At 48.3% G+C, this 65,939-nt stretch overlaps 2 protein-coding genes and 1 pseudogene across 10 annotated transcripts; 1 reads left to right on the top strand and 2 right to left on the bottom strand.

Moving 5' to 3' along the window:
• Positions 1-1,204: 1,204 nt before the first annotated feature.
• On the bottom strand, positions 1,205-27,786 carry Ppcdc (phosphopantothenoylcysteine decarboxylase). 8 transcript variants are annotated; one of them, XR_003712313.1, is made up of 8 exons: positions 27,739-27,786; positions 25,374-25,438; positions 22,640-22,809; positions 7,994-8,089; positions 7,026-7,154; positions 2,390-2,558; positions 1,817-1,978; positions 1,205-1,695 (listed from the first exon to the last, which is right to left on the bottom strand). XR_003712313.1 is itself a non-coding variant. In XM_028774457.1 (7 exons), the coding sequence occupies exons 3-7, from the start codon at positions 22,772-22,774 to the stop codon at positions 1,890-1,892; spliced, it is 618 nt and encodes a 205-aa protein (XP_028630290.1). In that variant the 5' UTR covers positions 22,775-22,809; positions 25,374-25,438; positions 27,739-27,786; the 3' UTR covers positions 1,205-1,889. The 8 variants fall into 8 exon arrangements, 7 of the variants coding, with proteins under 7 accessions (XP_028630290.1, XP_028630291.1, XP_028630293.1 ...); XM_028774457.1 differs by having other exon boundaries at positions 1,205-1,978; XM_028774458.1 differs by having other exon boundaries at positions 1,205-2,240.
• Positions 27,787-29,029: 1,243 nt separating this feature from the next.
• Scamp5 (secretory carrier membrane protein 5) lies at positions 29,030-55,689 on the bottom strand. Of its 2 annotated transcripts, none has more exons than XM_028774416.1 (7): positions 55,562-55,689; positions 39,309-39,363; positions 38,461-38,589; positions 34,574-34,730; positions 33,512-33,613; positions 33,020-33,137; positions 29,030-31,540 (listed from the first exon to the last, which is right to left on the bottom strand). In XM_028774416.1, the coding sequence occupies exons 2-7, from the start codon at positions 39,313-39,315 to the stop codon at positions 31,346-31,348; spliced, it is 708 nt and encodes a 235-aa protein (XP_028630249.1). In that variant the 5' UTR covers positions 39,316-39,363; positions 55,562-55,689; the 3' UTR covers positions 29,030-31,345. The 2 variants fall into 2 exon arrangements, with proteins under 2 accessions (XP_028630249.1, XP_028630250.1); XM_028774417.1 differs by having other exon boundaries at positions 55,445-55,689.
• Positions 47,586-48,363, top strand: LOC114626881 (annotated as a pseudogene).
• Positions 55,690-65,939: the final 10,250 nt, after the last annotated feature.

A 65,939-nucleotide genomic window follows, 5' to 3' on the forward strand; every position in this document is an offset into this window, starting at 1 on the left:
CCTTACCTCAGTTCCAGTCCAAGACTCAGACAACTCGGGGAAACCAGAGACGCACCGGAGCCTTCCTTCACGTGAAAAGGTCCAGTTCTGGGCCCACCCAGCACTTAGGAAGAGAGACAGGTGGATCTCTGAGTTCCAAGCTACTCTGGTGTAGAGAAGTTCAGGACAGCCAGGGATACAAAGAGAAACTTCGTCTCAAAACAAAACAAAACAGAAAGTCTAAGTTCTTAATACAATTTTTAAATTGTAGGTTGAGGTTGCTAAGAGACCATGCTCATGCAAATTTTAAAATTGTATTTTAAGTATTTATTAGATCTATTTATATGCGTGTACATGTGCAAATAGAACCTGTCACAGTGTGAGAGTGGAGGTGGAGGTCAGAGGTCACCTTTCAGAAGCTGGTTCTCTCCTTCCACCATGTGAATCCCAGGGATTAAACTCAAGTTGTGAAGCTTGGCGACCCGAAGGTGGCAAACACCTTTACACGCTGAACCATCTTGCCAGTTCCCATTTTATTATATATGTATATATTGTTTTTTGGGTTTTGTTTGTTTGTTTGTTTTTTGAGACAGGGTTTCTCTGTGTAGCCCTGGCTGTCCTGGAACTCATTCTGTAGACCAGGCTGGCCTCGAACTCAGAAATCTGCCTGCCTCTGCCTCCCAAGTGCTGGGATTAAAGGTGTGCGCCACCACTGCCCGGCGCTATTATATTTTTAATTGTTCTTTTTTTTTTTTTCCCCAGCATGGAAGACAGTTTATTGCAGAACAAAGTGAATTAACTGCTCTGTTTTGTTATTGTTGCTGCTCTCTTACTGGGCCTAGTTTATAAAGTCAAATCTGTCACAGGTTACGTACGTAAAGGAAACCGTCATAGAGCAGAGAGCTCTGTTCTGGCTTCAGGCGTCTGCTGGGAACCATGCCTGTATCCCGTCGTGTAAGAGACAAATGCACTTCTACATATACCTCACTTAATCCCCTCAGCAGCTCTCCTATGGACGCATGACCCTACAGATGGGGAAACAAGGGTCAGTCCAGGTCCAGAGCGGGTAAGTGGGTCTGAGATCTGAATCTCAGCCGTCTGCTTTGAGACTGCACAGGAATGCGGACGTGCTCATCAGTCATCAGGCTGGAACCTTCTCTGGCCTCCCATGGCCGTGCCCCCTGACCTCTGAGGCCACAGACAGGATGTAAAGAAGAACAGAGTCTCCTAAAAGGTCACTTTTCTTTATTTCCCAGAGCTGTTGGTGCCCCCACTCTCAGTACAGTCTGTGAGAAATCTGAAGTCTGGCCACCTCACAGACTTCTCGACTGTGTGTGTGACACCTGGGCACCAAAGAATGGGAGCTTCCAGGGCCTGACCAGGGGCTGACCGGGGCCTGCTGTGCCTGGGATCTTGAGCTATGGTGGTTCTTCTTGTTGCTTTTGTTTTGAAGTAGGCTATCACACTCACAGGCCTGGCTCACTCTGTAGCCCAAGCCAGCTTCAAACTTGTAGCAATCCTGCCTCAGCCTTCTGAGTGCTACGATTACAGATGTGAACCTCCATGCTCAGCTGCAGCCGTGGTGTGTCTAAAAGCAGTTCCCAGACAGGAGGTCCCTCGGTCATTCAATTACCCTTCCAGTAGCAGTGTGTTTGCCTAGTCCTTTGGGGGCTATCCCAGAAAGAAATGGGAGGGCCTCCAGGAAGCAGGCATCTCCTGGTTGAAAGAAGACAGGACCTGGGTCTGTGGTCCCATGTAGCTTGAAGAGGGTTAGACCAAAGGGAGGTTCCGAGAAGGTGCAGGCTAGCCCCTCCTCAGCAAGCACAGCTCTTCATACCGTGCTGATCCCCTTCTTCAACGGCTCAGGCGGAACTCACTGGGTGCAGGGCCATCACGGCAGAAATCCCAGTTCAACTTTGCTGGCTGCCACCACGCTGCTGCAAGAGCACCTCCTGCACTTTAGCCACAACGGTTTCCACTTCAGCCATGGCTCCTAGACCTGGAAGCAAAGTTCACCGTGACTTAGAGGCACCAGATGAGCTAACCATGCCTGTGGCTACCACTAAGATCTCCCCTGTGCACTCTGCCCACATCCTAAGCCTGGGGACCACAAGTCCAGCTCTGCCTGAGCTGATTCTACCATATCTCTACCAAGATAGTCCAGGACAGGGCCGGGTGTCATTCCATTAACAGTGTTTGTTCCGTTGCCAGGGGCTCCACCAGACACTTCACACATACTGTCTCGCTTCAGCCTGATAGTCCTGAGAGACGAGAATTAGCATTCTATCCACTTCCAGATGAGAGGGCTGAGCTCAGAAAACAGCTCTGACCATTGGCTCACAGAACCCAGAGGTGACCCCAAAGCAGAGCCCCTTCTACGGCTTTGGGTTGTGTGTGGTGAGAAGCCTACCTTGGTCTCCACACACCAGCTTCTTGCTCACACAGGGAATCTCCACGTAGCCAAAGGCCTTGAGCTGGCCCACCTGCTGTGCAGTGAGAGGGTGCTCCCACATGGCAGTGTTCATGGCAGGGCAGAAGAGGAGGGGCTTGTTGAGGTCCCAGGCCCGGATGACACATGTCTATGAAGAAGTGGGGGAGGAGATGCTGATGTTCTGCCTACCGATGCTCACGGTCCCCCCAAATCCTCCCTGCTGTCCTTGCCATGGTCAGCAGAGCAGCTGTTGCCTAGGGGTGACGGGGTGTCACCCATCTACAGAGACCTGTTCTTGCATCCTTGGGAGGGAGGGCTGTCGCTTCACCCTCATCATCTGCACTCAGGCTCTAGCTTGGTCCTAGACACAGGAGACACCCAATCAGTACCCACAGTGACCCCAATACCAACAGACCTCCATCCTGTATGCAATCTCCCTGCCCACCAGCCTGAGCCTCCACACAGGCTCACGACTTGAGGGCAGAGAAGCAATCCTGGGGGACAGGAGGCCAGCTTCACTGCTCACTGGAAAGCTAGGAACCAGACTGTTCACGTTCCACTCAGCAACAGTTCTACTTCTAGGCCAACTAAGCTCTGAGAATGAAAACATCCAGCACAGGGTACCTTTCTTCATCCATTATCTCAAGAACCCTTACCGTAGCCCTATAAGGAAGGTATTGTCCCCTGTTCACAGATGAGCAAGCCGCAGCCCCCCTCAGATAAACAGTTGTCACACAGATACAAACAGGGTCCTGTACAGCCAACCTTTTGACGGGGCAGCCTCTCCATCTCCCAAAGCCAGACCGTACCACCAGGTCTCACACCAGAACGGCTACGAAAGAGCTGGGCCAATTCAGACCTTCCCCTCCTCCCCGCCTTCCTATTTTCCAACTCAGTCTTGAGATTGTGAATCATGCAAGCTTGAAATCAGACCATGGTTGAATGCTAGGTATGAGGACATACGCCTGTAATATCAGCCCTCCTGAAGGCTGAGGAAAGAGAACCTCAAGTTCAGGGTCAGATTGGAATACATTTTATTTTTTTAAAGAAAAAGCTGGGCATTGTAGCGTACTCCTTTAATCCTTGCCCTCTGGAGGCAGAGGCATACACGGCTCTCCCAGTTTGAAGCCAGCCTAGTTTACATAGCAAGTTCTAGGCCACCAAGGTCTATATAGACCCCATCTCAAAATAAAATAATTTTTTTTAAATTAAAAAAGAATGTGAGCGTTTTGATGGTGGTGTTGTATGGAGGTAGTTTTTGGAGGCACAGCCTCATGTAGCCCAGGTTGGCCTCTGAACTGGCAATGTAACAATCTACCTTCAACTCTTGGTCCCCTGCTTTCCTAAGTGCTGATATCAGAGAGGTGGGTACCCCAGGTTCCAGAAAAAAATGCAAAGGCTTTCAATGTTCTTAGCTGAGGGCCTGGCACTAAGTACAGGGTCTACAACTACAGCTCCTACAGTACCCCAAGCACAGGCTCAGGAGGCCAAGGATGGCCTACCAAAGAAACAGGCTTCCTGTGCTCTGACTATACCAGCCACCTCCTCCTGAGAGCTCCTGGGAGACAGCAACTGTGACACCTCTTCCCAGAAAGAATACATTTGGAAAAGCATGAGAGACACAGAAACAGGCCAGTGGCCACCCGCCCGTCCTGAGTGCCCTTGCCCTCTCCTGGGACAGCAAACAGTCTCAAATCCAGTTGCTTGCCTCATCCCAGGGATCAATACTGTTTTCCCACCAACTCCTCTCAAGAAGACAACCTGGCTGTAAGCGGACACTTTCAGTCACATTTCTCCTTGGCTCTGTGCCACCTGCTGCTTTTACAGGAGTCATAAGCAAACCTAGAAAGGCCCCTTGATGAGTGGTGTCGGAACAGGGTGGGGGCTGGACTCTAAGAACCCTCAAAACAGAGCATGCTGACCACAGCAAAACCCAATCTGTCTGCCCTCAGTGGGGCTGCTTCCCAACTGTCTGACTCACAGCTCAGTGCTTCCTGGACAAATCACAGCTCCTCTGAAGCAACCAGCAGTAGGAAGGGAAGAGGACAATGGCTTCTACAGCCAAATGGCTGGCACCATGCTGGATGCCTCAGCCTTGCCTTTGGGAATCTGCTCAGGCAGGGCAGACGGCTGGAATCCCAGTCCAGAGACTAGCACAGCACCTGACTGGCAACCTGGGGAGTCGACCCCTCTTTCTGGACCTGACAGCTTAGCACAGAAGCCAGGCCCGAGCAGACGGAGACAGCCATTCCCAGGCATCGGGCCTGAGGAGGAGGACTGAGGACACCTAGCCCACCGCTCCCCAGCACCTTTCCAATGCTGGAAACAGGACAGTCTGGAAAGAGGGAGCAGGCTGGGCTTCCTTTCAGGTCTCTATGAAGACACCTACTGAGGAGGAGGCGGCCATACCACCTAGGATGCTGACAGCTCAAACCCTAACACTAGAGATTGTCTCAGACATCTGTCTTCAAGGGAAACTGTTTGAGGCAAATGGTTAGTTTGGGGAACATGTTCCACTGTCCAGTCAATTCTGAAGAAGAGAACCTCAAAGATAGAGGGGTAGCAGCGGGAGGAAAAGAAGCCAGGCCCTCAGGCCATGCCTGCAATCCCATGCCTGGGAAGGAAGAGAGAGAGGATCAGGATTTCAAGGCCAGTTGGGTTACATGAGATTATATTTGTTTTACATGTTTTGACTGCATGTATGTCTGTGTATCACACGTGTGCCTGGTGCCCACCAAGGCCAAAAGAAGCTGTCAGATCTCAAGACTGAAGTCACAGACAGTTGTGAACCGCCATGTGGGTACTAGGAATCAAACCCCGGTCCTCTGAAAGAGCACCCGGTGCTCTGAACCTCTGAGCCATCTCTCCAGTCAGCTCAAGACTGTTTTTAAAGGGGAAGGGCCGGGCGTATAATAACGAAAAAACATCAACAACAAGGAGGTAGGCCTGAGTTTTCAGAGGGTAGGAGGAAGCCTACGGAAGTGGCTGGGGTTCAGCTCTGAGGCTGGTGTGTTCTGTCACCAATGGGAGCGCAGCGGGGTACATGGCTGAGTACCTCCTCACCAGTTTCAGTGCCCTGCTGACCTGTCCCGGTCCTACTGGGCAGTGAGGACCATGCCACACCCAGCTCTGCTGTCCTCCCCAGTCTGCTCCTGGCCACAGCTTCAGGGTGGTACTCTTCCTGTCCTATACTCTTTCTCTAACAATGCTCAGGTCATCAGCGGCCTCTCGGAAGAGGAGCTAAGAGCCCCCTCATGAGCAAGCAAGGATACTAATGTCCGCTTTTCTGTTCCACGCCATCCTGGGGAATGAGTGAGCCTAGGGTTTCCCACTCACCTCACGTGCATTCTGCCCCTAAACTATCCAGCCCTCTTTATTTTCTATTTAGAGATTCACTCCGTAGCCCACCAGGCCTTGAGATTTTGATCCTTCAGCCTCTGCCCCTTGAGTTGCCAGGATTACAGGCTTGTGCCCCAGGCCCAGATGAAGGGCCTTCGTCATATGTGACATCCTAAAGTTCCTGACGCATCTTCAAGATTCATTTCTTCAGCATTTTCAACTCTAAAATGGAGCTGCCGTAACACACACCAGTAATGCCAGTAGTCAGAAGGCGGAGGCAGGAGAACTGCCAGAAGTCTGACACTAGCGCACACAAGCACACACAAACACAAACGTAAATTCAAACAAAAATATTTATGAGAGAGAATTACTTTCTACTACACACAAGCAGTATTAGTAACGGCCTACTGAGTGCCTAGTACCAAGGCAGGCTCCAAAGACTAATGACTCGTTTGAGACCACAGTGCTCACCACGGTACACTTGCCTCCTGTCTGCATGGTGATCACAGACCTCTCTCCAGAGTGAGCACTCCCTGTGTCTCCAATAGAAGCCTCCAGAACATGAGAGGTGAAAGGTCAAGAAATGGAGGAAGGGGTGACCATAGACCTTCCCAGAATTATCACAGAAACGAAGACAGATTTTCTTTAAGGGAGCAGCTCCCGAGAGGTCTCAGAGGCCTAAGCCAATCTGGCAATGACTTCTCACTCAGTTTTTCCTCCTTGTTCTCCCCTCAGCTTTCCCCGATAGATGTGAAAACTGGGTCTTAGCTTTGAGGCCAAAATGACTACAGAGAAATAAGTATGTGAGGCCCCTGAGGAAGTAACAAGTCTTCTGAGAGTATTCCTGTGTGTTTCTAGATTCTGGAGGGAAGGAGGAACTGACAGGGAAGCCGTAAAGGCAGGGAAGTCAATGGAAGTGCATGTGGAGGGCAGGAAGCCTGTGAGGAAGGATGATGGAAGAGCAGAGGGCGGGGCGCCCGGCTGACCACTGGGGGCAGGAGAAGGTGGACATACCCAGATACCAGATGCAAAGCCAGATGGTCCACTGGACTCAGATCTTCAGCCTCCTTGCTAAAGAGACAGGAGCAGAGAGGGCTCAACAGACCTGCATCCCATAGTAACGGGGGCTGCTTGACAACCTGCATCCCATAGTAACAGGAGGGCTGCTTAACAACCTGCATCCCATAGTAACAGACTTCTTTGTACAGTGAAATCTGCAGCTCAGCAAACTGGGAGCAAAGCTGGAGAGAGCAGACGGACACCAGGAGTCACTCACAAGTAAATTGTCACAGATGCCACTGGCCACCTTCCCCAGAGTGTTGGCATCAAGGGGAGCCACAAGCAGGAGGTCAGCCCACCTCCGCAGGTCTATGTGGAGAACCGGGTCAGAACGGCGCTTCCACATCTGCCAGAGAAAAGAAACGGGGGTCACCAATCCAGCCATGCTCAGTATGTGTGTGGGAGGGGATAGCGGTCACATAGGCCAGGTACAGTAAGCTGAAAAAGCCAAGGAAACCATCTCCAACTGCCTTAGTCTTCCACCTATTCCCTCTCACAGAGAAGCTGGCGAGCACTGGCCAGCAGCTTGACAGAAAGCAGGCCTGAGGAAACAAACGCTCCTTGTCTCTCTGAGCGTATTCCCTTTATGGTTTGGTTTTCAAGAGAACTGACATCTGGCAGGGAACTCCTGGCCTGTCTGCTTGAGGCGGATGCTTGGGTTGTCCAAGCCAGTCGAAGAGCTCTGGGGCGGTGAGAAATGGAGGGGGAGGGGAAGAGAGGGAAGGGCAGGCCAGCCAGAAATGTTTGAGGCTGAGAATGTTTTAAACCGCCTGGCAGGACAGCCCTATGAGGCCCACGCTCTGCTCCTGGCGACTCTGCTGGTGCCCACCCCTCTGCGGGAGGGCAGAGACATGGCCAGCGGCCGTGGGAAGTGAGGCACTCTGGACGCTGAGAGCCACACAGACCAGGGTGGTGGGAACAGAGTGCCTCTGTGGTTTCATCAGCCCAGATAAGTACAAGGACACAACCCAGGGCACTGGGCCAAAGCTGAGCTCTGCCTAAGGAAGGCGGTACCACAGGCCTCCCGCAGGCCAGGAGCTAGACAGATGTTTTCCTCATCGCCTCTACCCAGATGGCCCTGACCGCTGACTTGAGCCCAGGCCGTGTGCTCCAGCAGCCAGGGCCATAGGCCGAAAGGAAGACAGCTCTGTCCTGCTGGAAGAAAAGCAATGGGCCCATACTGACCTCCCATTCATCAGCGTCACTGTAGAGGGTGACGGGGACATCCTGAGTGCTGTAGAAATGTTTGGCTCTCTCCGTTGTTACCACTGTGACTTCCAGCTGTCACCAAGAAAGTGGAGGGAAGGGAGAAGAAAGGGAAAAGTTACTAGAACCACGGGCGGATAAGCTACATGAGGGGCCAGTGCAGGCAGATGCTGTCCTCACTGCCTGGCACTGACCAGGACTTCCCCTTAGCAATGAACCTCATGTTTACACAGCTACTTCCGCTGTCACTCAAAGGTCAGGCCCTGCCAGGTGCACACGTCTCACTTCCCTGTTTAAGAGGCTGCTGAGAAATGAGTCACCGCCTGCCCTGCCTCGGGGGTATAAGCGGTGGCGGCCTCTTGCCACTGGGGCAGTTGAGGCCAGAGGCAGTGGCAGCAGAGGATGACGGGAACTCAAACCTATGGGAGACAGTGGGGCCAACCAAGGAGACTCACAGGACCAAGTTTTGTGCCAAGCTTGTTCTGTTACGGGACAAGGCTTTGACAGCAGGTGTGCACATAGTGTGTCAAAATCCATGCTCCAGTGTGACAGTAGAGTCCCCTCACCTACTTTCAGGAGCAAGGCCTGAGTGTGGGAAGAGGCCTCAGGCTGCAGACAGGCTCTGGGAAAAATAGTCTGTGCTCTCATGTTGGGGAGAGTGAGTGTCCTCACCCTGTCAATCACTGAAGAAGTATTGACGCAAATGAGGGGGCTGTTTAACCTGTGCTAAAGCACTGAGTCAGGAAAGGACATTCATCAAGGAGGAAGGCCAGTCAAGGGTGACAGAAAGAATCGTCTGACAACCATGGCTGTGGGCAAAGGCCGCAGAGTCTGACCACAGGCAGTCATGTAGCCTGGACAGTTGTGACAAGTGTTAATAATGTATACATTGGAAGATCTCACAAAGGAAATTCCGTTTCCTGGCCACTGGAGAAACCCTGACAGCTCCAATACTGCTGGCTCCGCTTCGCTGCTTGATAAGAACTTGGTGATTCAAGTCGAGGCTGGCTCTTCACACACAGCCAGGTTGCCACCCCTTCCCTTGGCTGTTTCTCGCCTGCACAGAGTGGGGGTTGGGGGTGGGGGGTAACAATGCTCTGCACAACTCTTGAGAGCCAAGCTGGGGCAAACAGCAGGTATCTCAGAGAGGAGGGCTGAGGAGTAGCTGCAGGTCTAAGTTTTCCAGAATTCCTGACCTGTCCTTCTGCCTTGATTCTCCTACTTACCATCCCTAGCCCTACACAAAACCTCAGGGATGCTTAGATAGCCTTTAAAACAGTCCTGCTCAGCCCGTGGGTCACGGCCCCTTTATGAATAGAACAACCCTTTCACAGGGGTCACCTAAGACCATCTGTATATCAGATACTTACATTACAATTCATAACAGTAACAAAATTATGAATAATTTTATGGTTGAAGTCACCACAACATATTAAAGAGTCACAGCATCAGGAAGGTTGAGGACCACTGCTTTAAATCAGATCATCTCTGAGAGTTGAAGGCCTCTAAGACACCCAGGAAGAACCTCGCCAGTTCTGAGCAACGGCAGACGGGCAGTGCTGCCCCGCCCCTCCACAGAGCCCAGCCATGGAGTACAGCCTGGACCCACCAAGGCAGGTAGAATGGAAGAAAAGGGAGACCGTGCAAGGGTCAAGACAATGAAAAACTCAAGTGTGGGCTTACTAAATTACACTGTGAGAAAGACGCACGAACTCAGTCACACATAACCTTCCAAACAGGAGAAGAAAATTCAGTCTACATAACAAAGGAAAGAAGCCCAGGCGGTGGTGGCGCACGCCTTTAATCCCAGCACTTGGGAGGCAGAGGCAGGCGGATTTCTGAGTTAGAGGCCAGCCTGGTCTACAGAGTGAGTTCTAGGACAGCCAGGGCTACATAAAGAAACCCTGTCTCAAAAAACCAAAAAAAAAAAAAAAAGAAAACAAAAGGAAAAATAGCAGAGAGGAGACATGGTAGGTAGAACTGAATATGACAGAGGTAGCCGCCACACATGGTGACACAGACCTACAATTTCAGCACTCAAAAGGCAGAGGCAGGAGGATTATGAGTTCAAAGATAGCCTGGGCTACATAGTGATGCTGTCTCAAGAACGGGACTGGGGATGTAGCCCAGTTGGCAGAGTGCTTGTTTCACTTGCCCTAAGTTTGATCTGATCTCCACAGTGCATAAAACCAGGCGAGGTGGCACACACCTGTGATCCCGCCACTCGGGAGGTGCGGACAGAGGATCAGAGACTCAAGGTACGTTTGGTAAAATAGTGAAGTCTAGCTCAAGGCCATCCAGGGATATGTGAGACTGACCCAAGGAGAAAAAGTGGGTCTGGGAAAAGAAGAGGCTAGGGTTAAGTGGCTCATAGTAGAGGCCCTGGGTTCAATTCCCAACACGGAAAAAAGACAGATGGCAGAATTAAGTTTAAATGTAAATACATAATAACCTACACATCTGGTCAAAATACACAGTCTCTGGGCTGACAGGGTAGCTCAGTGGGTAAAGGCACTCGACAGTAAACCTAGATGTGAGTTCAATCCCTGGAATCCGATGCTGGAGAAAGAGAACTGACCCCTCGGGTTGACCTCTGACCTTCCCACACATGTGGTGCACACACACACATACAAGATAAATAGACATGTAAAACATAATCACATCTTCATTCAAGCTGGGTATGGTGGCACAAGCCCACAACCCAGCTTCTCAGGAGGCTAAGGCAGGAGGCTAGGAGGTGCCCTTGGGAACTTAGTAAAGCCCTGTCTCAAAATAAGGAGGAGAAGAGCTGGCCGTGTAGCTCAGTGGTAGTGCTTGCCTAGCTTGTATGAGCCCTTTGTTTGCTGTCCAATACTGTAAATAGAATAATAATAAAATAAGGTTTCAGCCAGGTAGAGTAAATGAAACTCTGGAGAGCAGAGGGAATGAGGAGTGACGGCAGTTACGACTCATCAACACACTTGTGGGAGATTAAAGTGGAAGGTAACCTGAGCAGATGAGATTAGAAGATGAAAGATCAAGGCCCAGAGCAGCATTGAAAACAAGCCCACCCGAGGAAAGGAGGGAGACAGCTCCGGGAGCCGAGGAGCAGAGGAGCGGCCTCCATCCCAGCCCAGCAGCCATCTGAGCTGTCAAACAGAAGCCAGAGGGCCCTGGGCAAAAAGTCATCCACAGGACTGCCAGGCACAGGATTCCCAGCCGAGCTACACTCTCGACACTGTGTCTACAGGTCGGGGACCCTGGACTACTAGGGGGTTACAGGGAAAGAAACTTTGAGGTACTAAACCCCCGACAGAATCTTTCATTCCCAACTGGGTCTTAGCAATGAAGAGAAGCTTCCACCCAGCTTTTCGCAGCTTAATAGGTACAACAGAAGAACATCTTATACTTGAAGAAAGCCTCTGGGTTAGAGAGCAAGATTAAAACAACTAAACGGCCGGGCGGTGGTGGCACACGCCTTTAATCCCAGCACTTGGGAGGCAGAGGCAAGCGGATTTCTGAGTTCGAGGCCAGCCTGGTCTACAGAGTGAGTTCCAGGACAGCCAGGGCTACACAGAGAAACCCTGTCTCGAAAAACCAAAAAACAAAAAACAAAAAAACCAAAACAAAACAAATAAACAAATAAACAAAAAACTCTAAACGCAGAAGCTCAGACAGTGCAGGCCGGAAAACTCAGAGCCGAGGGATGCACCCAACAAACAGTGACAGTGCTGTTTTTAGTCTTTTCGTGTATATGGGTATTTGGCCTGTGTGTATATCCAAGAACCATGTGCATGCAATGCCTTCAGAGGTTAGAAAAGCTGACACCCCTAGGGCTGGAATTAGACAGTTATGAGCCATCCATGTAGGTGCTGGGAACTGAACCCATGTCCTTTGCAAGAGTAGTCAATGCCTTAACTGATGAGTCATCTCTCCAGCCACACAGTGCCTTTTTTTTTTTTTTTTTTTAAGATCTACTCAGGGAACAAAAAGAACTCTGGGAAATTAAAATTATAAAGAAATAAGAAATTCGATGTATCTCATCTGGACAGCACAGCAGAGTGGACCCTTTGTGGAGGGGTGCAGGGGAGCCTGGGAGAGCTGGCCCTGCCCCTCACTGGCTGCAGCACTCAGGAGAGTGGGTCCTGCACCTCACCTGGGCAGCACAGTAGAGCTGGCAAAAGCACAGGTAAGCCAACACCCAGGACTTGAGAGCGGGAGAGCTGATCCTGCCTGTTACTGGCTGATGCACTGGGTGAGCTAGCAGGGGCAATACTGAAGAGCTAGCCTTGGTGGTTTGAGCACAGGAGAGCTGGTGGGCTGATCAGCTGCCTCCCAGACCCAGATCCAGGGTTTTGAGTTGGTCTGCCCCAACATCTACCCTACATCTATGATCTGCTGGAGCCTGAGAAGGGGCTGGTTCTGCAGATCCAAAGCTGCAGGACCTCCATGACACTGGACAATGTCAGGATATCCGAGAGAGAGTTCCTGTGAGGACCCAGTGTAGATGGTGTGGCAGAGGCCAGAGGCCTCAGGGCAGACTGATGACTCAGTGCAGTGAGCGGCTGCAAGTGGAGATGTGTGACACACCTCGATGTGACACACCGCGACACACTACAGCTTACACTGCAAGACTTTCTTTTTATTCTATCTTGTTTTGTTTTCTTTGCAGGGTGTGGGGGTCTATATGGGTGGAAAGGACAGGGAGATGAGTGGGATTGGGGTGCGTGATGTGAAATTCTCCAGGAACCAATAAAAAGTTAAAAAAGAAAAGAAAAAAAGACTCAGTGCCCTGGGCGTTGTGGCTCACATCCTTAATCCCAGTACCTGGGCAGCAGAGGCCGTACGATCTCGGAGAGATCAACACCAGGCTGAGAGATCTACTTAACGAGTTCCTGACCAGCCAGGTCTAAACAGTGACACTCTTGGACAAGAGCCAAAAAGCAATCTTAAACAATTTCACAAAAAAGAAAAAAAAAAGTAATAAAGTCAACTCAATGCAAAGTTAGGGGTTAGGGTATACTTGAACAAAAATATAAAACTACCAAAAAAAAAAAAAAAATCGGAAGACCAATGCGGGGAGGGGAATCTGACCAATAAATTCCACAAAGGAAAAACAGGAAAAGGTGGCAAACAAACAAACAAACAAACAGACATAAAAATTAAAAAGACAAACCTGTTAATTAATTAAGCCAGGTGTGGTGACAAAAACCTAGAGTCTCAGTACTCGGAAAGCTGAGGCAGAAGAGCATGAATCTGAGACTAGCTTGTGGCACACAGTAAGACCCTGTCTCCAAAAAAAAAAAAAGAGGGTGAGGGGGGAAGAAGAAGAAGGAGAGAGAAAGGAGGAACAGGGACAGGAAGAGGAGCTGAGGCAGGAGGATCATGAAGCCTGAGATATAGAGACCCTGTCTCAGAGGATGCACACTGGCACCGAGTACCAGCCATGACACCTACCAGTACATACGGGGTTGGCAAGCAGCAAGAACTCCACGAAGTTCTCATCCATGCAATCAGGTGTGCCATCCCTTGGTTTTCTCATAAACGCCCACTTACCAGAGTCAGCTGTTTGCCTGGTCTATGGCAGCTCCTAGAATCTTAATCCTGGCTTCCTCTCCACCTGGACCACCATCAGTATCCCCCAAAGGCCCCAAAGCTGCTGAGTCAGCTGAGGACAAGAAACCTTCCACAAAGCCCACGTGCTAGGAGGGACGACAGAGATCAAGATCACACTCTTCTCCCTTGTGTGGGACACGAGGTCTCAAGTGTTCCAAACTGGCTTTGAACATCCTGTCAATCCAAGGACGGCCCTGAGCTTCTAATCTTCCTGAGTGCTGGGATTATAGAGTTATAGCATCTCTCACATTTTACCTGGTTGTGGGGATCGACAAAGGGCTTTGAGCATGTACTCTACCAACTGTATCCCAACAGGAACAGCCTGTTTCTAGGAGGACCTTTCACTGGTTATAAAACCCTGACCAACATCTCCAGGGGTCTAGGAAGATGTCCATTAGAGATCTCACCTAGGGCTAGGAGATTCAGCTATGTGTGTCCATGTTTACCTAACACCTAAGACCAAGACCGCTGTCTCAAATCTAAGTTATAACTTAAGGGCTGGAGAGATGGCTCAGCTGTTGAGAGCACTGGCTGCTCTGGCAGAGCACCCAGGTTCAGTTCCCAGCACCCACACAGCAGTTCCCAACTATCTGTAACTCCAGTTCTGGGATCTGATGCTCTCTTCTGGCTCTGAAGGCACATGCACACACATGAATAAAACTGGTCCTGCCATTGTTAGTATTCTGTCTAAACTCCACCTCCACAGTTACCTGGCAACAGCCAAGTAGGCCTGCCCACTATAAAAGGGACTGCTTGCCCCCTCCTCTCTCTCTCTTAATCTCTTGCCTCTAGCTTCCCTTTGTCTCCTCCCCCCTCCCCCCTTCCCTTCTCCCTCTCTCCACTTGGTCATGGCTGGTCCCTGCCCCCCCCACCCCCCCACCCCCGCCTCTGTTACCCTCCTGGCTCCCCTCCCCATGCCCTGAATAAACCCTATTCTATACTATACCGGTGTGTGACTGGTCTCTCAGGGGGAAGAGATGTCTCGGCATGGGCCCTCTGAGACACCCCCTTCCCCCATACCTCTCCACACACCTACGGAACATCAGCCATGCCTGTTCCCAGTGAGCCCTACAGAACTCATGTTTCTTTCCTTTCCTTTTTTTTCCTTTTTCCTTTCCTTTCCTTTCCTTTTTTAATAAGGCAGTCTGACTACCCAGTCCTGGCTGTCCTGGAACTCACAGAGATCCACCTGCCTCTGTCTCCTGAGTGTGGAGAATTAAGGCACACACCACCTGGTTTGCTGTTGTTAAGACAAGGTTTCGTGCAGCCCAGACTGGACTCAAACTTATACAATGCGGTAAGGGACTTTTGCCCTCCGTTTCTAAGGGCTTCCCAGTCATCATGAACACTGGGTCCATACTTTCTCCACTCCAAGCCCTCAGAAAGCTGCTCCCTGAAGATCAGAGGACTCTAATTCCAAAAGCCTCCTACCTAAGGAAAGACTCTACCTAGGGCTAGCTCAGAAACGGTCCCAAATTGGTATTGTTCTTGTTCAGGGGGTCCTGGCTTCCTCTGGCTCTCCACTTGTTTTCCCCTCTACACATCCTTCAGTACCTCAGTGTCTTCACGTTGCCTTCCCACAAACCCACCACCAGGCATCCTTTAGGCCTCCTACCCTAAGCAAGAACTCTGCTTGAGATCTTTCCTTCAAGATTTTTGTACTACTTCTTAGCCAGTTCATATTCTGGCTACCCTCCCAAGGTTTATAGCCAGACCGCTAGGGAGCCTCCTGGGGCAATGTATTCCCCTAAGGAATAAAGTGAAGAGCATGTGACAGGCAGGACTTCCCGATGCCCTTCCCCACCCCCAATGCTAATAGGCAAGCCCAGGCTAGTTTTTCTGGTTTTAAAGAGATGCCACTTGATCTGACTCATCAGCGCTGTGGGGTTTGTTCTTTCATTTTCATTCACGTAGCAAAAAGGTCCTGAGTGCCAAGGGTTGGGTGGGCCCTGGATCAACACATGCATACAAGCACATGTGTGCAGGCTCTTGCGCAAGCGCGCACACACGCACGCATGCACGCACGCGCGCACACACACACACACACACACACTATAGACTGTTTATTCACTCAGGCAATAAATGCTAAGAGTCCTGGCAGGGCAGAAAATGCCCTGAAGGCAGGACCTTCCCCCATGCTTTCTCTGAAATCCTTGTGGGTCCTGGTAGGATAGAGCTGGGCATTAAAATCTTCTCCCACACTGCATAACTCCTGAAAGTCGGCTCCTTTGGTGCTGACTTTGGTCCCCTACTGAGATCCCTCTTAAGATTAGGTTTTGTATCAAGTATTTTTAACCGGTACTTCTTTGTGTGATGTGACTGAAGCCTGGCCAGACTCGATTGCATAAGCTGTCTGCATTGTGTCTAGCATTTACAGAGACTCCTTCCTGAAACCAGTTCATGAGGCTGGTTTCCTTTTCTCTGCTGAATCTGGAATCTGGGGCTCTGGAAAGTTGGGGGAGGGGAGGGGACAACGGAAACAGAATTCTCGGTGATTCCTCTACCTCTACTTTAGGGCCCTAGTCTGGTCTAGGCTATGGCGGAGAACAAAGAAACCTATGTAGAAGTACTTCAGAGTCACTGTGAGACAACCCCATGGCTGTTATCCCTGCTCTCTAACTAGTAGCATGACCATCCTGATTTTGATAACCAAGACTTGTCTCTGGTTGTTGTTCAACGGTCCCGAGAGACACAACTGCTCTAGTGGAGAACCATGAGCCCGAAACATATATCCAATAAGAGATGGTAATAATGGAAACGTCTTCCCAGCTCTGCCCACTGTAGTCACTGTGGTCACCACAGGTGGCCACGGAGCACTTGAAGTCTCCACACAGGCAGAGATGGGTTTGTCTAGCCTGCATGTGATAATATCCCCACAGGAGCAAAGGACTTTAAAGAGGAAATACCCACTGTATCAGTTACTTGTCTACGGCTGGCGTGTTAAACCACTATGATCAAGGCAACTTAGAGAAAGGGTTTATAGGGGCTGCCGATTCCAACCAGTAAGAGTCCATCACCATTCCTATAGATAGGGAAGAATAGCAGCCGGCAGGTGTGGCAACTGGAAGAGCAAACTGAGAGCTCATATCTTAAATCACAACAGGAACCAGAGGTAGCAAACAGAGGATGATGGGAATCTGAGTTCTCAAAGCCTGCCCCAGGGACATATTTCCTCCAACAAGAGGAATTCCTCCTAAATTGCCCAAACAGCGCTACCAACTGTGGACCAAGTATTCTAACGCCTGAGAATACGGGGAACAGCTCACCCAAACCCCATCTGCCATGCACTTATCCTGAGGTGAGAATGCATCAAAGCTTTAGCATGGGGCCTCTTGGCTGGGACATGCAGTAAAGAAGGCCTGACAGAAACTGAAGTCCATCTCCCTCCACATCTGCCTCCAAAGGGGGTGGGAGGAGCCCTGTGGACACAATCACAAACACAAGGGCACATGTACATGGAAGCGTGGAGATTCGCAGAAGTCTGATCTGATCTCCAGCAACTGGAGTTACAGGCAGTTGTGAGTCACCCAACACGGGTGCTAGGAAACAAACTTAGGTCCTCTGGGAAGGCAGTATGCTCTTAACCCCTGAGCCACTGTTAATCCCAAAGCTAGAGAGAGAAAGACCACTGACCCAACTCCTCATGGCCAAATTAATTAAAGCAAGTATTTGATTTGTGTACATGGGCTGCCTCCCTTAAGTCGGGGTTCGAGAGGTCAGCACTGAACGTGAGGAAGATAAGGTTTTTATAGTTCTAGGGTGGGGGGGCTTACAAATGGGGGATTTGGGAGGCAAAAGAGGCAAGGTTTCAGGAACAGAACTTAAGCATAACAAGTTAGTCCTGCAGGTTCCTGAAAGACACAGTTACAAGATGAACACAACAGGTAGTCATAACAAAGTAACCACAACAACCTTTTTGAAACAAAGGTAGGGTTTCAAGATGGTTATTAACTTTTTGAAACAAAGACAGGATTGCCATGCCTGGAACAGGCAGCACAGAACCATTTGTAGTTAAGGTTACAGGTGGGGCATAGCCCAATCCTTGAGAAACAGATTTAATCATAAACAGAATTGAACCTAGTTTGTCTTTACTATAAAATGGTTTTTAAGAGTAAGATGGAACAGGCTGGTTCTTCACCACCTCTCCAGCCCCTTCTGAAACAGTCTTATGCAGCCCAGGCTGGCCTCAAACTTGCTATGCAGCTGAAAATGACCTTGCACTTCAGATCCTCCTGCCTCTGCTTCCTGAGCGCTGAGGTTACAGCAATGTGCCAGGATTGCGTGGTGCTAGGTTGAAGCTAGACCTCCGACCATGGTAGGCAAGCCCCTGACCCAGCTGACTCCATCCCCAGCCATCCCTGACATGCTTGTTTGTTTGGGGACTGAATCTCACTATGTAACCCTGGCTGGCCTGGATCTTACTATATAGACTAGGCTGGCCTTGAACTCACAAATATCCAACTGCCTCTGCCTCCCAAATGCTCGGATTAAGGGCGTGTGCATTTATATAAGCTTATATAAGACACTTTTATAAGCCATGAACTATCACTTTTTAAAGCTACTTTTGATTAACTCTTTTAAAATGGGCCTGAGATGCACTTTAGTAGGGGATGTTTGTTTAGCATATGTGAGATCTTGTGGGGTTGATTCTTAGCACTGGAAAAAAAAAAAGCAAAGCATTTAAAAACCGTTCTTAGTTGCAGGCTAAACAAAAAGAGGCTAAGGACCAGCCGGCCGGGGGGATGCCCCGGGGTATGCTCCCACGTGCGCTGTGGTTGACTTCACTTCTATCCTACTACCTGACCCGGCAGGAATTAAGATATTTTGAAGAGAGATTATTTTGGCTATCAGACTGTTCAAACAGTAGCCCCCCCCCCCCCAAGTGATTCAACTCGCCCAGGAACCTCATGCTGGGAGAAGAGACAGCTTAAAGCCTAGGCCAGCCAGGGGAAAAGGGACTCCTGGTTAGATAGACTACCACTGCAGAAGAAAAACAATGATGATCAGTTGTGGGCAGGGAACACTTTAGCTGGGAATGCTTAGATATGCAGATCTATTTTAACAGAAATCTTACTTGATTTCAGAAATCTTCGCCCTGAAGATAGATTTGGAGAGAAAGGGGTCTCTTTACTCCTTCCCCCCCTCCAATGTGACCAGACTGAATACATCTTCTTTTTCCACTTTTTACTATTAAGTTTTGTTGTTGTAATCTTGCTGAGGCTGGGTGGCTGAACCTGGCTTCCTGGGGCGCAGACTGTGACCTGCCCTTTGGTAACATCCCGAGGGGTGCTCCAGAGCAACAGGAAGTGATCGCTTCATGGCTGCTCCGTGAGCATGCCATAGCTGTGGACTGAGCCTTCTGCTCGTTTTCAGCTTTGTTTTGAAATCATCAACAAAGCTACAACGGGCAACCTCGTACGTGGGTGAAGTTTTGCAACCATGGGATTTAATTCTGTGTGTGAAGTGAAGGCTATGAGTATTTATATTTTTTTCTGTATAGCGACAAGCTGTCCGGAGAGGCAGAATTTACTTCCTATGCTATGACCAAGGTCCTCCTTTCTCATTTCCAGCCCCAGATGTCCTGATGGACATGCTAGAAACTTTCTTTCTGTAAACTCAAGGACTATCACAACTCCATCTGAGGGGGATATTCCCTTTGGCTCAGTCCTGCTTCCACTTGCTCTGAAAAGCAACTATGGTGTCTGTCTTGTTCCCATCACACTAGTCTGAAAGGTTCGAGCCAGACTTCCCACCAAGGTATAAAAATTGAGTTGACAATCTGCTGTTCAAGTACGTGACAATTAAAGGTTTGCAAAACATTCTCCTGGGGTGACCTTTGTCTTGGTCCCTTTTGCCTTCGAATCTAGAATCTTCTAATACCAGTGCCAAAGAGACCCTCAGGAGAGATCCTTGTCGACCTGCCTCCTCTTCACTGCACGGAAAACTAAGGCTGAGAAAGGAAACAAAACTGGAAGTGAATTGGCTCAGGGTCCCAGTGTCAGGAACCCGCTATGCCTCCTCCCTCTTGTTTAAAGACTGGCCTCACACTGGATATGTAGCTGAAGACGAGCTTGACCTTCTGATTTTCCTGCTTCTGCCTTCCCTGTGCTGGGACCGCAGGCTTGTACAAGCACACTTGGTTTTCTGTGGGCTGGAGATCACGATTCCCAGGACTCTGTGCACAGTAGCAAGTAGTCAACCACCGGGGCTACATTCTAGACCGTATTATTTTTCTGAAGCAGGGTCCTCATCCTCCTGCCTCCTGGCCCCAGTGCTCAGCTAACAGGTAGGTGTTACAGTAAGAGGGGTCCTTCCCAGCCCAGTAGTGGCACTCCTCTGCCTCACAAAAAAGGCTCCTCGATTCCTTTGCTGGTGACTTCTCTTACCTATTTATGTATGCGGTCATCAGCTAAGGCCAGCACTTACCCTGCTTACTCTGATCTCTCTGGCCTACCTGTAGTGTGACAGCACAGCCTCCAGGTCTGTGGCTCTCCCAGGACACCTGCACATGCTGGCACACCAGCTGTGTGTGTCTGTAGAATGGCCAGCTACCTGCAACCCACACCAGATGCTGACTGACTATTCATGAGCTGACTGTCCCGAGGAGAACTGAGGAAAACCTTGTTCACATGAATGATCGACCCAGCAAAGAGCTGAGAGTGACTGCTCCAAGGGACCGAGACCTTGATAGAAAAGGGGCATTGGGAAGCCCAGTTCCCAAGGGAAGGAACTAGAAGGAAGAATGCTGGGAAGGGAGAGACATGCCCATCAGACAAGCTAGGGGCCACATCTACAGGGCATTTCATTACCAACACCTCGAAGCCCTACCGGACAAAGCTTGGGTCAGCTAGCTGCCAACCTTCAGGATGAGGCCATGGGGACCCTCACAGATGCAAAGGTTGTCATTCCAAGGGCTTTTCCCATGTTGGTGTCTCAGCAGCCTCTAAACTTCAAGGCATGTGCCAGCCCAAAGGCCCTGACATATAGCAGAAGAGAGGTGCCAGGCAGGAAACACGCACACACTGTTAGAGGCTCCCACGTGCCAAGCTCTGTGCCATGTTGCTGTCAAACTGAACCATCTGCCCTCCACCTCCACACCTGGGGTGATGGGCAGGAGGAATCATCCCTACTTGGAAACCAGAAAGGCCAGCTCTCAAGTCAAACGAAGGAGAGGCCTCCACAGTTCAGTGCCCTCTGGCTGCCTCACTTGGGCTCCAACCCCAGCCAGAGAAAGAACGGCCAAGGCCTATTCCAGACACAGCCTGTCCTCCCTCCCAGGGGCCCAGGCTAAAACAGCCTGGGGTAGGTGGAGCCACTACCCTGCAGGCAGCCCGTTCCTCACACCCCCACACAAGCGTGGGCTGAGAGGAAGTGGTGGTGTTGCCATTCCTTGTGCTCTGAGGCTGCCCATCTGTGTCCTGGGATAGGACTCCCTACCCCCATCCTCCTACCCGGAAATTCACTTGCTCTGGGGCTATGGGAAAAAGAACTGTTCGAGTGCCTTCTCCCCAGGGGGCAATGACAGCACCAGAACCCCTTTCCAGGCCTTCTTCCCTCCAGGCTCTATCTGACCAGCTTCTACAGCTCTGGGGCACATGAAGCAGAGAGCAGCCATGAGAGTCTCTCTGCTCCTGACTGTGGCATGGTTGGCATCTTCATCACTTATTTTAGCCTGGGGGCAGGGAGGGACTTGGAGAGAGGAGGTAAAAGTTGGTAGAAAGAAAAGAAACAAGCCCTTTCCAGTCCTGGACTGGAAGGACTCACAACAGTCATCTGTGTGAGAGAAGCGCCCTCTGCTGGACATGCAGGATACAGCCACCTAGGCGGCCCCACTTCAGGGGCTATTCAGACACAAGGAAAACGTGCCTTGACGTGTGCCCCCACCAAACTAGTGTTGGGTTAACACAAGCAGTGCCCACCCAGTGCAGCCTCTGGTCTATGTCAAATGAGTTTAAAAGGAAATAAAACCACCCAGGTGGCCGCCGGGGCAGTGGTGGCACACGCCTTTAATCACAACACTTGGGAGGCAAAGGCAGGTGGATTTCTGAGTTCGAGGCCAGCATGGTCTACAGAGTGAGTTCAGGACAGCCAGAGCTATGCGGAGAAACCCTTGAAAGACCTCTGGTCTTGAAAAAAACAAAAAACAAACAAACAAACAAAAAACAAAAAAAAGAAAGAAAAGAAAAAAGAAAAGAAAACCAAAAAAAGAAAAACCACCCAGGCTGGGACAGGCAGAGAAGGTGTGAGTGAGTGAGTGAGTGAGTGAGTGAGTGGAGGGTTTGTACAGACTTGAAAAGTGGAGAGAAAGAGCAGTTATATGCAGGAGGCAGCCCACAGCAACCGTCACTAGATGGAACACAGGAACAGCAGGAGGCCACAAAGACCCACAGAGGATTCTGGGGAAGTGAGGTATCTAATTGCTGGAGCTGGTGATATTTCAGTCTTTGAATTGAATCCTCATATATAAAACTAGTCAGAGTTGAGGTGGCCTGGCTAAGAACAGAGGGTGAAAAAATCTCCCATCCCACCACACAGTAGTGGCTTCTGGACCATCTGTGAACACTGGAGGGACTTGGGTTTGAAGCAAGAGGTACAGGCAGTGCGCAGCCCCTGGGGCTCTCAGTGTGTTTGAAACAAGCAATGTATCTAACAAGGATAGAGAGCTGAGCCTCAGAGTTCAGGGAGGGATGAGTGCGGGAACAGGGGTGCACAGGGAGCTAAGACCCTTCTGCCCTTCTGCAGACCACAGGACATCATGGACCCTCAGGGTCAGTGTATGAGGTCATGGCTCCCTCTCCCTGACTTCTCACGCCCCGCCTACAGTATCTCACTTAATCTAGCTTCTGCTTATCTTACACTCTAGTCTGTCTCCTGTGTGCCTCACATACCAGCACACACAGAAGATCTCCATCTATACACACTAGGATTAAAGGGGAAAAAAATCCCATGTGCTGCAGAGATGAGTTGGCCCCAGAAGCTGCAAGTCCTTAGTGCCAGACGCCACTACACTTATCTTGAGAGGATACTCACCCCAGGAATGTCCAAAAGCTTTGATACCAGAAGAGGCAGCTTCAGAGCGGCAACGCTTCCAGTGACACCCACAAGGACATGGAACTTTCTCTCCACTGAGGGTATGGCAGCGGGACATGGGGCCTTCCGTTCCATGTGGGGTCTGGTGTCTTTCTGGGGTCTGAGGAAGTCTGGATTTAGAATTTAAAACAGAATAAAGGGCATCATCCTCTTCATTCACACAGTCATATAACAAGCAGCATGTGGTATGCCCTAGGCCTTCTAGATGCTGGGGCTGCCATGGGCTTTAACAGTCCCAGCTTCTGGGAGCACATAGTATGACGACCAAATCGAGCCTCCTCTCCATAGAATGCTGCAAGAGCCACACACCTATGCCATGGCTGCCCAGGGGCTGTCTCAGAGATAGTGTCACATAAAGGTACACATTCTGGCTGAATCTGAAGGATGAACACTTTTTCAGGCAGAAGGATATGACTTCAAATGGAATAATCCCGCAAAGTGGAGGGGTCTGAAGGAGAATGGCAGAGAACACAGTGTAGGTTAAGAGAGAGGCTGAAGAGTCCTGAGGAAGGGTAGGATGGGCCAGTCAGGCTGCACCGTCAGATCTGGGCCAGAATGTCAAGGGTGATGAGAACCTTGTGCTCTGTTATGAGAAAGTGACGTCGGCACTGGTGATGTGCAGAGAGGCCATGGTGAGTGGTGGAGACTGGGGAGTTACTGCGGTGTGCCAGGCTGACTGCTGAAGCAGATAGAGGCACTAGGACAACAGTGAACTAGAACCACAGACAAGGAGGGTGCTGCTAGAGACCGGAGACTCGCCTCTGTAGGCCTGTCCCATCCTTGGGGACCAGGCTGAGCTCCAAAATACAAACTGACTTCTAAGAGTCAAATACAAAGCAGTGAGCCACTCCACAGAAGCAGCTGACTGGGTTCCTCCTCTGGCTTGTGATGCTGTGGCTGACACATCAAAACCTCTACCCTGGCAGCTGGACCAGCACACTTCCATCAGCCACAGTCACTGAGGACCAAATCCTGGGCAGAGAAGCGTGGAAGATAGCACTGCTGCTTTTACGGACTCTGTGGGTAGCTTAGGATGGCCCTTTTCTCCACTGAACCTTTTCAATGATCCCTCACCATGTAGATGTCAGTTTATTTTGCCTTTGCTTCTTCCCTTACCAGCAATCTCCCTGATGATAACCAGATTAACCACCAGCCACCTCTTCCCTCACTATCTCAGTCCTGATGGTCTGCTGGATGAATAAGCAGTGCACTATACCTGCCCTGTGATGCAGGAGTCCCGAGGTCTGCCCAAGGCTATACTCCTGACCTGGTGTGTGATCTTGGACCAGGATCATTCTCCCTCAAAACTCTTTACTCATATGAAAGACATAGGAACAGTTGATTTCTTTCTTTTTTCTTTTTTTTTTTTTTTTTTGGTTTTTCGAGACAGGGTTTTTCTGTGTAGCCCTGGCTATCCTGGAACTCACTCTGTAGACCAGGCTAGCCTCTAACTCTCGAACTCAGAAATCTGTCTGCCTCTGCCTCCCAAGTGCTGGGATTAAAGGCGTGCGCCACCACCGCCCGGCAGAACAGTTGATTTCTGAAGCCTCCTCCAATACAGCCTGAGTCAATACAAAAGTCAGTGGTAAGTGGCTCTTTCTACAAGACAAAGTATCCCAGAAGACACACTCCAAAAGTTCAAGGTCAGCCATAGAAAGAGAACCCAGTAGCTCCAGCTCCCTCTGTGCCTGGGTAACCACAGGAGCCTCTCTGTCGTTTGCCTGTAACGTTTAGGCATATATCTCTAGGAGCTGAGGTGATGCTGGGTACCCTTCTCAAAGGGGTTAAGCACAGATTAGTTCCCTAGGCACAACTCCCACCCGTAAAGTTCACCTTGCCAGCACTTTTTAAAGATTTACTCTATATATTTACTGTTCGTGTGTATGGACACTATTCATGTGTGTGGTATTTTGACCGCACGTATGTCTGTGCGTCACTTGTGTAAAGTACCGAAAGAGGCCAGAAGAGGGTGTCAGCTCCTCTAGAATTGGAGTTGTAAGTGGTTATGACCTGCCACACGGGTCTAGAAAATTGAACCAAGATCCTCTACAAGAAAAGAGCTCTTACCCACGGAGCCTTCTCTCTACCCAAGCCCCACCACCAATACTGAATCCTTGCCACCATTCGGAGCCTCAACCAGGACCAGGCTTGTTAGAGACATGAGCCCACCCAAAGTCTGAGGAGTACTGGTTAACAACTGACAAAGGCCATGGGACCTACTACCAGCTTCTCCCAGAGCACATCATCGGTAGCTGAGAGACATGTTTGTGTTTTGTTGTTAACTGTTTTAAATCATGTGTGTGCATATATGTGCCCTTGAGTGCAGATGCTCTCAGAGGCCAGAGGCATCCAGTCACCTTGAGGTTGGAGTTCTGGGCAGTTGTGAGCTGCCTGACATGGTGTGCACACAGGTGACAGGTGGGTCCTCTGCGAGACAGTACAGGAGCCACTTCTCCCGTTCCATAAGAAGCACATCCATCTTATTTTTTTCTATTTTTTGGTTTGGTTTTTCGAGACAGGTTTCTCTGTATAACAGAGCACTGACTATCCTGAAACTCACTTTGTAGACCAGGCTGGCCTCAAACTCAGAGATTGCTTGGCTGTTACTATGAGATTAAAGGAATGAGCCCCGATGCTTGTTGAAAAGCATTTTTGAATCTCCAGGAAAACGTACCTGTCAGTCCTCAAACCTCGACCCTGTGTCCTTCTTCAGTCAAATGATGCAAGAACAGAAGAGCCCTGTAAAACAGACTCACGATTTCATGTGTAGTCCCTGAACCTCAAGAAGATAACATTCCTAAGGGTCATGTTCCAGAAAGCTGTCCGTTAAACTGGAGGCAGGACTCTACTGCTCACCTCAACTCTTCTCCACAGAAGGCATTGTGGCCCAAGAAACACTGTTTGTTCTTAGAATCAAGCTTTACTCAGGACCAAAACCTTTGTTCTTCTTGTGGGGATCAGAGTGGGGGAAGAGACAGAGACAGAGAGAGAGACAGAGACAGAGAGAGAGACAGAGAATAGAAGGCAGATTATGTAACCCACAATTAGAAGTATGGTCATATGTGTTCACCCTGAGTCCCAGGGAAAGTGGCAGCTAGCAAGAGTTTGTTTGCTTTCCAAGATCAAATTCCAAGCCAATTTAGTCTTGTCCTCCATCTGGATCCTATTTAAGACTTTTAAATTTTTTATTCATTAACACAGTCAGGGTGACTATAGGCAGCACCTTACCTCCTTGGCTCAGAGAAGAGTGGACAAGCAGGCAGCGGGTTCTGACTGAAAGGCTGTGACCCCTGAGCTCAGGAATCGGGGCTGCCAGTCATGCAGGTAAACCACAGCCAGAAAACTGCCCTTTCTCTATCCTTCAGAGAGACACGAAGACCCTCTGCTTATGTAGTAAACATAATTTCCAAACGACAGTAGCAGGAGAGAAACTTTTTTTTTTTTTTTGGTTTTTCGAGACAGGGTTTCTCTGTATAGCCCTGGCTGTCCTGGAACTCACTCTGTAGACCAGGCTGGCCTCGAACTCAGAAATCCACCTGCCTCTGCCTCCAAAATGCTGGGATTAAAGGTGTGCGCCACCACCACCCGGCCCGTAGAAACAGTTCCTATCTGTGCTTCTCCAGCTGGTTAACAATGTATCTCTTCTGATGTTTTGGGGCATGAACTTTCCAGCACAATTCCTCTGGCTCTGGCAGGCAGTGAGGACGGCGGATCACCCTCCTAACCACAGAGCTCACTGGTTTGTTCAGAGATAAGACTGTACATGGTGGCATTCCCTGACCTACCTGGCTTGTCCAGAAGTGTCCAAGAGCTGAACATCATATCTGAGTCTCTCCCACCACTACTGACCCTCCCAAAAAAAACCCAAAAGACAAGCTTATTTTATCATGCGGTTCAATGTTCCCTTTAGACCTCCAGGATCAAGTTTGACTCACTGTTGGCCATCCTTGGACTTCGGATACATAGTAGTTCTGTGCTAGCCAGGGCTACACAGTAAGACCCTGGGGGTGGGGTTGTGGGGATGGAAGAAAGGGAGGGAAAGAAGAAGGAGAAAGGTAAAGATAGAAATAGAGATAGAGATGAGAGAGAGACACAGAGAGAGAAATTTAAGAGAGACACAGAGAGAACACACACAGCAGAGAAAAGGGCCTCGGTGTGTGAATTGTGTAAATATAATTTTCCTTCTCTCAGTTTAATCAAGGACAAAGTTTAAAATTTCCATGTATACCTACCAGTAACAAAATGGGCAAGAATGTAGCCAAGAAAGTGTGACTGCACTGCACCTAAGGAATGCTGGGTGCAGTCAAAAGGCCTGGCATGCTAATGGACTTCTCTCAAACCGGAAGTAAGTATGCTTGACTCTAAAACTACTGCAGTTTCATTTGTACACCTCTTGAGGGCACGTCAGGAAGACACATCACAGTCGTGCTGGGTCCCAACTGCTAGAGAGAAGCAGAAGGCCCCAGCTCCCCCTCGGCAAGTTCAGGGTTTAGACATCCAAACACTGGGGAGTTCTCCTTTCTCTCGCTTATTACTTTAAAATACAATTTGAGGCAAGCAGGCTCAGTAAGGTAGCTTGCAGCCAAGCCTGAGGACCTGGATTCGAGGGCGGAACTTACAGGGTAGAACTGAGTCCTGCAAATTGTCCTATGATCTCTACATGCACGTTGTGACAGCCACCCTTCTTACAAAATAAACGTAATTAAAAAAAAAAAAGTCTGCACTTCGGGACGCTCCTAAATCTTTCGGAGGGACATCTTATGCTGCAGTTTTTCAAAGGTAAGCGTCAAGTGTGGGTGTCCCGACTGCGCCACCTTTTAAACTAGATTCAACTCTGGTCAAGGCTAGAGCGTGACGTCAGCAGGCACAGGTGCAGCTGCACGGCCCCCAACTCCGAGACCGGGGTCACACCTTTAGCCTCACGTCATGCACATTACACAGCGATCCTCACGTGGAACCACAGCAGCCAGAGGAGCTTCTCCCACCGCCCCACCCCGCGGGACCAGGGACACAGCTTTCCCGCCCCTTCCACTGCTCACCAGCTCCAGGGTACCCCCCAAGTATCGCGGTATCTAGGCGTCTTTCCGGCTCTAAATGACTCGAGAGAAAGCTAGTGATCGCATGGCCTTCTGGGAGTCGTGGTCTAGTTCTGTGGCTTCTGGGAGTTGTAGTCACTGGGGCTCCCAGTGCAGGATTTAAGCCACATAGGCAAGGAAGCTGTGTCATTGAAAGGGTCACTTTGGCTGGGCAATGGTGGCGCACGCCTTTAATCCCAGCACTTGGGAGGCAGAGGCAGGAGGATTTCTGGGTTCGAGGCCAGCCTGGTCTACAGAATGAGTTCCAGGACAGCCGGGAAAACACAGAGAAACCCTGTCTTGAAAAACCAAAAGAAAAAAAAAAGGTCATTTTGAGTAATTTAAAAAAAAAAAAAAAAAAGAACTCTGGCTGGTCTGGAACTTAGAAATCTGCCAGCCTCTGTCTCTTAAGTGCTGGGATTAAAGGGGTATGCTACTGTGCCCATTGCTACTTGAGAGGAATCTTGAGGGATGACCAGCACAGAGGATCTGGACAGCATTCTTAGAGGGTGAGGGCACATCTCCAGCAAATTTGAATCACTGTAGTCATTACCCTGCAGGAATCGTAAGTCTCAAGAACTTCCATGTTCATTGCGCCTCCTCAGTCAGCCTCAAGAGACCCACCATGGATGCTGAAGAAGGGCCTGGCTTCTAGTCCTACCATTAAGGGCTCTATGGTGGTTTGAATATGCTTGGCCCAGGGAGTGGCACAATTAGGAGGTATGGCCTTGTTGGGGTGGGTGTGGCCTTGTTGAAGGAAGTGTGTCACTGTCGGGGTGGGCAAAGAGTGTTTCTTCCTACCCGCCTGAGGCCAATCTTCTCTTGACTGCCTTTGGAATAAGTCGTAGAACTCTCGGCCCCTGTAGCACCACGTCTGCCTGGATGCTGCCATGCTCCCTTCCTTGATGATAATGAACTGAACTTCTGAACTTGTAAGCCAGCCCCAATTAAATGCTGTTCTTTATAAGAGTTGCTTTGGTCATGGTGTCTCTTCACAGCAATGGAAACCCTAAGACACAGGCACCATCAGGCCATTCCCCTTACTCAATGTTACAGACCGCTCCTTTTTCTTAAACTGGTAGTCGTGGTAACTACTTCCTGGCCTACTCAAGCCTGCTTCAGAGGAAGGACCACAAAGTGGCATCACAGAATACCAGGACACAGGTCCACCCAACTCAGTTCTACTCCCCTGCCTCACACCCCACCTCCTGGCTCTGTTGAGACCCACATGGAGACAAGTGACACAACAGAACAGACAGGGTCAGATGATCCCTTTATTTTGTTCGTCCAGTTACACAGACAGACACTGGCTCAGGCAGCTCAACTGCCAATGAGGGGATAGTTTGTGTCTCTCAGAAACAAGGGGCAGTGGGCACCAGGAGAATGCAAAAGCAGGCCACTGGCTGGCAACAGACAGGAGGATCCCCAGCATCGACTGGGCTCTCCCACCCCTCAAGCAAACCATCTGTGCCCAGCCCCATTTCTCATCTTGGGCCCCTCCTCGTGAAAGTGCATAGTTGCCTGGAGATACAGCATCCCAGTGCCTGAGCAGCTGGGCCAGACACTGCTAACAGGCTTTCCCAAGGGCAGTGCCAGGGGTGGCCAATAGGTCTGAGCCAGGAAAGAGGAGAGGCAGATAGGACAGGAAATTGACTGGGGGTAACATCCAACAGCTTGTGGATGCCAGGCTGGCAGCTGGATCACAGCCCTCCTGGAAGTACCAGAGGACTAAGAGAAAGGAAACCAGGAGAAGGGAAGAGGAAGAGGAAGGGCCTAGCCCTAGAATCTCTTAGGGTAGCAGGAGCTATGACAACTGCCATCCATAGAGAAAACAGTAAGAAAGAGAATTAACTAAGCCTAGGGAGGCAATAGGAAGGGAACTTTCCAGACACTCTTTGTTTCTCTTACAGGAAGAAGATAAAAATCAAAGTTCAAGGTGGCCCACCGGTCTTAGGGTCCAAGGCAAACCAACGTGAATAGTTTTCCAGTCTCCCTAGCCCAGGCGCGTTTCTGTTGCAAGGAGATGAGAAAGAGCCGGCTGCTCCTTGGGAAGGCCCACCCACCTCAGGCCTCACACAGAGTGGGATATGCTACCAGACAGTGTCCACGCACTGCTTGAAAGATGCAGTCCCAGGATCAGTCTAGAGAGAGATGAGAGTTCTGAGAGGATGAAGGAAAGGCCGGGAATCAAGTCCCGCCGTGCTCTTGAATGGAAGGGGGAGGGATGGGCAGAACCCACTAAACTAAAAACTAAAGGCAGAGCCCTCCTGCTCTTCCTCCCTGTCAAGCAGGAAAGCTATTCAGGACATTGTGCTTGCAGCTTGAACTGGGCCTGGGAGCACCTCCGCAGAATGTGTCCTATAGCCAGGGACAAGTGAGACTGGAGAGGTGAGCCGCCCTCTCAACGGGTCCTATTTGACTTCCCTAACTTCTATCCTTTCTGCCAGATTCAAGTAGAATAGCTACTCCTTCCAGGAATCCAGTGGTCACTCTGAGGAGCTAGAAGCCCTTTAGGGCTGGGGCCAGCCACGCCTTCCCCAGGGACCAATGATGAGCTGCGTGCCCTCTGTTCCACCACTGCCTTTACACCTGCAAGTGCCTCATACAACCCAGCATGAAATGCAGAGCAGCTAAGGTGGGTCTGGGCAGAAAGGGATGGACGCCAGGAGAGGGAGAAGGAGAAGCCTGCCTCTGCAGGCCGGACTTTCAGAATCAAGGAGACCAGCTCTGCATTTCCATTCCCTGGGTTGTCAAGTACCAAATGGGCTCTGAATCCCCAAGCTGTGTGCCCCTTCCACATAAGGGTTGGCTCAGCTCCTGCGTCAGCTTCCTGGAACTGGGGAGTGGATTTGGGGGGATCTGGGCAGTCTTAAAAGCAGACATAACTGAGACACTCAGCCTTAGAGGAAGACAAAGAAAAGCGACAAGGGGAGGAAAAAGGTCACGGGAGAGCCAGCTAGGGAAATGAGCATGAAGAATCTCACAGTGAGGGAGAAACAAGGGGAGGAGGAGGATGAGGGAGGACTACAGGGAGCACGGGAACGTCCTCTCCGTCCCATCCCCTAGAACCTGCCTATCACCATGAACGCTAATACTATTGCTTCCCAATGGGACTAAAGGCAGAAATAGCTTAGGTTCATAATCCTGCACAAAGTATCAGGCTCTCTGCTAGGCCTCCCCCTGCCCCATGGAGTCCCTGGGCTAGGGTCAGGGGGACAACCTGATGGATGGAGGAGCTGGTTTAGTTCTAAACATACATCTAGCACCACAAACAAGAGATCTCCACTGTACATTATTTCACAAGGGGACATAGACTCAGCTACCAATGCACAGAAACACTTCCTGTGCATGCACAGCTCTCGGAGTGCCAAGGGCAGGACCCAAAAGGTGTGTGGGGGGGATAGACATATACATATACGTATACATATATATATATAACTCTGATTCTTTGTACAAAGTCGGGGAGGAGAAAAGGGAAGGGGGAACCCTGCTTGGTCACCACACAGAGGGTGTGGCTTGAGCCCCCTGTCCCACTGGCCCCCAGCCCTGCCTCCTGAGGGGCTCGGCTGCCTCACATCTCGTTGGAGTACGTGTAGTTGGGAGTGGCAGAATATTGAGTCTGCGGTTGATTCATGGCGCCCTGTGCAGCCCCCATGGCTGCGTTCTGGGCTGCCTGCTGCACGTGTGGGTTCTTCCACGCTCCAGTCGTCCATTCCTCCTGGGCTTTGCTGAAGCTGCCCCCGCTACCCCGGTAGAACTTATGGACCTGCAGAGACAACCGTAGGGAATGGTTAATCAGAGGAAAGTGTGCGGGACACGGTGTTGCATCCTGCAATCCCTAAAGGGGCAGGAGAATCATGATTCAAGAGGCTGTCTCAAAGATAAAAACCAAAGCCAGGAGCCAGGAGCCGTGGTGAGTGGCACATGTCTGTAACCCCAGCCCTTGGCGAGACAAAGGTGTGTTACTCTTCCATACATGTTGAGTCTGAGGCCAGCCTGGGTTTCGAAAGTCCCTATCTCAAAATATAAAAATGAAAAAATGAGCCAGGCAGTGGTGGCGCACGCTTTTAATCCTAGCACTTGGGAGGCCGAGGCAGGTGGATTTCTGAGTTCGAGGCCAGCCTGGTCTACAGAGTGAGTTCCAGGACAGCCAAGGCTATACAGAGAAACCCTGTCTCAAAAACAACAACAACAACAAAAAAAAAAAAAACGGAAAAATGAAACCTGGGCATGATTGTGCACACTTTTAATCCCAGCACTTGGGAGGCAGAGGCAGGTGGATCTGAGTTCAAAGCTAGCCTGGTCTACAGAGAGAGAGTTCCAGGACAGCCAGGCAGGACTACAGAGAAATCCTGTCTCAAAAAGCCAAAAAAAAAAAAATTAAAAAAAAAATGGTGGGCAGCTGTTCAGGAAACAGACGGGGTCCTTTTGTGAAAAATCAGTCTTCAGAGTAAGTAACTCAGAAGACTTCTGTGTTCTGCGTGTGTGCGTGTGCCTGTGTGAGTCCGAGTGCGTGAATGTGTGTGTGTGTGCCTGTGCGAGCATGTGTGCATGTGTGTGTGTGCATGAGTGTGTGTGTGTGTGTGTGTGTGTGACTTCAGGTGTCAGAGGACAATCTTCAGCCTCAGTTCTTGCCTTCCTAGTTTGAGACGAGGTTTCTTGGTTTTCTGCCACTGTGGGCATCAGGCTAGTCGGCCGACAGGTCTCCTGTCTTCGTCCCTCATCTTGACACATAAGTGCTCATAGTGCCTGGCTTTACAGAGGTTCCAGGTATTCAGACTCACAACCTCACATTTACACAGCAAGCCTTTTCACCCACTGGGGGATCTCCCCAGCAGCCCACTTGTGTGTGCTGTATGCAAACACAGAGGGGTTCACTTGCCTGTCTGTGTAGAGGGCAGAGGTCAACTTCAGCTACATTTTCATGGCTCTCTACCTCATGCTCGAGAACGGCCCCCTCTCTCTCTCTGATCTGAAGCCTGCCCTGTCAGCTGAGCTGGCCGGCCCTAAGCCCTGGAATCTGCCTGTTTCTGTTCTGCTCCCGGCTATGGTGTTACAATCCTTTGCCACCACATCAGGCTACTGATTCTGGGAAATCCAAACTCAGGTCCTTACGCTTATGAAGCAAGGATTTTACCCACCGTCTCCTCAGCCTCCTGAGTCCTCCTGTAACCTGGAGGAGGGATGGCTTCAGATCACGGTCCCCTCCCATTGCCACCCCGTCACCCTCGATGTTTACACATACCATGCTAAGGGCAATGAAGGAAAAGACGGCCACCACTGTGAACATGACCGTAGGAATAAGCATCACCACCGCTGAGCCGATGTTCGTCCCGAAGAAGGAGATGGTGGCAATCCAGCCGCTGTAGGAAGAAGCCAGCTGTGGGGCTATGATGTAGGAAGAGGGGACCCAGGAGCCGTCCCAAGGATCATCTCATTGCCACGGGGAGGAGCCACAGAGCGGCCATATTTCTGATACTCCATAGCCTGTGCCCCAGAACTCCTGAGCCAGAAGGCTTTTCCTCCTCAGCTTTCCCATAAACTCTTGATACTCCTTGGCCACGCAGACACCCCTTCCCAGTTCTCCTTCCCCTCTAATCTATGGTGAACACTACTCTACTAGCCCAAAGCCTCTCTTTGTATCCATAACAAGCCATTCAGTGCCCGTAAAAGCCAGGCAAGCAAACAACCCGAGTGCTACTACTCCACCAGCCCAGGTCAGACCTTTGCCTCTTACCAGACACCCCAGCCTGGAATTCCTACAGCCTGGATGATGCTGATGACCAGCTGGGCCATGAAGGTGAAGAAGAAGGCCATGAAGCTGAAGGAGCTGTCTGTCCTGTGGCAGAGAAGATGGTTTGTCACCTGGACAGGGACACTGGGCTTCCCCGCACTCACGAACCCAAAGCTCCTCAGGGCATAGAGGACATGCGAACAACCCAAGTGCTTTAAATGAGACTGTAAAAAGGACGGCCTTCATCCATAGATCTTTAAAGGTTTCCATGAGTTAGGCCTGTGTGCAAGAAAGGGATGTCCCTCATGAAAGGACCACCCACAGCATGTAGATTAATGACCCTACTGGCACAGAGGTAGATGGCTCCATTGTGGGAAAACCAAGCAGCTCTATTATCAAGGAACAGGAACGGGGGTGGGTGGCTCTATAGGCTCAGAAATGGAACATCTCAGCGGCACAGGAAAGAGACCTTACTGACCACAACAGTAGCTAATTGGCACATAATTGGTTAGTCCTGTTGACAAAGAGATTAAAGGCTCTATGGAACTGAAATGTATAGTCTGTTGGCACCAAGACAGCCTTGTTGCTATATGCAGCCCTCATGGCACAAAACCTGAAAATCCCAGTTGGCACTGGATAGGCACTCACTGGCACCAAGACAGCACACCCCATCAATACATAGATAGGCATTCCCTTTGGCACAGAGTTGGATGACATCACTGGCCCCGTAAGTAGTATCAGTGGGTCTTAGAGGGCTGCTTCCACTAACACGTGAATAAAGGGTTTTCTTGGTACCAAAGCAGCCATTCTTCACTGGTACAAGGATGGACAGCTCCACCAAGACAGCCCCATAGGCAAAACTTAACAAGAAGGGGTAGACTGAAGAAGGAAGGAACTAAGAAAGGGTTCACTCCCAACCCTCTCAACCCAGCCAGGAACTCCCAGGAATCCCAAGCTCCATCTGACGGTCCCAGTCAAAGGCCAACAAGGGAAATAGCAGATAAGAGTGTGGAATAGCAGTCAGAGGGAAACGGGTGGGAGCTGGGGTCGGCACCAACCACTTACTTGAAGGCCTTGTAAATGGGCCGGAACCAGCAGACGTAGGAGCAAGGTGTGAAGAGGATAAGCCAGAGAAAGGCCAGGCCAAAGTTGGTGGCTCCCCCGCCTCCGATCAGCCACGCGAGACAGCCCACCAGGTTCACGGCCAGCGTGACGCTGTTCACTGCAGACCCAGGAGCACATGCGCACAGAGATAGACACCAGATACACACACAGACACCAAAGTCCATACGGAGATAGGTAAGTGTCCAGGATTCCATAGAGACTCATAACCAAATACATGACAAGAACATAGACAAGCAGCAAGATATGGACATATATGGACAACATGCACAAATGCAAACACACACACACACAGGAGAGAAAGAAAGGGAGACAGAGAGAGAGAGAGAGAGAGAGAGAGAGAGAGAGAGAGAGAGAGAGAAAGAGAGAGAGAGAGAATGACCCACAAGCCATACCAATGAATACACAAGAAATACATACAAATGCATACAAATACACACACACACACATACACACACACACACACTACAGACTGTAAGAAAGAAAGCTGGGAGCTTGGGTCAACACTTTCCCAATCCGCCCTTAGGAATCTGAGTAATACCAACAACCAAGAGTCTCTAGAGCAAGAACCCAGAGCTTCTGCCCAGCAAGGCCCCTGGAGAGATCTCAAAGCCTCGGGGTCCTGCCCTAGTAAGCAAGGCCTCTAGCGTGTGGGGGGAGGAGTTGGAAGCAGTGTTAGGATTGAGCTTAGCATGCAAGAGGCCAGGATTCTAGCCACAAGACCACAAGTCAGTCCTTGGCCCTCCCAGACCCACAGCAATCACCACCCCAAAGCAAGAAATCATCTTATCTTTTCTTACAAAGCAAGATCAGGAAGTAGAAGGAGAAAAAGACCTAAAAATATCTCTCCGAACCACTAGGCCACCTGCGTGGCACTTCAGTGGGGCAGACAGCAGGGGCTGGAACTCAGTCCTTGTCTAATGCATTTCTCAGACTACTATCTTCCTCCAAGATGTCTTCCTTACCTATGATCTCTTCCTCTGACCTGCAGCTCCCCTGAGTGTACTTCAAACCCATCGTCCAGACTAGCAATTTCTCCATGGTTAGATCCAGACTCCTCTTCCTTCCTCACCTCACCTAGAAGAGCCTAGCACTCATACCACTCAGTCACAGCCAGCAGAGGTCTAAAGATGCTTCATTTTGCAGAAAAGAAACAGATGTTGGTACTAACACACACCTAGGTCCTCAGACCCCAGAGAGCGCTTTCCTTGAACATCAGATGAGTCTCCAAAGACCTGCTAAGTTAACAAAGGAAGGGGGACTCAATCCTGCCCTCAGACAACCACCTCTGCTCCATCTTCTGAATCTCAAGGCTCAGATACATTTTCTTCAGGACCAAAGCACCTGATGGGCACCTAGCAAGGACTTAAGGAGGTATTTATAGCTCTTAAATCCAGCTTCTGAATCAGATCTTCTCATGTGGGTGGGGTTCCAGGAGCCCAGGACCAGGCAGAATGTTCCCCTAACTCTGACTCAGCCTGACTAGGTCACCTCGGCAGCTACACCCGTCTCAGGGCCCTCAAAACAAATATGGATATTTCTTGTGCATTTCTGTTGACTGCTTCAAAGCTTCCTAGAGCTTTGTTGTTCTTACTGATTTTATTTGTTCTGTACAGGAATTTTGTCTGTGTGTCTGTGTCTGCCACGGCGCACACTTGTGGAAGTCAGAGTCAGGTCTCTCCTTCTAAGGAGCAAACCCAGGTTGTTGGAGTTGGTCTGTTGGCCTGGATCTTCCCATGGAAAAGACACTCACTATCTGTTATCATATTGGCTAGCATGGCTCTTCTCAGGCTCACCCGTCTCTAGCTCACTTGCCCTATTATGTATATTGCTATTTTCTCTGTCTTTGGAACGGGCACCCCGACTCAGCCAGAACGTCTCCAGCCATGAGGCATTCTGTCTTTACTCTTCTCCTTGTCCAGCTAACAGCCTGCACGTCTTTGTTATCCTCCCTTTCTTTCTTCTTTTGAAATAGGTTCTCACTGTACGACTCTGGTGGACCTAGAACTTACTAGGCAAACAAGGCTGGCACTGAGCTCACAGAGACCCATATGCCTCTGCCTCCCAAGTGCAGGAATTAAAGGTGTGCATTAACCCAGAATGACCATAACACACGTCTTTGCCTGAGCTGAATGCCCCTAAGAAATAAAGATGTTGCCGTGGGGAAGCCTGAAAGGACTAGAAATTCACAGAGACCAACCTCAGATAACCCTGTGCGTGCCTCAGAGATCTTGGAGGCTGGGTTGAGCATCCTCACCTTCTGCTACAAAGGCAAGGATGCTCACCCCACCTTCAGTCCGCCTCCATATATTTTTTATCATTTATGTGTATGGGTATTCTGCTCGCATGTATATATCTGTGTATGCATGCAATAACTGTAGAGGCCAGAAGAGGGACTAGACCTGGAGTTACAGACAGTTGTGAGCTTCTAGGAATTGAACCCTGGTCCTCTGGAACAATAGACAGCACACTTAACTGCTGACCCAGCTCTCCAGGGTCCTCCTCCTTACTTAATGGGAAAAACAGAAGCCATCAGATATAATTTCGTTTCCCTTCCAATATCTACAGGCTACCCATATCTGTCCAACTTCTCCTCTTCTCACCTTATAGGGCAGGAGATTCTTCTCTACCCATAGGCCAAGGCAGGTCGTGGAACAGTCTGAGTCTGACCCTTTGCTAGTACTGAATACTGTCCCATGACGGGCCTGTTGTAAAGATGGTGATTTTTGTTTGCTTGCTTTTTCATTCTGTCTCTCTGTCTCTCTCTCTTGGTGTGTGTGTGTGTGTGTCCATGGCTGTATTTGCATAGAGCACATGTGGAGGTCAGAGGACAACTTTCAGGAGTCTTTACGTCCACCTTGTTAAGGCATGGTTCCTCTCGTTCCTGCACTTTGTACTCCAAACTCAGCCAGCCTTCCTAGCGTACAGGTGTTTGTTTCCTGTCTCTGTCTCCCACCTTGCCCTGTCCTGGGGTTACAGGTATGTAACACCACATCCAACTTTTTACATGAGTTCCATACAAGTTATCAGGCTTGTGGGCCAAGAGCGTTCACTCCTCCTTCACAAACTGAGATACCCACTAGCCCAAGACAGCCCAAGATCCTCTTGACACAGCTGAGCACAGGTCTGAGTCAAGGCAAGTGTCACCTGTAACAGATGCCAACTGCAGTCACACCACAGACTGTCCTTCTTCACATGCCTAGGCAGTAACTTCTGACTGCCCTGAGCAAAGTCAAGTCTATACACCTCATGACAACACTATTCCTCTAGCCTGTCTCAGACCATGACAAACAGGCACCTCTAAACCCTCATCCTTAAATCCTCAGAGAATTAAAATCCTAGCCACCTGGAACATTAGCTCTCCATGAGCTGTATTCTCTTTCTACAACAGAGACCTGCTGTTTGGGAAGTAGAGCATCCAAACCAGATTCCTTGTCTCTTAACTCCCAGTTGAATGCTCTTCTCTTGGAGAAACACATGAAGGAACACGAGGCTTTAAAGGAAAGGCTCTTCTCCAAATCCAGAATCTTGGCAGTCACCACAGGTTCCCTGGAAAAGTATTCCAGGGGGAAGGGGGTAGAGGAGCAAAAAGAAATAACAGTGCAAAAAGAAACCCTGCTCTGTGAACAAGAGAGAACAAGGAAGGGAAGAAAAGAGAGGCCTACACGAAAGAAACTGAGGCCCAGTTGGCAAGCGGCCTGTGAAAGTGAGCTTGCAGGGGGACCAGCAGGGGGATTTCCCAGGCCATGCAGATGCTACGGTTGGAAAGCAGGGTGTGCAAGCACCCCTCCCCAAGGCCAGCACTTCTCCCTCATCCCCACAGCACTCACACATCCAGAGGTAGTAGAGACGCTTGGTCAAGCTGAGGTGCTGAGGAGGGATGTCTGCCTCAAAGTCTTGGTAGAAACATGGCTTCAGTGGGATGAATTTGGGCAATGGTGGGAAGTTGTTCACTTTCTCTGTGAATGAGACATAGCACTGGGCATCAACTTGGATAATACCCCTGGCCTCCCTTCTTGGTCCTATATGCCCCTCCCCTCCTGGCTGGACTGCCTATAGATCCTATATACTCCTGGCTCTGTGGCCTGGTTGCTCTGCTACCCCCACCCAAATGTCCCTACTTCCTGAATAGGCCATGACGATCCCAAAGAAATCAAAGATACTAAAACAGCATCTATCAAGAGAACACAAAAATAATAAAAGCTGCTATGGGGTGAGGTGTTCTCCCACAAGAGAGAGCAAGTTCTCGGGCATAGGTGAGAGTCTGGAGACGTGGGTTCTGGCCTCTACCTGATCATTAGCCATTTCCTCCACTGCCTCTCTCCAGACCTCAGCTGTTCAGAGGAATGGACCTAGGCTACATGGTCCTTAAAGTTCCCTCCAGCTTTGGCACTGTGTATCTCTGAACCTTTAGAAACCAGAGGAAAAAGTCTCAAAGTACAATAGTAACTCCAGAATGGGACAGATCACCCATGCTGCGATTTGGTCAGCTGGGGGTAAGACAGGGCCATCAAGATGCTCAGCTCAGGTCCCCAAGCTCAAAATCTAACGCAGGGCTAGACGGAGCTATGAAGTTCTCAGACAGACAAGCTAGAGTTGGGGGTTAGGGGGACAAGGGCCAGATACTTTATGCTTTTTTTTTTTCATGTCTACCCTAGCATGGTCCACCTCTCCTTACCCGCCATGATGGACCAGCCAGCTCAGAAAGCCTGCTCACACCTCTTTGTCCAGACCTGGAAGGAAAGAAAAACAAGATGAGAATGAGATCAGAACACTGTCTAACTCAGCTCCCCTCCTCGCTCCAGCTTTGCTTCTCCCTCTCTGAGGCATGACACGCTCCCATCCCCACCGCTCCCATCCCCACCTCGGAATGAACCCAAACACAACAGCCACACCCTTCTATCTGTTTCCACCAAGCTTGGTAGTTTTAAATGTCAACTAGCCACAATCCGGAATCACCTGGGAAGACAGCCTCAACTGACGAGTTGTGTAGATCAGGTTGGTCTATGGGTATGTCTGTGAAAGACAGTCTTGACTGTTGATCGGTGTGGGAAGACCTAGACCACCATTCCCTGGGCAGGTGATCCCGGACTATAGAAATGAAGAAAACTTACTGAACATAGCTGGTAAGCAAGCAGTATCTCTATGTTTCCTTGTCTCTGTTCTTGACTATGGACGGGATATAACTAGCTATTTCTGTTCCTGCCTCGACTTCCCCCTCAGTGATAGACTATAACCTGGACCTATAAGTCTAACAAACTCTTCCCTCCCCTAAGTCACTTTTGACCAGCGTATTTTGTTTTGTTGTTTTATTTTGAGACAGGGTCTTACTATGCAGCCCTGGTTGGCCTGGTACCCACTATATAAACCAGGCTGGTCTTGAACTCACAGAGAGCACCTGCCTCTGTCTCCTGAATAGGGAGATTAAAGGCATGCACCATCAACCCCAGTTGGTCAGGGTCTTTTATAACAGCGACAGAAATAAAACTAGAACCACTGTTTGCCTCGAGGCACAAAGTCTATCCTCAGAAAACCCCACTCAGGGATAACTATCGCGATAACTCAGATGGATAAAAGCGGCATATGTCTGATGACTTTAGTTAGATCCCTAGAACCCATAGTGAAAGAAGAGAACTGGCACCCAGAACTTGTCCTCTGGTCACATGTGACACCAACCATAGTAAATAAAAAAGTGAACAAATAAACAGAAAGAAAAGTCACAGAAGGTAGGCAAGGGCATTCCATCCTCTGCCCCGCACAGACTAAGCCACCCTTCTTCCTGCCGTGTGTTCACTTATTAGAACTTCATTATCCAGGCAGACACCCTTGATCCCAGTGCTTGGGAGGTAGAGGCAGGCAGATCTCTGTGAGTTCAAGCCCAGCCTGGTCTACAGAGTGAGTTCCCGGTCAGCCAGGTGCTACACAGAGAAACCCTGTCTAAAAAAAAAAAAAAAAAAAAAAAAAAAAAACAAAAAACAAAAACAAAAAAACAATGACCCCATTTCTTTCTCTTCCAGACACCAAAGAAAGAAACTGAGCAAGACAGATATGCCTCTGCCCTGCACATGAGGCAGCCCACAGCCCCTGCTGTCAGTCACATGGGAGAAACAAGCCTGCTGTGCTGGTTCATACTTGCAGCCCTACCCTAGTACTTTTGAGGCTGGCGCAGGCTCGAAACCAGCCTGGGCCACCATAGTGAGACTGGGATTCCTAAGACTAAAAAGAGACCTGGAGGTGGATCTGCAGAATAAAAAGAAGAAAGCCAGACTCCCAGTCGCTTAGCCCAGCAGGCAGATGATGATGGCCTAAGACCAGAACATGGGTGAGAAGTGGTCCAGGGTCCAGGGAGGACAGGCTGTATCACGGCCATGGTGGAAAGACTGGCAGGCAGGGCTTCGTGCCAGCATTTGGAGTATATGAGGTCAGAAACTGAGCAGAACCTGCCTGGCACGTGCATTACGTCATCAGTTAAGAGACATCATCAGTTAGAGAGAATCTCTTCTGTACTGTGTGGAAGCATCACTTGTCAATAAAAACCTGATGGCCAATGAGCTGAGGCAGGATTAGAAGGTGGGACATCTGGCAGAGAGAGGAATTCTGGGAGAGAGTCAAGCATGGGAAAAGAATCCCCACCCAGACTCGAAGATGGTGGACTGAGTCGTGTGGAAGACACAGGATAGTATAAATGGGTTGATGTACGTTACAAGCTCGTTGTGGAAGAGACCTAGGCATTTATTCATAAATAATAAGTCACTAAGTAATTATTCAGGAACTGGGGTAGAAAAGCCCACACATCCGTAATGCTAAGGAAGCCATTGTGCAATCATCAGCTAAAGCAGCACGCTAAGTGAACACGTATGTAATCAAGACCAAAAAAATGGTCTAGGTCAAGTGCAATGACAACCAGCATTTTCTAAGATTGGCTGATAAAAAAGTTTCGTTTTTAAGCAAAACCAACCTATGATGTCAAAAATGAGGACACATTCTGCAAGATAGCTCAGTGGATAAAAGCTACCACCGAGACTGACTACGGAGCAAGTGTTAGCGGCAAATCCATCAGAGCAGACACAAGGCATCCTCACTGTCCTTTTAACTTCTGAGTGGTGTGAAAGTTTCTAAATAACATGTTAGAGGCAAATACGAATCATGTCAGTAATGGGTCACAAAACACTGGAAAAGGTGTCACCTGGCCGAGTGCACATACGCCTTCCGTGATCGCAGCACTTGAGATGCTGAGGCGTGAGGAGCACATGGTGAAAGGCAGCTTAGGATACAGGGCTTGATGGAAGGGAATAAAGGGGCCTTGGATAGAGCCAGTGGTAGATGACAGGATTAGAATGTACAGGCTTGAGCAGGCAGGATGGCTTAATGGGTAAAGTGTCTGAGACCAGGCCTGAGGACCTCCTGAGTTCAATCTCTAGACCCCACATAGTGGAAGGAAGGAAATGACTCCCACAGATTGTTCTCGAACTTCCACAAGTATTCCATGAGGCTTGTATGCCTATGTGCATGCACGCACATTAATTTAAAAATTAAAAGGGGGAGGGGCTGGAGAGATGGCTCCGTGGTTAGGAGCACTGGCTTCTCTTGCAGAAAACTCAGGTTTGGTTCCAAGCACAGACATTATAGCTCAAAACTGTCCGTAACTCCAATTCCAAGGGACTCGCTGTCCTCTTCTGACCTCTGTAGAAACCAGGCAGGCATATGGTACCCAGTACATACACATACATACACATACACAAACAAACACACAAACACACACACATATGCAAGCCCACAAACTAAATCTTTCTTTAAAATAGAAAGAAAGGTCGATAGGTAGGTAGGTAGGTAGGTAGGTAGATAGATAGATACGTAGGTAGACAGACAGACAGACAGACAGACAGACAGACAGAATGTACAAGGCCCTAGGTCTATTCATCAGCACTTAAAAAAAAAAAAGTGTGTGGGAGCAAAGTCCCTTTTCATTATTTTTAATGTGTATTATTTTATGTGTCAATGTTTTGCCTGAACATACGTCTATGCACCACATGTGAGCAGTATCAGAAAAGGTCACTGGATCCCCTGAGACTAGAGTTATGGATGGTTACACCACCTCGTGGGACTGTAATGGCCAAGAATTATGGAAGAATGGTGGTGGGAGCTTCAACCTCAGATACATCAGACATGAGAGAGCAGGAGCTGGCTACCTCTCCCATCCCAACCCAGAGCCAGCACCCTGAGCATGAACCAAACCAGATCCAGCCCCCCCCCAGCATCAACCCAACCCAGAGCCAGCACCCCAAGCATCAACCCAACCCAGAGCCAGCACCCCGAGCATCAACCCAACCCAGAGCCAGCACCCCGAGCATCAACCCAACCCAGAACCAGCACCCTGAGCATCAACCCAACCCAGAGCCAGCACCCCGAGCATCAACCCAACCTAGAGCTAGCACCCTGAGCATCAACCCTAGCAGGAATTAATGACCTTGACAGCTACCAAGCTTCATTGCTTGTTTGACCTTCTAAGGTTCCCCACCACCACGCTATAGCTTCTGAGTATGTAGATGAAGCATCTTCGAACACCTCTTCCCTGGCCAATGGTACACAGCAACACAAATCTTGCCCCAGAGACCCAGGACACCTCCCCAGGGGCATGAATACCCTTTTCCACCCAATAAACCAAACCAGTTCCCTGAAGCTGTTCCCAGCTGCGTTCTTTACCCTCACTACATTCTTTACTTGTGGCTGACATCCTGCACCCCAATGGGCCTGGCTATCTGAGGGGGGAAGTGGACACGGGCAACACTACCATGTGGATGCTGAGAATCGAACCCAGGTCCTCTGGAAGGTCAGCCAGTGCTATTACCCCTGAATCATTACAAAGTTCTTTTGATAAAGCAGAAGAAATGACTGAATTTTTAAAACTCACTGTTCTGGGCTAGAGATATCACTCAGTGGCTTTCTGTACAAACATGAGAGACCTAACTTGAATCCCCAGTACCTAAATAAAAAGCTGGATATGGCTATATGCACCTGTAACCCATTGCTGTTGGCATCAAAAGATACAAGAATCAGTGGGGTTTGCCAGCCAGCCTAGCCAAAGCCCAGAAAGTTTCAGGTGGGACATCGTGTCTTGAGGGATTACGGTGGAGAATGCTAGATCAGGATGTCTGACATCCTCCTCTGGCCTCTGGGTAAACTCACATGGGCACACACATTCACACACACATGGGAAGGACACACACACACCACTGCAACACACACACCACATACACACACCAATATATCACACACACACTAATGTAACACACAGACACACACATACACACCTCTACTCTGCCATCCCTGCATAACAACAACAGATACAGGCAGAGATTACTTGGCTACTAAAGCCACTGGGAGAAGGTTGCTATGGAGAAGCAACAGTGTGAGTGTCACATTTTAGAGCGCTTATTAATTCTGAGAGAGAAAAGATATCTCTACAGTGAAAGAATCTGGCAGACCAAATGATTAAACTTAGCATTTGTGGTAACAGAATGCACAATGTATTCTCAGAAGGACAATGTATTCACAGGAGGACACACAATCATCGGTGTAATATTGTTGCCAAAAAATGTTAAATCTGAAAGTAAGTATGAGCAGAGCATGATCAAGCATGCCCATAGTGCCGGCAAAAGAGACAGAAGCACCAGGATCAGGAGTTCAAGACCAAGGTGAATTACCAAAGGCCCCATCTCACAAAGAAGGGTGGTTAGTTACTGAAAAGGAAAAACAGCTGTTCACAGAAAAACAACTGCCACATAGGTCTACTTATATGAGAAACCAAGTCAAAGTTACAAAAATACATACAAAAAAAAGAAAGAAAGAAAAAAGAAAGAAGGTAATCAATTGGGGGGAGAGCTGGAAAAAAGGAGATCTGGGGGTCTTTGATGCAAGTAGGTGGGATAAACCATGAACTCAACAGGGGGAAAGATACAGAGGCAGACAAGTATGGGGCCTTGGGATGCAGCGGAGTCTGCCCCACACTCTCGTTAGACTGTACATGCTGGAATGAGAGGAAGGAGCCGAGAGCAGGCCACTCAGCTAATGGGCAGTACAACACAGTCTAAGTGCTCTGGGACAGTGACTCGGAAAGCTGTGGGAACCAGGACGCCTCCGTGGTACCTGCTGGTGCAGAGGAAGCAATATCAGATCTGAATACAGGAAGGTCAGACAGGAGTCAGCTGGACAAAGGTGTGAGGAAAACTGAAAGGCCAAAATAGCAAGGGCCTCAGGGATGCAAGGGATACAGCGTGACAGAAAGCTTCAAGGGGTGGTGGACAGGACAGGCAGAAAGGTCGAAAGAGGCTGGAGGGAAGGCTCAGTGGTTAGGAACACTTACTGCTGTTGAAGAAGACCCAAGTTCAGTTCCCAGGCAGCTCACAACCTCCTGGAATTCCAGCTTCAGGAGATCCAACAGCTTCTGGTCTCCTTGGGCACATGAATGCACATGCGCACACCCATACACAGATACACATACATGTGCACGTTTTCAAAACATTATTAAAAGGTGGGAAGGGATGAAACGCAAATGGTGTTATGCCTTTCTTTTAGACCGCGGGCAAGGTCTGGCTTTGCCCTTAAAACCATGGGACACAGTGAAGGATTTTGTCCTTCCAAAAACAATAACAAAACCCTCAGTCTACTTTGGGCTTGGTTGGTGGGTTGGTTGTTTTGAAACAGGTTATCACACTGTATCCAAGGCTGGCCCAGGACTCAATATGTATCCTAGGCTAGCTTCAAACTCATGACAAGCTTGCCTCAGTGTGTGATGAGAGAACAGACATTCTCCAACAGGCTCAGCTCAGATTCTATACAGCCAAAAAGCTAAAATCTTTATCATAAATAAATACGACTCTGAGGGCTGAAGAGACAGCTCAGTGGGTGAAAGTGTTAGCCACACAGATCTGAAGAGGAGTTCAATCCCTGCATCCCAGTCAGACATTAAGGCTCACACTTGTAATCCCAGTATAGCAAGATGGGAGGCAGGGGCAGGAGAATCTCTAGAAAGCTTGAAGCCAAGCTGGCCTAAAGCGGGCAGAGCAGACACAACAAAACAAGTGGACGCCAGCTGTGGTGAGGCAGAGGCAGGCAGAGCTCTGTGAGTTCAAGGCCAGCCTGGTCTACAGAGTAAGTTCTAGGACAGCCAGGGCTATACAGAGGACCTTGTCCCAACAACAACAAAGAGAGAGATGAAAAGCAATTCCCAAAAGTGTTCTCTTACCTCCACGTACGTACCATGACACACATGCATTTGCTCAGGCTCTCTTGCACCCCCTCCCTCTCTAACCCCCATTACACACACACACACACACACACACACACACACACACAAATAAATCTAATTTCTTTGAGACAGAGTCTTTTTTGTTTTGAGACAGAGTCTTACTATATAACTAGCCTTACTATACTGGCTAGCCTAGAATCACTATGTAGACTAGGCTAGCCTTGAAGTTGCAGAAATTTGCCTATTTCTGCTTCCTAATGGCTAAGATTAAAGGTATGTACCACCACACTGGGCTAAAAAAATTTTTTTTCTTTACCTTTTTTTTTTTTTTTGGAACTTTATATATGAGTATTGTATTTACATTATGCCCTTCCCCCATGCCCTCATGTTCATGGATTTTTAAAAATTATTCTCATATGTATGTGTGTATGTTTAACTATATAAACACAACAACCTGCTAAGTACGTTTCCTATTTTTCATATATACAAATGTTTAGGGCTGACTTGGTATTGGATAACCAACTAGGAAGCTCATTCCTGGAGAATACTGATTTTCCTGCCAAAAAAAAAAGGAAAAAAAAAACTTTTTAAAGAACAAAACCAAAGTCTGTAAGGCACATACTTATAAACCTAATATTTGGGACATAAAAGCTTGAAGATCAGGAGTTTGAGGCCACATGGACTATTATGAGAACTTATGAGACGTTATCTCAATAAACACACAAACAAGCAAAACCAGCTTAGAGACGGCTCAGTGGGTAAAGGTGCTCGCCAAGCAAGCCTTCAGCCCCTGTTCCATCCCTGGACTCCACACAAAGGTGGAAGAGAAGAAATGACTCCACAACGTTGTCCTCTGACCTCCACAGAGATATCATGTGCTCATGCACACACAATATTTTTTAAGGGCATGAGATTTAAAAAAAAAATTCAAAATCTACTTTCTCAGCGGTCATCCTTAAAGCTTCTCGGTTTTGTTAGTTTTGTAGCAGAATGTCATGTATGCTAAGCAAGGCCTCTATTCCTGAGCCAAACTCCTAGCCCCAGATCCTTTGCCTCATTTTAATGTATAGCTATATCTATATCACAAAAATGAGATCAAATATGCTGTGTCATAATCTGATTTTTTTTTTGAAACAGGGTTTTAACATGTAGCTCTGGTTGGCATGGGATTCTCATAATCCAATGTTTTCTTCTCACACACACACACCCTCCCTGCCCCAAGTATGTCTATATACTTTGTGCATGCAATGCCTGAAGTTGCCAGAAGAGGGCATCAGATCTCCAGGACTAAGAGTTACAGCCAGTTGTGAGCTGCCATGTGGGTGCTGGGAATTGAACCCAAGTCCTCCTGAAAAGCAGCCAGTGCTTTCAACCACTGAGCCGTCATCTCTTTGGCCCCACTCAATAACATCTTATAAAAATGTTTCAACGCAACTCTCCTGAGACACCTACACCCAGACTTAGGTGTGGCCTATCCTTTCCCTAAGTGCCCCTCTCTCTGAATGCTAATGCCTAGGGCTACGGTAAAATCCTTTCTTAATAAACTCTCACTTTCAGTATCCGTAAGTGGTATATGGTGATCTGTGAAAATGGTCATCTCTACCCTGAGTCACACGGCATCAGTAGCTTCCTAAAGTTCTTAAAGTGAGCCTCTGTGCTCACTTTAAGAACTCACCCATGGGGTTCTTGTCCACTTGAGGTATCTGCAGTTGGGGAGTCGGTGAAAAGTTGTCTCTTCCTGTGTGAACATGGTGCGGACCAAAGCAAACTACGTCCCAGGAGCCTACAGAAAAGTGGTGGCTTCTCAAGCCCCCAGGAAGGTGCTTGGGTCCTCCTCCTTTGTCAACAATTCTTCCTCAAGTTCGTCGAGAAAAGCTGAAAATAAGTATGCAGGAGGGAACCCAGTCTGTGTGTGCCCAACTCCCAAGTGGCAAAAAGGCATCGGGGAATTCTTCAGTCTGTCTCCTAAAGATTCTAAGAAAGAGAACCAGATTCCTGAAGAAGCAGGAAGCAGTGGCTTAGGAAAAGCAAAGAGAAAAGCGTGTCCTTTGCAACCTGATTACAGAGATGATGAAAATGAATAGAACTTACACATCTGAATAAATGCCTTCAGTTTACTTACATATTCTAGGATGTAAATTTGGTTAAATGAGTTTGTCCAATTGGCTTGTTGATGAAAAAAAATGAGGCTAGAATTTAACCCTTCAAAAGAAGCCAGCTATAAAAGTGGAGAATTTTCATAATTTGTAAATTTGAATTGCATACTTGAATTTATGTCATATGCTCCTTCTTTTATCTGTTAAGCTTCTTCCTAAAAATCAACATTACCTGATGTTCTAATTACTAATCTATTGTCTTTGCTTAGATTTTTGTACTGATGCCATTTTATGGGCGTTGATTATGGAAATAGTGCCATATAGTTATGGCATGTTTGCTTTAAAAAATTGACTTAGTCTTTTTTACATTAAAAAATTCAATATTAAAAAAAAAAAAAGCCGGGCGGTGGTGGCGCACGCCTTTAATCCCAGCACTTGGGAGGCAGAGGCAGGTGGATCTCTGAGTTCGAGAGTTCGAGGCCAGCCTGGTCTACAGAGTGAGTTCCAGGACAGCCAGGGCTACACAGAGAAACCCTGTCTCGAAAAAAACCAAAAAAAAAAAACAAAAAAAAAAAACTCACCCATGAAACTGCTCAAGCCAAGGCATGGTTTCCAGGGCACACATAGGCAGAAAGCCACTGAGTACCTCAAAACTGTCCCTTTAAAGTAGCAGTGAGTACCATTCTGAAGGCACAGTAGCTGAGTCAGTAGATGTGCCCAGGCCAAAAAGTGTGACTAGATACAGGATCAGTGGCTCAAAGAGAATACTGAATTTTTTTAAGCCAGATTTGGTGACTCATACTTTAATCCCAGCACCTGGGAAATGGAGGCAGAAGTTTCAGGAAGTTCAAGGTCACGGCTGGGCTATGTTTTAAGTTTGAGAACATCTTGGGCTATGGTGGGGGTCGCTGAAGAAATCAGCTCACAATTAAGTGTAGGTATTGGTCTTGCAGGGGATCTGAGTTTGCTTCCCAGCTTAGAACCTTGAGTAAGTCTAGACATCCAGAAATCTGGCCCCTCTGGTCTCCAAGGACACCTATGCTCACCTGCACATACCTGTGCACAGACATACATATATAATTGAATAAAATAAATCTTTCAAAAAACTAAACCATAAGAAGCTCATTCCTATAACCCTAGCACTTGGGAGAGCCTCAAAAGTGGGGGAGGAGCGAGCACTTGCAAAGAATAAAGCAGAAGCCGATATAGTGTCTTTAATCTCAGCACTCTGGAGGCAGAAGCAGGCAGACCTCTGTGAGTTCAAGGCCAGCTTGGTCTACATAGTTAGTAACAGGACAAACAGGGCTCTATAGAGAGACATTGTCTCAAAAACAACAACAAAAAAGGAGTAATACAGAATCTAAGGATTTCAACCCTGATTCTTTCGTCATCTAACATAGTCAACTGGACAAAATACCCAAGATGCCCCACTGTCTATACAGACCTCATGACTGGCTCAATACATACATAAGCTCCCCTGCCACACTGAGAAGATTCTCACCGAAGAGGAACAAAACGTTCCTAAGCCAGTAAAGGAAGAAAAGGGGTCTCTGTGAAGAAACAAGACTTTATCACACGGGAATAATTTCAATGTAAAATAAATACAAACAAAAAGTAAAATAAATATAAATCCTAACTCTACTTCAAAAAAAAAAAAAAAGGAAAGAAGGAAGGAAGGAAGGAAGGAAAGAAAGAAGGAAGGAAGGAAAGAAGGAAGGGAGGAAGGAAGGAAGGAAGGAAGGAAGGAAGGAAGGAAGGAAGGAAGGTAGGTAGGCAGGCACGGTGGCTCAGCAGGTAAAGGGCCATCAAGGGTGACAACCTGAGTTCCCTAAGAATGCACATGCCAGAAGAAGTAAACTGATTCCTGAAAGTTATCCTCTGGCCTCCATAAGTATGTTGTAGCACATACACACACACATAATAAACAAATAAATGAAAAACTACACAAAAGATGTATTTAACGTGTTAGGTGTTTTGCCTGTGTGTATGTCTGTGCACCATATGTGTGCAGTGCTCATGGAGGTCAGAAGAGAGTGTCAAATCCCCCGGAACTAGGGTTACAGACGATTGTAAGCCACCATGTGGGTGCTGGGAACCGACCACAGTCCTCTCTGAAAGAGCCACCAATGCTCTTAACCACAGAACCATCTCTCCAGTCTATAAAAATATTTTTAAAGAATTCAGTGTATGTGTCTAAGTGACTTGCGTGCACATATGTATGTGCAACAGATGTATGCCTGGTACCTGCCACCACCAGAAGAGGGCACTGGAGCCCCTGTCACTGGAGTTACAGATGGTTGTGAGCCACCATGTGGGTGCTGGGAACTGAACCCAGGTACTCAGGAAGAGCAGCCAATTCTCTTCATCTAAATCTCCTCTCCAGCCCCAAGAAAAACATTTTAAAATAAGGAAATAAAAACTTTCCTATTAATGAGTACAGATCTATCTTTAATCTTTTTAATGACTAGCCAGCTAGGTCAACAACGGCCATGGTCAGGAAGCAGTCGGGTGTGACTTAGGCTGACCTGACAGTCAGAAGGTCACAGCTTCCAGGAAGCAGCAGAGATTAGAACCAGGCTGCCAAGAAACTGGAAAACTTCGAGTGAGAAGAAGAAATGAATTAAGGAGCCAAAGAGATGGATGGCTCAGTGGTTAGAAACACATCAGGTGGCTTCCAATTTGTAATAGCCCCAGGAGACCCAATGCCTCTGACCTCCACAGGCACCTGCACTCACGTGCACATACCTACAGGCACACACACACATCTGCACATAATCAAATGTAAAATCTTTTATATAAAAAAAAATCCAGGCTCAATGGTGCATGCCTATCGTAATTGCACTTGAGAGAAGAAAGCAGGTGGCCAGATCCCATATCAAAACCAAACAAGGCAAGGTCTGGGGCTGTAGCTTTGTCTGCATGCAGAAGGTTCAGGGTTCAGTCTCCAACACCCTACAGAATGGGTGTGGTGGGACACACCCATAATTCCAGCAACAAAGGAGTTGACCTAATCTAGGTCATTATCAGCTACCCAGTGAGCTACAGGCCATCCTGTGCTATAAAAGTCCTCCTCATATACCCCTCACGACCTGCAAAAAATAAAAGCCCAAGTGAACCCTGGGCTACAGAATGAGACCCGAACAAAACTACAGCAGCTATGCCACTGGATAGGAAGCTTTCTTCCAGGTCAGGAAACATAACTACATTAACAAACTGGGAGGAAGACATCAAAGAAAGAAGGACAGAGGCTCAAGAGGCAGCAGAGGGACATGACTGATGGCCAGTGGTACTTTGGGAGACACAAAGGGTCAGTATCCACCACACCGTGCAGGGCTTTCCACAAGGATCCTCCTTGCTAGAATTCAAGAGATGCATGAAAAATGCCCAGCACGGTAGCGCATGTCTATAATCCCAGCATTTGAGCAGCTGAGGCAGGAAAATCAATATGGATTAGACAGCAGCCTGGGCTACTTGATGAGACCCTGTCTCAGAAGAAAGAAAGAAAAAGAAAAGGGCTAGAGAGATAACACACGTTAAAAGCTCTGCCAGCTCCTCCAGGGGACCAACTTCAATTCCCAGCCAGCACCCACACAGCAGCTCAGAACTGTTCCTAACTCCAGGGTAGGGGATCCAACACCCTCTTCTGGCCTCCAAAGGCACCATGCATGCAAGCGGTACACAGACACATAAGCAGACAAAACACCCATACCTTAAAAATGTTAAAATTTTAACGCTCTTATTTTTAAAAAGAACAAGTAGACAGAGAAAGGCAGGAACCACAGGCCTGGCTCCATCTCTCCCATCTCCCTATTCACCCTCTACCTGAATAACAGACTTTGGGCTTCCAGTCCAGGTCGGAATGTTCCCGCCATGGAACAGACTGAAGAGCTGAGGAGAGTGAGGAAGAGTTTTTAGGTGTTTTCAATGACAGAAAGTTATAGCTAAGACAGGACATCCTGCTGGAAGCAGAGTCACACTGCCCCAATCTAACCGTTTTCTATATTCCGAGTGGAACATCCAGAAAGGGATCTGCTTCTCCATAGAGCACACAGGCAAAACGGTCCAGTGATTGAGGGCAGGGAACCCACGGATATGAGCAACCATAGGCCAACGAGAACAAGCCAGGGTGCTGAGGGGGCACCGCCTTCCCCAAACAGAACGGGATACGGAATGAGAGCCTGTTTCCAAAGTAAAGGCCTCTGGAAAAACAAGGTAGATAAGTAGGGAACTGGAGGTAAAAACTAAATTATAAGAGTCTCAAGGGCGGCTGCTCCCCCAACTCTGACTCCAGCCTGACCCATCATGACAGAGAAGTCATAAAGCCGCGTGTGAACGATCCAGGGCAGAAGTCGGGTTTGTTTCTGAAACTAAGGACTCGGAAGAGCTGCAGAAAGTTGAGATCACAGGGGTATTACTTGTTCAGCAGTGACTAGCCAGAGGAAGCTAAAAAAAAAAAAAATCACACTGGGGCTGGAGAGATGGCTCAGTGGTTAAGAGCAGGGTCCTTTATCCTTAGGACTAGGCTACCTTTTTCTTGGAGAAAGGAGTGGTATAGGAAATGAAAGATATCACTGGCTTTTATAACCAAAGCTCTTAGATGGAGAATTAGCAGTTTGTTCTTCAGGTGAGAATCTTTTGTAATTAGGGGGATGAAGGGGGCATGTTACAATGCTCCTGAAAAAAAAATGTGGGCTTAATAAAGCATCTTATTATCAAATAAGATTCCATATATAACTGAAACGTTGGTTTAGTTTTAGTTTGTTTTGACACGAGCTCTTGCTAGGTATCCCTGGGTGGCCTGAAACTCACTATTTAGGCCAAACTGGCCTTGAAATTCCAGCAATGCTACCTTAGCCTCCCAGCTGCTGTGTACGGACACGCACCACCACACCTGATCCAAAAGAACCTGAATGAAGGTTGTTTACGAACCTAGACGGTAATTCATTCAACCCCTTAGTGTGTCTGACTGATCCTGCAATCATAAAAACAAAAGTCCACAGTAAATGAAAGGAAGTCAAGCCTGGCTCCAGGTCCAGCCAAGGGCCTAAGACTAGTTCCAAGTGTCCTCAGCTTGCCAACAGGAGCCTCATCTCTGGCACAGAAGTGGTCATTCATTTCTACTTCCTGCTTGACCTCTGACCCTCAATCCTTATCTCAATCCCATCTGCAGTCCTGAAGCCCAGAGCTATGAATCACCCTCAAAACCCAGCACTCTCCTGGGTGTGCTATCATCATGCTGCTGATGACGCTGTGGTACCCTCCTGCAGGTACAGATCCTGCACCTGGCATTTGAAGCTTTCTGCCAATCAGCTGCAAATTCCTCCTCCCTGCTCACAACCCTCCCTCTCTACCACAGGCTGAAGTTTCTATACACACAACATTTTGGAGAATACCATGTCTAGTCAGTGACCCCAAGCCAGCAGCCTATCGCCTTCTCTAACCCTATCACTTCCCACACCTCCTCTGTGACCCTTCCCAAACATGGCTGTTCTGCATCCCACTGCATAAATTCTAAAGCAGTCACTGGTGCTTAGCTCACCCAGCCAGTCTCTTCTTTCATCCCTCACAGGTGGAGGCCGTTTTGTTTTGATACAGAGCTTTGCTCAGTAGCCCAAGCTGACCTTAAATACCCAGTAATCCTCCTGTCTCAGCCTTCCAACTGCTGGGATTACAGGCATGTGCCTTCCTACTGGACTCCACACAAGCTGGAGGTTGAACCCAGGTGCTAATTTGTTCTGTTTCATAGTATGAAGTTAGAGGGGACAGGCCCTGCAGTAGGGAAAATCAGGTCTATGGTGGAGAGAAGATTTCAGATGGGGCCAGAGCATACCAAGCCCCACACTGAGAACAATCACCCCATATTTAATACTCCAAAGCTTGGATATCCTCCCCAAGAAGACTGATGCCTTCCCCTAAACAGGCAAAGGCCAGCGCTGCTGTTAACCCAGCTGCCTCACACTTCCTTCAGGAAAGCTTCGGACCCCAAACTGACAGCAAAGCAGGGAAGTGTAGCGTGGAGAGGAAATCTGTTGGAGACAAGGCCAGCCAGGCAGAGAGGAAGAGGGGAAAGGGAGAACTCAGAGGATTCTCTTAAACTAGAACAAGTCATTTCCTCAAGGGAGGTCACTACTTATTCCACTTACCCTGTCCCTAGAGAAAGTGTTAGCAGAAAGATACCCAGAGAGGGATATCAACTTGTTCCGCAGTGTCCAGCCAAAGGGGGCTAAAGAAACAACCATACTGGGGTTGGAGAGATGGCTCAGTGGTTAAGAGCACTGGCTGCTCTTCCAGAGGACACTACAACCATATGTAACTACTTCAGGTTGTCTGAGAATACTGCACACAATTGGTGCACATACACGCAGGCAAAACACGTGTGTGTGTGTGTGTGTGTGTGTGTGTGTCAATTTAAAAACATAAAGGAAAGAAAACTAGAAATGGCCACAAGTCCCAGGACTCCTAAATCTCCTCTATTAACACTCCATTTTCGATGGCCCATTCGTGACATGGTTCTCTCTCAGCAATGGAGAACTGGTCCTGTCTTTCCAAGTTCCCACAGAAGCTAAACTAGCAACCCCAAGCAAAATCTCTCTGCCAACCATGGCCCTGCCAGAATCGTCTCCCTCTTTCACCGTCCTGATGGTGAAGACATAATGGGTAACGCACGGCTTGCAAATTTCTCTAGACCATCCCTCCCACACACACACCACGGACAGGCTGGGGTGGGGCAGCAGTGCTTCATGCCCACCTCTGAACTTTGTCCATTACCACCCTGCGATCCCTTCTCTCGCCTCTGCCTCCTTCCAAACCCCACCTCCAGAAAGTCTCCTCTGACAGCTGCTGCCGCTTGTCCCTGTCTCCAGCCCTGGCCTTTGCTGATCTCCTCAAGTGGGTCTTTAACAACCAATTATCAGTCCTAGTCTCACTTGACTCCCCCAGACTCCAGATCAGGAGAACCCCAAGGCAAGGACAGGGATTGGTTCTTACACATCTCCCCTCCTTCCTCGTGACTGACGGTGCTAACGTTGGAGGCGCTACACCCAGCACCCCCATCCCACTTCCCAAAGCCCTGGTGGTATCCGGGCCCTAGGGTGCACCCATCCCCCTCCTCCAAAAATCAAGCTGCTCAGACCGGCGGCCTCCCAGGAGTGACTACAACTTGGGTCCACCTGCAGGTGCCTTTTGTGATACCACGGTCACCAGATTCCAGACGTTCCCATCCCCGGCCGCATGCGCCATCCCAAAAGGAGGAGGCCGGCTGGCAGGGAATGCCAGGTGGAACTCGGGGTTTGTGGGGCTCAGGCTCCATCCAAGGGCCTGACGTCACCCAAATCCCGGGCTCCCTCTGCGGGGACAGAGAATGAGGAAACAGAGATGGAGGGAAGGGTTTAGGGGTGTCCAAGGAGCGCTTCAGCACCCAAAGCACGAAAGGTCACCTCGTCTCCCCACCTCCCCAGCAGCTCGACCTACCCTCTCAAATGAAAAGGGATGCTCTGAAGGCAGAAAAGCGGAGCCGCTGCCACCTCTGCAGCCCAGCTCGCAGCTTCCCTGCAGAGCCCTCCTCGGGTCCCCAGGCCCAGGACTCACCAGCTCCGACCGCTCGGCTGCAGAACCGTAGCCGGGTTGCGCCGCGCTGAGCTGCGCTGCACCGGGCGATCAGGCGCGGAGCCAGCCGCGAGCGGCTCCCGGATTGGGGGCGGGGAGCGTGTGCGCGCGTCCGAGGAGGGCCCGCGCGCTCCCGTGCCTCCCAGCCTGCTGCAACCACTCTCGCGAGACTCCCACTCAGCTCGTAAGGCTGGTCCACCAGCGCTCGCGAGAAGGAAGGCACGGGCGCCTCCGCACCTTGCGGGAGCTGTCCAAGGTGCTAGATGCCCGGCCATTCAGGTGGTAGGTGGGCACCTTCAGGGACGAGAGCACAGTCAGTGCATGAAAAGGAGAAATGTGCAGTAGTGCCAGCAACCAATGCCTTAACTTCCAAATTTGTAAAGTGGGGAGAATAACCCCCATACCAATCTCAGGGACCTGTGGGAGTAAGAAACAGCTTGATGAGGGGCTGGAGAAGTGGCTCTGTGGTTAAGAGTACTTGTGTGCTCTCAAAGGATTGGGGTTTGATTCCTAGCACCCATATGGTGGCACCATAACCCCAGTTCCAGGGCATCCAACAGGCATGCACATGGTGCACACACGTGGATGCAGGTAAAACATTTATACATATAAAATAAAAATAAGTAAATCTTTTTTTTTTAAAGAAATAGATAGCTTGATAAAATGAAATAAGAAATGAACACAGAGCCGGGCGTGGTGGTGCATGCCTTTAATCTCAGCGCTCGAGAGCCAGAGACAGGCCAATCTCTGTGAGTGCAAAGGCAGCTTGATCTTCATAGTGAGTTCCAGGACAGTTGGGGCTACATAGTGAGGCCTGAGAGAGAGAGAGAGAGAGAGAGAGACAGAGAGAGAGAGAGAGAGAGAGAGAGAGCAGGTGTGTGGTGTTGATTCACATCGATAATCCTAGCCCTTCCAAGACACATGCAATGAGGTCAATGCAAGTTCAAAGCCAGTTTATCTACACAGCAAGTGGACACATACCAGGCTACCAGGATACACATGAGCTAGTGTCTCAAAAAAAAAAAAAAGGAAGGGGCCGGGCAGTGGTGGCGCACGCCTTTGACCCCAGCACTTGGGAGGCAGAGGCAGGCGGATTTCTGAGTTCCAGGCCAGCCTGGTCTACAGAGTGAGTTCCAGGACAGCCAGGGCTACACGGAGGAACTCTGTGTTACAAAAAAAAAAAAAAAGAAAAAAAGAAAGAAAGAAAGAAAGAAAGGAAGGAAGGAAAGAAAAGAATTTTTTTTTTTTTTTTTTTTTTTTACAGGAGGGTAGGGAATGGCTCAGAAAAAGACGGAAAAAGGAAGAAGGAGAGAGATAATAATATACAGTTGTTAACAGCAAGACTGAGAAAGGACAAAGGTAAATGCTTACAAGCACAGAACTAATGCAGCTCTGAGACATGGAGCTGGGAGTAGAAGACAGGCTGTTTCTGTGAGTGCTGTTTACATAGTCAAGCCCTGTGGGCTTTCCACAGCCCAGGCCATCCCCTGTCCTGCCAGCCAATTGCTCCGCCCCCTCACCCACACCACCCTGGGCCTGGAAGAGGGCTTCAGTGGGTGGGATACACTGCAGGGATTCTTTGCCCAGACTAAAGGCCCATTGTGTGCCTCTAGCCAGCCAGCTCTGGGGCCTCACTCCCACAGCTGGCATGGAAAGGGAGGGAGAGGAGAAAAGCAGACAAGAACAGTGCAGAAGAGACCAGAAGGAGGGCTGAGAGGGATGACCAGGGAGCAACAGAAGCCACCAGTCCAAACAGAAAGAAGAGTCCTAGCTTACTGACAGGCGAACCAGGTTCTCCTTTAGATCAGTATGCATACATGGTCGCTTACTCTATGATAGCTTGTTCTACGACAGCTATATTTTCTGTTTCTTTTTAATTTTTCATTATTACTTTTATGTACAAAAATTATGTATCATTTTTCATTATTATATTTTATTCAGGGTGTTTTGCCTGCATATATATATGTCTGTGCACCATATACCTGCAGTGCCTGTAGAAGTCAGAAGGGCATGCGGAACAATTCCCCCAGGGACTGGAGATGATTGTGATCTGCCATCAAGGTGCTGAGCATTTGAACTCTGGTTCCTCTAGAAGAGCAGCCAGTGCTCTTAACCACGGAGCCGTCTCTCCAGCCCCTGTACTTCCAGTTTCCAATGACTGAGTGATGTTAAGCAGGTAGCAAGCAAAAGTAAAAGAACAACAGCAAGTCGCAGATGCAGGGTAGGCATCATGAGATCACGCTGACAACATCTAGCAGAAGCCTGGGGCGGGGTCAGGGGACAGTCACGCTGTAGCTTTCTCCACTGACAGTGTCTTCCTCAAAGAGTTCCTGGCTTCCTGTTCACACTGTAGGCAGAATTATTCTACGGGACAAACAGTAGTAACATTTGAGGAAGGTGCACCTTCCACCTGTTCTCAAGAGCACAATGTTTTTACTCTTGGATTATTTTGCTCTACTCTCTGCCAGTCACAGAAGCAAGGGGCCAGCCTGCCCTCCCCAGACAAGGGGCTTTGGTGGACACTTTATACAAGAATGCTTGGGTCTGCCGGGTGGTGGTGGCACACGCCTTTAATCCCAGCACTTGGGAGGCAGAGGCAGGCAGATTTCTGAGTTCGAGAGTTCAAGGCTAGCCTGGTCTATAGAGTGAGTTCCAGGACAGCCAGGGCTACACAGAGAAACCCTGTCTCGAAGAGAAAAAAAAAAAAAGAATGCTTGGGTCAAGAATGCTAGGGGGGAATCCACCCTGCATCCAGTTTCTCAATAAAGGTTAAGAGCACACGGCAATTGGTCAGTATGTTTGTATTACATCGATGCTGACTATCCCAGAAATAAGCCAAGTTTATGCTGGTTTACAAAGCTGTGGGGAGAACCAGTGAACCTGTGAGGCCTGAGAGAGAGAGACCACTTGAAAAAAAGGAGACCTGGGGAGACACTGCTCCCTCGGGATGAACACCTGGAATCCACATGGAATTGGTAAGAGATAACTTGTGGCTCATATGGGCCCTACAGGGAAGATGTTGGTGTTCTCATATAATAACTGTACTATTCATAAATAACTTCCTCCTGATTATGCAATTGGGACTATTATTGATTTTAAAAAAATGAGATGGGGACTGGAGAGATGGCTCAGCGGTTAAGAGCACTGACTGCCCTTCCAGAGGTTCTGAGTTCAATTCCCAGCAACCACATGGTGACTCACAACCACCTGTCATGGGATCCGATGCCCTCTTCTGGTGTGTCTGAAGAGACATTGTGCTCCTTGCATTTGAAACACTTTCGTGAATGGAGGGGAATACTGGTGTCATAGTGGCCATCTTTAAAAAAAAAAAGATGTATTTATTTATTATTTATATGAGTACACTGTAGCTGTCTTCATGACAAACCAGAAGAGGGCATCAGGTCCCATTACAGATGGTTGTGAGCCACCATGTGGTTGCTGGGAATTGAACTCGGGATCTCTGGAGTCAGTGCTCTTAACCGCTGAGCCGCCTCTCCAGACCAGTGGCCATCATTAAACAAATGCTTATTTAACCAGCATTTGTAGATTGCTTTCAAGAAGAAACAACATAGAAGGTGGGCAGAAGAGGTAAACTGCCCCTTCCTGCAGTGCAACGGGGAGCCAGATGCTTGTCCACGGTGACCTGCGGTTATACGAAATAGCAGTAAGAACCACAGGACCCAAGCTTCAGTGTTTTTTGAAGATAAAATGAAATAACACACTGTCTTACTGTCTTTGCTTGTTGCTGTGACAAAATACTCATTCCAGAACAAGAGAGATGAAACAGACAGTAAAAAAACAAAAACAAAAACAAAAAACAAAACAAAAACAAAAGAAAAACCTTACCACCAAGTCTGAGGACCTGAATTCAATCCCCAGAAAGCACCATTGGAAGGAGAGAATTGTTTCCCATAAGTGGTCCTCTGACCTACACATGTGATTTACTCCACACAAACACTCGAGTGCCCATGCGCACAAACAGAGGGGGTTTGGGGGGGCGGGGCAGGCAGAGACAGAGAGGTAGCTCAGTGGTTAACAACATTAACTGCTCTTCTAGAGAACCAAGGTTCAATCCCAGATGAGGAGCAGATAGAATCCTGAGTGAATGTGTATCGTTGTTATGAGCACAACCATATCAAGGACCGCAATGTCTCAGATATATAGAAATGGCAAATCCTTTCCCTGACGAAACTAAAGGTGTTCAGGAACTTTTAACCTTTAGCTATAGCCAGTGTGTTCACAAAGTATCGAGAACTTTTAACCTTTAGCTATAGCCAGTGTGTTCACAAAGTATCGAGAACTTTTAACCTTTAGCTATAGCCAGTGTGTTCACAAAGTATCGACCGCAGCCCTCCTCCTCTAGACGCTGACCACAGCTTCTTCCTCCAGATTGCTCACCTACAGCCTAAGGCTGCTAGATCTCCTGGAACTCATGGAGATTAGCTAACCAGCCTTCTCCTCATTCGCTGCATAAAATAAATGTGCTGAATATTCAGGCTCTTGGTGTATCTCCATCAGAGTGTACAGCCTACCCAATCCCGGCTTTTCTGTGTGCGTGCCTGTCATTTCTTCATCCCCCAGAGATCCAGTTAGGTCAATCCCTAAGCTGTGCAGGTCATGACCTATGTAAATAAAAATAAATATGTTTGTGAAAGAAGGTAATTCTCCACAGGCATGCTGAGAGGGCCGTTTCCTGGGTAATTCTCTATTCTATCAGCCGACAGTTAACACTAATGATTACACACATGTAGACATACGTTGCATATGAGGCTGTATCTGGTGCATAATAAAAAGTCAATGAATATTTAGCTCCTACTGTATAGCAGCAACGGGAATGTGTGTTTCTTATAGGCTGAAGTGGGAGACCCACTTCTGAGCCAAACCATGTAATAACATTAACATTTCAAGCTTGAGGGACGTCACATCTGCTCCCATGCCTTTACTCAAAGCATAAAGGGAGACCTAACATGGATCCAGAGAGGAATTTTCTCCATGCAGGATGATAAGGAGAGTCACATGACAAATAGCAGTGTTTCATCCCACTGTAGGGAGGGACAAATTATTGGGAGCATTAATCTGGTCAGTCACCTACAGCTGTTTATCTTCCTCGGTCAAATGTGGCATGCCCACCCAAGGACCTCCAGGACAACATCTATATTACAGATCAATAACCAAGTGAGAATATCAGGTTTTACTGAACCTTTGATCCATCAAGGGAGATGCTAAGCCTTGTGCCTCTCTTCTGAAGCAATCACTATTATTCCCATTTAAAAATAAAGCAAGCGAACATCAGAGAGGTGATCAACCCACCCAAGGAAATAGGACAGATGGATCTAAGAAAGGGATGATCCATTATCTTTTTTCAGATCTATTTAGTTTATTGTATGTGTATATGTGTTTTTCCTGCATGTGTATATCTTTGTACCACACATGTGCCTGGTGCCGTCAGAGGCCAGAAGAGGACATCAGATCCCTCGGAAGTGAAGTTACAATGGTTGTGAGCCACCATGTATGTGCTGAGAATCGAACCAGGGTCCTCTGAAAGATCAGCCAGTGCTCTTAGCCTCTAAGCCACCTCTCCAGCCATTATCTTTAGGCTAGGTGTGGTGGTTACTGTTAATTGTCAACTTGGTGTGGTCTAAAATCACCCAGGAAGGGAGTCTCAATGAAGGATTATCTGCATTAAGTTGGTCTATAGACACATCCATGGAGGAGTATCTTGATTTTGTTAATTAAAGTGAGAAGGCCCATACAGGGTGGCACCATTCCCTAGCAAGGGACCCTGAACTATTAAGAGTGGAAAAGGGGGGTTAACTAGTACAGATGCATTACTTCATTGCTTCCTGCTTTTGATTGTGAATATAATGTGAATAACTGTCTCCCTTAAGTTGCTTCTGTCAGGGTATTTTATCACAGCAACAGGAAACCAAAGAGGCTGGTTTTTCCAGAGTCTGACTATGCAGTAAGGAAGTAGATACAAATGATCTGCTTTAAACAAAACAAGGAAGTCAACGAAAACAACGTAGAAAACAACAATGATTATGTTCCTAACGTGGGCAATCTCTTAAAGAACCTGTTACTAATGTGGGCAGTCAGAATTTGGCCCTTCCGGGGGTCTTCGGTACAAAAGACTGCTCGCCCCTGGCACTCTGAGCCTAGAATGCTCTCAGGCAGAAAATACCAGGAAGTTGCAGTGAAAAACCGTGAGGAATGACTAAGGGTTTGGAGAGGGCACTCGACTGCCTCTGTGATAACCCTGGAAAACCAGTTATTACCCATCCCTGTGGGTGTTTGCACTGGGGACTCTCCTTTTTCTGCAGTGGGCATGTGATTGGGAATAGAACTCAGAACTTTGTGTATTCAAAAGAAGAAGACTCGAAGGGTGGGAGATGCTCAGTGGTAGATGTTCCGTCTTTGGAGTCTCCTCTCTCTCTCTCTCTCTCTCTCTCTCTCTCTCTCTCTCTCTCTCTCTCTCTGTCTGTGGATGGGTTTTTGCAGGTGAATACAGTGTTCATGGAGGCCAAAGGAGGGTGTCCAATCCCTTGAATCTGTGAGCTGCCAGTGTAGGTACTGGGAATTCAGCTCAGGACCTCTGTAAATGCTGTACTGAGCCATGTTCCCAGCTCTGGGTCTTACTCGTTGAAAGAATGGTGCTATTTAGCGCAAGAAGGCTTTGGATTATTGTTCCTTCTGCTCCAGCCTCCCAGGACTGTGGTTACAGACATATACCACCATGCCCAGCCATGGAGTTTCTTTGCATAAGAAAGCCTCTTGCTTCCATGACCCCAGTCCATGCTCTGGTCCTATGAAATGCCAAGTCTCTGACACTTACCATGTATTCCTGATGGCTCAGCACCAAGCAACCAGTATCTAACGCCCCTGCCTGCGAACCTTTCACTAAGTAGGTAGCACCCCTGGGGTTCAGAGAGTTTGCTAGACTTCTCCCTATATTGATATGTGTTTGTGTTTGCTCTCCTCCCAAACTAGACAGACAGCACCCAAGACAACCCACAGAATGTGAGGAAGTATTTACTGATCATGTATCTAATAAGAGACTCATATCTAGATTTATGAAAAAATCTTATAACTCTATCACACACACACACACACACACAAAAGGCAAACAGCCCACTTAAAATGAGTAAACTAAGAGCTGGCTGTGGTGGCTCACACCTTTAAACTCAGCCCTCCGCAGGCAGAGGCAGGAGGATCTCTAAGAGTTCATGGTCAGTTTGGTTTGTGGAGTGAGCTCCAAGACAGCCAAGGCCACATAGTGAGACCCTGTCACAATAATAGTAACACCAAGCCAGGCCTGATAGCACGGGCTTATGATCCAAGATTCGAAGGAGGCTCAGGTAGGAAGTGAGAAGTGTAAGCCTAGGCAACATAGTGATTCGAAGCCGATCCAAGGGACTTAGTAAAACCCTGTCTCAAAAAAAGAAATGAAAAGAGATGGGCTGGAGAGCGGCTAAGACACTGTTGTTCTCGAAGAGGACCTGGGTCCGGTACCCAGCACTCACATGGTGGCTCACTATCCAGTTCCAGCTCACACTATCCAGTTCCAGCTCACACTATCCAGTTCCAGCTCACACTATTCCAGTTCCAGCCCACACTATCCAGTTCCAGCCCACACTATCCAGTTCCAGCCCACACTATCCAGTTCCAGCCCACACTATCCAGTTCCAGCCCACACTATCCAGTTCCAGAGGATCCTATGGTTCACATACGTACATGCAGGCAAAAATCCCATACACATGAAATAATTTTAAAAAATCTAAAACACTTTTAAAAGTAAAAAGAGGGCCAGGATTATAGCTCAGTGGTAGAACACCCAACAAGTACATATAAGGTCCTAGCTAGCTAGATTCACTCAAAGTACCCTGATATGTAGTTGAACCAATTTATACTTGGCCCATATAGCTTATGAATGATTGAGACTCAGTCTGTGGTTATTTTATTTGGCTTTGACAATTACTGGGGGTAACCCCTAATTCTACTTTTCTAACTGCTGGTCTGGCTAATTCCCCAGCAATGTACCCTAAAGGCTGTTTCTCCTGGCCGTGTGCTCATGGCCCATCTCCTCTCTCTGCCTCCTTTCTTCTCCTTTCCTTTTTCTCTTCTCCCTCTCTCTGCTACCCCCAAACCAGGTAACTCAAAACCCACCTACCTCTAATCCCTCCAGTAACTGGCTGTACCATTTTTATCTAACCAAAAGTTTTAAAATAAGGGACAAAGTTTGCACAACAAAAGCTGGTAAACGTGAGAATTCACTTATAGGCAACTAGACCTTTGGGTACAGAATTTAGCATGGCAATACATAGCAGAAGGTCAAACCTCAATAATTCCCCTTTTTTGACTAAATAAAAAGGCTCTTTCACTTAGAATAATAAATAACACAGAGTAGGAACAATTATGAAAATTATTAGGTAAAAGTTACATTCAAAAAGTCCAGTCTGTTTCTAATTGGCAACTTAGACAAAGTATCTTTTCCTATCTTGATGAGTTCAGAGTTCTGTATCTAAATCATTTCCTATCCTGATCTGTAATCTAACCTAACTTGTATTACCACGTTATAAACATCTTCTTAAATCCTAAACAATTTAGGCTTATAGTAAGACTATGATCTTACTATAAGAGACCTGAGAAGGCTAAATATTACCTGGGTATTCAGGAAGTGTAGGGACGCAGCTTCCAAAAATTATAGAAACGACAGAGACAGCTGATTGTCTGGACAGTCCCCAACATTCTCTAAAACATTAGAGCATCATAGTCAGCCTTCTGGCTGAGAGTATCTGGCAGACGTTTTGTGAAGCAGGAACTATGAAGGACTTGTTTACCCTGCCCTGGCAGAGCTTGGCAGTCAAAGGCCCTGCGTCTGTTTACCCTTTCCGAACGGTATTCTGTTTGCAAATGAAGTTAGGCCATTTTCTCTGCTTGGTGGTTAGCTTGCTACAGACGAAGCCCTCTCCAATTGGTGGTCCTTCCATGTTCATCATCTTCTTCCAAGTCGAATGGGGTGCTGTCAGGAGCTGACATGTCTCAATGTCAAGAAAAAAAAAAAAAACTTAGCTGGGCGGTGGTTGTGCATGCCTTTAATCCCAGCACTTGGGAGGCAGAGGCAGGAGCATTTTTGAGTTTGAGGCCAGCCTGGTCTACAGAGTGAGTTCCAGGACAGTCAGGGCTACACAGAGAAACCCTGTCTCGAAAAATCAGAAAAAAAAAAAAAAACCTAAATAATAACATCTTTAAATGCCATATTCTGTGAGTCTCTGAGGTTTTTGAAGACCATCTATCTATTCATAGCATATCTGAACAAGGAAATGTTGTTTGCTTCCAGTTATTATCTGTTCAACCCAGGATGGTTATTTCTGTGATAATCCAGACTAGTGTCTAACAGGGTCATGAGTTTGACTGTCTGACCATTAACTTGCATTTCTCAACCATCCCTAACAGTTTGTAATAGCATCTATTAAAAGGACTGGGACTAAGCCTTGTATATTTAAATGCATAGCCATAATACCTATATAAGAGTTGAAACATACATGCATTACATTGTAACAAAATTAACCTTCAATTTTGTATCAGTGTACAAAGATTTATGAAAACCTTAAACCTGTAACAATATACAATAATCCATATCAATATAAACAAAATTAACCTTATTTGAGATTAGCAATAGCTCTAAGTTGAAGAGAAGATTCAATAACCTACCTTTTATTCTATTATTTCCATATTATAATTCTACATTCCCCCCTTTTCTCCTCAGCCCCCTTCCTTCTATCTGAGAAAGAAGGATAGAGAAAAGGAAAGGAAAGATAGAAATCCCTGAGTCTAAGCTTCCTGGTTTTTTTTTTCTCCCTGTCCAAGACCATAAATATTTGTAACCATCCCTTAAACAACAACATACTATAATTTACAAAATGACCAAAACCATTCACTCCAACTTAAGGGATTGGGACAAATGGTCTTCTCAGAACTGCTTCCTGCTGTATTTAGATATAAAATTCCTTTTTGGGGACCCAAGAAAATTAGAGAAAAAAAAAAAGGTTAGTCTTAAGAAAGCTAGCTGTAGCATTTGTTGTCCAGTCTCTGTATGTTGAGAAAATTCAGGCTTAAGTGAAGTCCTGATTTAATCAGTCTGTAAAGCTGGATGGAAGGTCATTTGGGGTCAGCCACCTTCTTTGAAGCCATCCTGGAAGCAACTGTCCCGAGGAATCGGCAATGAAGCCGTCTGAGGCAGGATCAGGCATCCCAGCACCCCCCAAGGTGGATTTTGTTAGGGCTGCTTCCTTGATTGTCATTCTCTCTCTTTCTCTCTCCCCTCTCCCTCTCCCTCTCCCCTCTCCCCTCTCCCTCTCCC

The sequence above is a fragment of the Grammomys surdaster genome, unplaced genomic scaffold (genome assembly GCF_004785775.1).
Source record: "Grammomys surdaster isolate TR1022 unplaced genomic scaffold, NIH_TR_1.0 241, whole genome shotgun sequence".
Taxonomy (NCBI): domain Eukaryota; kingdom Metazoa; phylum Chordata; class Mammalia; order Rodentia; family Muridae; genus Grammomys; species Grammomys surdaster.

Excerpts from the sequence above, each read along its gene's own strand:
- Ppcdc (XM_028774455.1), bottom strand. The coding sequence starts at position 22,774 with ATGGAACGGAAGGCCCCATGTCCCGCTGCCATACCCTCAGTGGAGAGA. Across the intron at positions 8,090-22,639 it reads AGCTTTTGGACATTCCTGGG|CTGGAAGTCACAGTGGTAAC; the intron begins GTGAGTATCCTC and ends TCTTGGTGACAG. Across the intron at positions 6,889-7,025 it reads GCATCTGTGACAATTTACTT|GTTGTCAAGCAGCCCCCGTT; the intron begins GTGAGTGACTCC and ends TATGGGATGCAG.
- Scamp5 (XM_028774416.1), bottom strand. Across the intron at positions 33,138-33,511 it reads ATTCCAGGCTGGGGTGTCTG|CGGCTGGATTGCCACCATCT; the intron begins GTAAGAGGCAAA and ends TTCTTCCTACAG. Across the intron at positions 31,541-33,019 it reads CCTTCATTGCCCTTAGCATG|GTCCATAAGTTCTACCGGGG; the intron begins GTATGTGTAAAC and ends TTGTCTCTGCAG.